The sequence below is a fragment of the Amphibalanus amphitrite genome, unplaced genomic scaffold (assembly GCF_019059575.1).
Source record: "Amphibalanus amphitrite isolate SeventyFive unplaced genomic scaffold, NRLGWU_Aamphi_draft 000540F_arrow, whole genome shotgun sequence".
Classification (NCBI taxonomy): domain Eukaryota; kingdom Metazoa; phylum Arthropoda; class Thecostraca; order Balanomorpha; family Balanidae; genus Amphibalanus; species Amphibalanus amphitrite.
The window spans coordinates 378,463-448,807 of record NW_024882034.1 but is presented as its reverse complement, the minus strand read 5'-3'; the positions used below and the strand labels follow the sequence as shown (position 1 = coordinate 448,807).

The following is a 70,345-nucleotide window of genomic DNA, read 5'->3' as shown; positions in this document are numbered from 1 at the left end:
CCCTGCTGTCGAGCACCGAGCAGCACGTGGCCGAACAGGCTGTCTGGGCGCTGGGCAACATCGCCGGCGACGGGCCCGAGCTGCGCGACTACACCATCTCGTGCGGCATCGTGGCGCCGCTGCTGGCGCTCGTGCGGCCCGACACCAACGCCCACTTTCTGCGCAACGTGACGTGGACCATAAGCAACCTGTGTCGCAACAAGAACCCGCCGCCGCCGTTCGACGCGGTGCGCCAGTGTCTGCCGGCGCTGGCGCACCTGATCCACCACACGGACACTGAGGTGGTGACGGACGCGTGCTGGGCGCTCTCTTACCTCACCGACGGATCCAACGACAAGATCGAGCACGTCATCGAGGCCGGCGTGGTGCCGCGCCTCGTCGAGCTGCTCGGGTCGGAGGTACGGACGGGATTGCTGCCTTTTGAGTAGGTGGGATGGGTGTGGGGGGAGGGATCGCTTGACATAAACTTTTGGGTTGCTAAGCGTTGCCGACGGTGGGCTCGTGGTCACTCATGGTCGAAGGTAATACTGTTTATTTATATTTCTGATCAGCTCCAACTGTCGTGTTATGTACTTGTGTCACGCACGCAGTTACTGGACTTAGCAACCGGAGTTCAAAGGCTCGTGATAACCGTACGGATGCTGCTTGGCATGGCCGATCTGCTTTTTAATGTTCTCTACCCTGAAAAATAGTTCTACAGGGCTGCGGAGTCGATGGATTTTCGGCGACTCCGACTCCGACTCCGGCTTTCAAAAACCAGCTCCGACTCCGACTCCGACTCCGGGCAGAATTGTCGACTCCGACCGACTCCAACTCCCGACTCCGACTCCGCAGACCTAGCAGGGCTGCGGAGTCGACAGATTTTCGGTGACTCCGACTCCGACTCCGGCTTGGGTTTCTAAAATCGACTCCGACTCCGACTCCGACTCCGGTCACAACTGTCGACTCCGACCGACTCCGACTCCGACTCCGCAGCCCTGGTTCTAACTATGAATATGGTAGAAAACCATCGTGTGATGTGTTTCACGGATTCTGTGATTCTGAAAAATCTGCTATTATTGTGACGACTAATCTCCCATTGTGAAGCTTATCCCGTCTCTGTCCCCAGGAGGCCGCTATCATCTCTCCGGCGCTGCGTACGCTCGGTAACATCGTGACCGGCAGTGACGCGCAGACGGACACCGTGGTCAAGGCGGGCGCCATGCGCTACTTTCCGCGCCTGCTGGCTCACAGCAAGGCCAACGTGGTCAAGGAGGCCGCCTGGACCATCAGCAACGTGACGGCCGGCAACCTGCAGCAGATCCAGGCGGTGATCGACGCCGGCCTCCTCGGGCCCGTCCTGGAGGTGCTTCAGAAGGTACGGTAGGCGGCGCGGGGTCGTGGAACCGTTAATTAGCCGGTGGTGTGGGGTTGGGGAGTGGGTGTTTTGAAGGCTGCCGATGTTTGTGTGCGTGAGTCGCGTGATGACCTAGTTTGGGGAGTCCGGCGTGTGGCGCGGCACGGTACGCCAGTTTGGCGTCTCTGTGACCTTCGAATGTCTTTGGTAGCCAATCAACTGACGAAAGGTTAATATTGTTCATCGCTCTGCAGGTCTTGTGAAGATGCCAAGATAAAAAGCCGTTCTGAGCGGTGCTGTCGCCGTGTAAAGTTAGACCCGCTCACTCCGTTTCTGGTCTGTTTGTCCATTTGTGAGTCTACGGCGACTATCGCTCACCATTGAATCAGTACTGTGTCTGACCCATCTCTCCTCCTCGTGTTACAGGGTGACTACCGGTCGCAGCGGGAGGCCGTCTGGGTGATCCTGAACCTGACGTCGGGCGGCTCTCAGGAGCAGGTGGCCGAGCTCTGCCGACTGGGCGTCATTAAGCCGCTCTGTGACCTGCTGGCCGCCGAGGACGCCAAACTCATCACCGTCATCCTGGACGCGCTGTCAAACGTGCTGCGGGTGAGTGGACGCGAGGGATATTGGCCCGACGGGCTCCTGGCGGGGCTCACTCTCAGTTGGAAGTTGGGCGTTGTGGGCTGGTGACAGCGGCCCAAGGAATTGTTCGTGAGAGGGCTTTGTGCTACCGTGGGGCTAGTTCTTATTATTGCGACAGCGTATTTTTGCTCGATAATGTTGTTTTGTTTCTACAGCAAGATCCACTAGCTATATTGTCTGTAGTCTGCCGTCTTTCCGCTGGTTATCCGACGTGCCGTGCTGCTTGTAACCGTCTGTGTCTGTCTGCCCCCCAGTACGCCGAGCAGGTGGGCCAGGAGGGCGCCGTGGCTCTCCAGGTGGAGGAGTGCGGCGGCCTGGACCGCATCGAGTCACTGCAGACGCACGAGAACGAGACCATCTACAACAAGGCCGTCTTCATAATCGGCAAGTACTTCGGCGACGACGACGAGGAGGACGCCCAGGTGGCGGCGCCGACCGCCGACGCGGCCGGCTTCCAGCTCAGCGTCGACACGGACGCGGCCACGGCCGGCGGCTTCCAGTTCTAGGAGAGCGGCGGCAGCGGCCGCGCGCGTTACACACGGGGCGCTCGTCGCCCGACACGAGACTGGTCTCCGAGACACTGTGATGCTGACTGGGGTGCCGACTGAGGACTGATAGGGACCGTTTTAGGGCGCGCGCCGTGCCGCGTGCCACCGACGACTGACGCGCCTCCAGTGGGCGGGACGCTGGACAATGTACAACGGGAATCAGCCGTCTTCCGGTGTCTGTCTGTTTCCGCGGCGAGCTGCACGCGCCTCGTGCGCTGCCGCTCCCGATCAATAGCCACTTTTGTCATCTCCTGTGCGTGCCGCGAAGCGCCTGGCGGCCATCCAGCCGCCAGGCCTGGTCGGGGTGAGACGCGCCTCGATATTTTATGTTTTTAGTCGTTCAGATATTTTGTATGGAAATAAACCAAGTATTCTATCGATGCTCTATCGAGTTCTTATTCGAAGGACTGGTGGGTCGGGAAGGCTTGGACACCTTTATGGAACTCCTATCTAGTGCGTCATTGAACAATGTCACATTGAGCATGAGGCGAGTGGGGACTATACGGACAGCTACGACTCTGTGGGCTGGTGGCTTCTTATGCGTCGACCAGCGTCCAGCGAATTATATGGTAAATTTATTTCGACATCTCCGAAATGTTCCTTCATTAGCATTCGGAAAGTGGAATACGCACAAACCCTGATGCGAGGGGGGGGGGGCGATCTGCTTCCTGCCAACGACTCTTCATTTCAAATAATTGAAACGTAAACGATTTGCAACTAATTCGTTTCGATTTGGAACTAACACGACACAGACTTAGCATCTGTATACACTACTACTACTGTACTGTACTACTGTATGCATTTCTTAAATTGAACTTTTTTAGCCAAACACGTACACATATGATAAAATGAATGTCACCATCGTGTTCTACGGCCCAAATTACCCATAAAACATGTGTCACAGACTGCGAATATCAGTTTTGATTTTCGGGGATATGTGCCTACCCGGTTGACCTGACCTTGACCCTGACCTATGCTTGACTGACCCCTACATGAAAACGAGTTTGTGACGAGAGGCGCCCATTGCGAAGTCCTGAAGTCCATGCTACTGAAAGCCCGATTTCAGGTGTTTGACCCGACCTTGACCCGACCTGTGACCTCAAATTCAACTTAAAAGTACTACTACTACTACTACTACTACTACTGTACTACTACTGTACACTACTACTGTACTACATAGACGTGGCAGGACGCATCAGCTGTTTTCTTTATCGCGTATATTGCGAAATATTTATCCCCCGTCACATAGTAATCGATGGCTTGTACAAACGCGCTTCATTTGCTACACCTATAGCACCACGTAAAAATAGCAACAGTTTCTCGGCTACGATTGCGGGAGGTAATAAGCTCATCAACCGGTCACAGAACAGCCATTTCCAGTTCAATTGCAGAATGGTTATGGACAACAACATTTTGGTGACTGGCAAACAGTGTTTCAGATAAACGTCTGGGTTTGATGGAAATTGCTCGATAATTTCCAAAAGAAAAAAGCTGCGACATCGGAAAATGCCTAAGATATTATCACTTCTAGCCGTTGTTTTCATATCTATTAAAACATTTATAACCTTGTAACTCGTACACGGCATTGATTGCGACGAATGCAAACAACTGGCTGCCAGAAAAACTACGTTTTCCTATCCACGTAAGGTGGATAGCCGCCCATAGCTACGATGTTGGTACCCTGGTCGAAATATTGAAATATAGACTATTTACTGGGAAATACAACATTACACACTATCGATTGGCATGAATTGGCGACACATGTGTGCTAACAAGTCCCACTAAATCCTTACCCTTATAGATTCCTCAACCTTATATCCAATCCAGTACAAGGTGGGTATAAAAAAACAGCGATGAATGGACAGCGTACCGGGCCTCCCGTCATTGATCTTCATCTCTGCGGTATTCATTTCTGTTTGGTCTCGACTGGGACCGAGTTGCGACTGTCTCTCAGCTGCATGGCCAGACGCGCGCCCGTCAGCTGGAACACAAAGTTGATGAGCCACGGCGTGTAGTGGTTCAAGTACTGGAAGAGCAGAATAGGCTGGATGGCAATCCAGGCCTCGGCCAGCTGGGCGCCGATGGCCACTGCGCAGAGCCGAGCGCAGCGCTCGGCGGTCATGCGCCGGTCGGAGGCGGACATCTCGCCGCCAAACACTTGGCCCGGCTCGGCGACAAACGCGCTGCGCAGAAGGTCCGAAAACGTCGGCCCCGGGCACAGCAGCGTCACGCGCAGACCCGCCGCCGACAGCTCGGAGCGCAGCGCGCCGAAAAAGCCATGCAGCGCGTGCTTGGAGCCGGTGTAGGAGCCGGAGCAGGGCGCCGGGCAGGTGCCAGCCGTGGAGGACATGACCACCACCTGGCCGCCGCGGCGCGACACCAGCTCCGGCAGCGCCACGCGCGTCAGCTCCACCGGCGCGAACACGTTCAGCTCGAACAGCTGCCGGTCGACGGCCGGCCGCGTGTCGGCCCAGGCGCACCGCTGGCTCCGGCCGGCGTTGTTTACCAGCACATCGAGCCGGCCAAAGTGCGCCAGCAGCCGGTCCAGCGCCGGCCGGTGCTGCTCAAACTCGGTCACGTCCAGTGGCAGCACCAGCACCTGGTCGGCCGCAGCGCCCGCCTCCAGACACCTGCGGCGCACGCGCTCTAGCTCGGCCGGCCGCCGGGCGGAGAGTGCCAGCCGCGCGCCACAGGCGGCCAGCTCCACGGCCAGCGCCTCGCCGATCCCGCTGGAGGCTCCCGTTAGCCAGATGACGCGATCGCGCAGAGCCGGCCTACCACGGCCCAGTGCCGACAGCACAGCCAGCACTGGGTCACAGTCGCACAGCAGGAACAGTAGCAGCAGCAGCAGTAAACATACAGCAACAGGCCACAGCATCATCTGAAACAGCAGAATAGCAGATATATTCAACAACTGGACAGCAGTTTCAAATGAAGAGATTCCTGTCAAAGACAAAGATATTTTTTCTAACCAATGAAATTGAGGGATTTTACTTCTTAAATTCTAGCATTAAGGCAGCCTCTCAGCAGCAAAAGAATGTATTTGACAGCACAAATGTTCAAAGCATCAGAATTATAAAAACTGGGAATGGAATTGCACGTCACCCAGATGGTGAGAATACATAGAGAACCACACTGTAAGCTAATACTGCATTCAATATAGCCTCATTAAGCATTTCCCTCAATTTTCAAAACCGTTGTTATAGCACCGGTGAATGTTGAGCAATAAACCAACAAATATTTTTGCTTTTTAGATGTAAGCTTGAGCTGGCAAAAGCCAAATGATGTGCTTTACTTTACCTCGTGTAGTCTGCCCTTCTATCTTCTTATGGTATTCAATTTAACAGCAGAATTGTGAAATCAATTCCGATAGTAGGTACATACCTACCAAACTAGTACACAGTAATAAAAAATATTACTGAAAAGACTGAAAGCTCTTCACAGAAAGTCTATGTTTGGTCTATGTATATCACACTGACACTGTGTTATTTTGTGTACCTATGTTATAAGGGACGTAGGACGTAGTTTTCCGAAATGTCTTATACGCGTCACTAACATCTTCTGAAATTCCTACCAAATTACTGCCATATTTGAAGTCTTAGAAAATTTACCTCCCTACTCCAAAGTTGTTCTTTCAGCAATTTCGCTTTGTTATAAAGTTGAATTAATTTTTGAATTCTGAATAAATCTATCAAATGGATTTATCACCATGCCTTTAAATTCAAAATTCAACCAGGGTGGTGATACCATTATAGTGTAAACATTGCATTGATCATGATGAGTTATGACTGAGATATAGCAATTAGCAATACAAAGTAGTCAACAACTCAAGACTTATTTGACTCTGGTGCCAGGGGCGGAGAATTGTCATAATCCCAGGGGGTGCTTTTCTAGCATCTGGCGAATGGAAGCTTCGAATTCTTGCGTAGATAAGCACGTAAAGGTACGTTTTCCAAGCAGCATCACTCACCTCGCGGCTTACGCAAAGCAGTTTGTGTCTCAGACGTAAGTTAAGCACCGCTGGAGCACTATTGCACGGTGACTCTTTTGAATTTCAGGGGGTGCTTGAGCACCCCCAAAACCCCTAATTCTCCACCCCTGTCTGGTGCAGGGGCGTCGTTTTGTATAGGCCTGGTAGGGCCCGAGCCCTACCAATGTTTATTTGGGCCCTACCAATGTTCGCTGAGCCCTACCAATCTTTTGTCACTTATCAGTTGGCAAAAAAATCAAAATAAACAGATAAGCAAACAAGCATATTTGTACAGTCGTCACAGACGTGTGTAGCCTGCTGGGCCGTAGGAGCTGCTGTCGCGAACCCTTCGCAAGCCGGCAGGGGGTTCTTAGGGAACGGCAAGGGGTCCTCACTCCTCAGACCGGCAAAGGGTCTTCAGAGGCCGGCAGCACCTTCAGAAGTTCAGTGGGGTCCTTAGAGAACGGCACGGTACTCTCAGACTCTGGTGGGATCCTCAGAATAGCCGGTGTGGGCCACGCAAAAGTCACCGGTGGGTGTTAGTCAGATGCACATGTGTGGGGCTTTCAGAGGCGCCGGTGTGGGACCTGCACAGTCGCCGGTGAGGGCTCTCTTAAGCGCCGTTTCGGGGTCCTCAGATACACTGGTTTATGGCCATCACAGATATGCGTGGGACCCTTAGAGCTGCTGAGCTCTGACGAGCCCTGTGGGGTCCCTTTGAGACGAAATATGGCCAGCGTGGACCCTCAGCGGCCGATTGGCGCCGCAGGGACCCGAAGGGCCCCCTGGACCCGATGGGAGGGGCACGTGCCCCCTGTGCCCGCCCCCCCTCACTTGGCTACGCCACTGGAATCTATCATGTTATGTTTAAGATCTCTGCAAGATGTATCCCCCGTTTGTGGACTCTGCAGAGAAAAGGCAAGCTCGAAAGGAGGCTTAGCGCGGTGTTTTTGGCCCCTTTATCGAATATCTAGAATTAAAGTACTCGGCTTTTCCGGACAGTTTCGTGACTATTATTGTCACTTCGTCAGCGGTATACAAGTAATATAAACATTTTCGAATATCTAGAAGATGTCATTGACTTGTCACCGTAAAGGAATTGTGGGTGTCACGTGGGTGTCACTAAGGGACACCGTGCCGAGTTGCGCAAGTGGAAGCACACCGAGTAACGGCCACCAAATGAGTGTTTCGAGTTGAAGTTAGTCGGCAAGGTGATAGTGGTTGCATTTTGGAATGCCGACGGGGCTCTGCTTGTCAACTTTCTAAAACAGGGGCGCACAATTGATGATGTGCGTCCATTCGATAGACATCGAGGAGAGGCTATAGGGAAGCTGATTAAGTGTGCACCTGATCCACGTCCACGCACTTGCGTACATGCGCGGGGTGACGATCAGTGAAGCGATGAAATGTGGCTTCGAGTTGTTGTCGCATCCACTTTTTTCCGAACCCTGCACCCTCTGGTTGCCACCTCTTCCCCAACATAAGGAAATTAGCAGTGGCAACTTCGCTGACTGCAGGGAGACTAAAGCAGCCGTCTTGGACGTGGGATGGGTCCGAAACCCACTTGATTATGGAGACTTTGAGGGCTCTCCCGAAGCGCTGCGCGAAATGTGTTTGTCTTAGCGGTGGTTATTTGAATAAATGAACTTGTTGGTCTAATAAGTCGATGATGTATCTCTCTACTTCTTCATGATCGGGCATGTAACTTTCTGAATGCCGGCTCGTACTGTCATCCTTTTATTTTGGCAAGCAGGCCTTTCTAACTATCGTGGTGTTTCGAGACCTTGTTAGTTGTCGAACCCTGCAAATTGCAATTGGCGCGGTCCATCAAAACCGTTCCTGGCCCCTTGCAGCACAGCCGTGCCGTGGGCCTCTTTCAGAATGGCGTGCATTCCTCCGACACTATTATAACTGCCTATTTAACTGCACGTTTTGTGCATGGAGCTCGGTGAGGACCTAGACTTCCAAAATGTTTTTTTTTTTAGATTTTGGTTTGTCTTGTCAATGACCAGGGCGAAAAAATAAGTGGCCGAAATCCGATGAGAAAGGCAGATTTGGGGGTACCCTACCTTTTAAGCCCCGTCACATATGGCCGGCCGCCGCCTTTGGGCCCTACCAATCATTTTCGGAAAACGACACCCCTGCTCTGGTGGAATCAAGAACTCGAATTATTGAATAAATAAATTAGGAGAATGTGGCTAGTCAGTTTGCATCAATGAGCACAAAGTGATAAATTCTCTAACAATTGCCTAATAGGTAGGTACTAGACTAGGTAAGGTAATGTCTCAGAACTGGTCTGATCTAACGTAGGTGACGCTCGTCGCTCACTGATAAGAATTTTGAAGTAGATGTCGCCACTATATATCCAGTTTTCTTTGGCGGCAGCGGCAGGCAGACACTGCGTTTTCGGCTGTGTTCACTTCTTCTCGGCTGCCAATGCCCTGGTTAGCATTATCGGTACGGTAGTCACTCTAATCGCACTTCTTACCTAAAGGTTATACTCGGTTATTGATCGACCTTCGTTCCCCATGTCTTCCATCTCGGGAGAGTCGGAGACGGGACATACAATTCCTTCTCCTCCACGCCTCTTTCTCCTGCTCCGGGCTGGACGGGCAACTTCATCCCATGCGGGATTGCCCGTAATAGCACGCCCGTAGCCTGGTGCGGTGAGTGCTTGGGGGGGGGGGGGCTGGTCGGCCTGTTCTCCCTCTGGACGGGTTCAGCCCCGGCGACTCACCAGGGTGCTCGACCAGATCAATGTACTACCTACATATACCTAATTCCTATCATCCTTCCGGCCCCATGAAATGGTCTGGTCAGACCGAAAGGGCCCAACCCAACAAAACAAACAACAATAAAATTGCTCGAATCAAGACCCGTGAATCACGATGCAAAGACTCATACTGCGTTACTTACTGAAAGCATGCGACTGGGATACCTATTACCTATCACAGATAATCTTCGAAAAAATGAATTGTTCCGAATACTGACACCCGGTGATATGCTACATTCGTAAGGTCACTTTTAGGTAAATAGGCACCTAACTATGCCGTATCGCAATCTGCTCAGATGAAGTGTTCGTGTTTGGTAGCCCTTTTCTTTCACGTCGGAATATTGGGCAGTGGGCACCTATTTGATCCGTTTGATCTCCAAAATTTCACGCTGGTGACCAACGTCAAAATTTCAGCAGTCTATCGAAAACATCATTGATTAGGTAGTAGGTACCAAGATTACTTTACTACTCGTAGGTACCTATCATGTTTTTTCTACCAAAAGCCCCTAAATTACCTACCTAAACACTTTACTGAGGCTTTGAAACGTTGCCGAGTTGTAAAATTGATTCCGTAATAAATAGGTCAACGCTAAATGTCGGGGGTACAGACTAGTTTTGCATCCTACTTTTGACACACGCTGCGAGCCCCTGGCTTGTTTTGTGTTCGTCAGATGACAGTTACCAGGTGTCGGTTAGTTTTTACCACGTCCCAAAAATAGCTGGAGCGTTTCTGCCTTGTTTTGGAAGCAGGTCCTCGTTAATGCTGTGTATGATAACAAAGTACCTAGTAACAATAATAACGAAAAACAATGTCAAAACGAGGGCGGCTTGTTTAGTGACGATGCTCAAAAGAAGCATCGTCTTGTTCCTACTTAACGAATGAAGCTCAAACTAGGTCAAAACTAACGTATTGCTCAACCCATAGTCAGATGACCAGCAGATCCTACGCCGCCCAATCCAGTCATCGAATTTGCCAGCGAATTCGTTTGAAGACCATCATATTATTAAATATCGGTGGTCTTCAAACGAAATCCCTTACCAGTTTGATGACGAATTCATCCGGCCCATTCCAAAAACGCTCAAGATAAAATGAAAGTGTATTTCTGAAATAATATGCTTTCTTGCAATGCACCTTTCGTATATCAAGCGAATCTTTCACTTCCAGCGCCCGTTTACAGTTATCAATCGAATCAGAAGCATGCACATACCTATCGATAGATCTGAACCTAAGAACACAGACGACATTTTGTAGAGTACCTGTCTGAGCCTATGCAGTGGAGCCCGTGAGCCGCCCAACCGCAGCTGCCTCATGAACTTGATGATAGGTCTGAACCTCAGATTGGCCAGAGCTTGGCCGTCAATAACCAGCTTATTTATATCCACAGTTGTAGTGACTTAGGGTTTGGAATTTGCCAAACCTAAGTTTTGATTACCAAGAGAAGTTTTGTACTTCTTGCACTTGCCCTTTCTTCATAACTTTGGCGGAAATCGTCGTAGTGAAACTTCAGTGCTCCGTTAGCTGTCGGTTCTTGAGAGAGTTGGCCAGGCCGGACACCGGGGGCGGCTCCACAACTTTCGAAAAATTAAACCTAAGTCCTATTGCACTGCATGGAGAGCAATTCATTTAAAATCGCTCTTGTTTCGCCCCCCCCCCCTCGACAACTTTGCAAACGTCTCTGCGCGATTTCGTTGAGAATAATGGCTTATGGCAAGTTATTGAATCAGAACGTCGATCACTGCAGGTCATATATCGGCAAGCAATTCTTCATAACTAGACACTGCACAAATGGAAACGATACAGGTTTGCCCAGTGATAAACACTCGCACTGCACAGACTCGCGCACCCCCGACCGAACGCGGCACGGCACTGGCACGGCACAGCGCAACAGCTGGCGCCGGGAAGCCGGGAACGCATTAAGTGAAGGATTCACAGGTGCGCAACTTTATTGCGAACAATAAAAACCTACCGCAAACGATTAAAAAAAAAGTTTTAGGGCAATCGGAAATACAAATGTATTGACTTATAGAAATAAAATTGTCATTCACCTTCCAAATAACCCAACAATTTATTTGCCGTAAAAAGTGTCTGGAAATGGAAAGTTGCTAACATGATTCAGCAAGTAGGGAAACGCCAATATACCTGGGGAAACGCAGCCGCTACCTGGCGAATAATCTCAGGCTGGTTTAGTGACGAGTGCATTGCTACGGCTTGTTCCTCAACCTTCACAGATTACTATGACAAAACTACCCCTAGTATTTTGATCATCCTGAGGCTGGCTTTCACCTAATAATTTGATGAGGGTCTTCCTCGTTTCGGATTGAGGCGAAAACAAACGTCAAACAACCTTGATAGTTAATTCAGCACTTCAAAACAAAGGTACACCTAGGGTATCATAACAATACCGGATCATAACGATCTGGATAGTTCTCAGCCTGTAAGCTAACTAAGCGGTAACTAGTCAAGTGGTAGGTACCGGAAGCATTGACAACCTGGTGACTGTTTCGAGACCCTTGTTTTGACACATAGCTCGTCAATATTTTTTACAGTGTAGGTACAGCCCACCGCTAAAGTAATGTGTGGTTTTACCAATCTCAACGGATGGCTTTGACCGACGATTTTTAAATGCGGACTGATTGAAAAGAAGACGTCAATAGATAAAGTTGTAGCTGAAAGGGTGAAGATACATGTAAGCTACATTTAAAGTCTCGTTGCAGTCTGGCTAATCGTTCCTAGGCTTCAGAAGCAGAACATACCCATGACTGAAACCACACATTACTTCTGCTGTGGACTGTACCTATATGTAGGTATCTGTTGCTTTTAAAGTCGTTTTCTAAGCATTAATGGTGTTATCTAGTAATTGTTTCAGGTGAAGAAATGCTGCATAGGTGCAAGGAATATCAGAAAAAACCCGAAGGATCAATCGTCATGAAAGATTTCTGTCAACAAATTCATCTCGGCGAGTACAAAGTCAAAAACACAGCAAGGTTCCCGCACCATTTAGTCACGTTAACTGGTTTATGGCCCAGTGTGTGTTTTTAATGCCGCATTATTACCTATTGATTTCCAGAACGACCGAAAGCTCCCTTCTTTATATGTTATGTTTGGTCGATATGTTTAGGCGATTTTCAAACGGCATGCTTATAGCGATATTTTGAACACCCCGGCGATGCCCTCTCATTTGCACGTCGGTATATGATAAATTTGCCCTCTGTTTCCTAACATTTTCTTCTTTTGTGTGTTCTCTATAAATATTTTTCAAGGAACTATAGGTATCAGAATTTCTGAAGTGACAATGATTAGCTCAAATTAACCCTCGCATGTGTGCGGCGTTTGCCAGCTTCTAATGTGTAGGGGGGGGGGGTCGGTTGGACCCCCCTTGCCGTTTGGCCCCTGATCGAGCTAGAGCTTCGCGGAAAAAACGAGCGTGTTGCCCGTGACGAGAGGAAGCCGATGATACCCAATTTTAAGGTCCTAGGTCATTGGTTGACCTTCCAGGTCAGGTCAATGACCCAAAGTCGGGAAAATCGGGACCTATTAGAAAGTCGTAAAGTGTGGCTGCTAAGGGGTTTTTCGGGGTGCTCATCACGAATATCGTGTTAGTTTTCATCACAGATGATGTCTTTAAGCATTTAGACCAGGTCGGGTCAGGTCAGGTCAGGTCAACCAGTAGGGGTTGTGACGGGTATTCGTAGTACGTGTCAACCGCCTCTGACAGCTTCGTAACATGTTACGAAGGCACCAAAACTACTTCGTAAATGTTCAAATGGTTGCTAAATTCGAATTCAGCTCCAAAAACTAGCCTAGAAACATGTAAAACTCGAAAAAGTGAACCGAGGTCACCCGAGGTCACCAAAGGTCAATGACCTGACCTGACCTTCAGGTGACCTTGACACCCATTCTAATGCATGGGAGCAACATCAAATCACATGTTTGAACGTTTGAAACCACGAAAAGCTTGCAAACGCGCGGCTAATGCGAGCCGACATACGCGGAATCGCGATTCAGGCCAAACATGGTCTCGGAAAAGAGGTCACAGGTCAAAGGTCATTTGGGTCAGGGTCATGAAATTTTCAGGGTAGATGTAAAATTGATCAATGAGAGGGTACTGAAAGTTTCGTCGCGATCGGCCGCTTTTTACGCGAGTTATTCGCGAAAAACCATGGGGGGTTCATCCGACCCCCCCCCCCTACACATGCGAGGGTTAAGCCTAAGCACAGCTTTTTATACGAACGAACTGATATAAAATATCACAACTATCCCGAAAAGTTAAAAAAAAATGGTGGCTGAGCTGTGACCCACCACTTCAGTGCTGTCCTTCAGATGTGACCCGGAACTCCTTCTCAAGGACGTCAGTGTCTTTTTGATAAATTAGGGTCTGGTGCAGTGTCTGCATGTGACGGCTGTTGGCAGCTCCTCACACTGCCACCTGGGCGCGGCCCGGCGCGCACTTGTCGCCGAACAATTATCGGGCCGGCCCCCTATCGTCCAATCGTGTCGGCAATCCTGTGCTCGAGGACAGTCAGTGGGGCGCAGACGGCGTTTGTAAACTGCCGCGACGCCAACCGGCGTGGTCAGACAGAGAGCAGATAGTGACCGCAGTGACACCGGCCGGCGAGGGCAGATAGAGAGCCCCGGCAGTGATCGCAGTGACACCGTCCGGCGAGGGCAGATGGAGAGCCGGCAGTGACCGCACCGGCCAGCGTGGCCTGACACGGGAGCAGACAGCGGCAGCAGTGGAAGCCGCGGACAGCGTTAGCAGCAAACACAAGAATGGTGTTCCTCTGTGTTCAATCACCGTCGAAGAAAAGGTGCACGTCTCTTGACGGTCAACGGTTGTTTGCGTCTGCTTGCAGCTCATTTGTCCAAATGTGAAGCGGTGAGCGCAGCGTTTCATTGAAGAGTGCGGTCGTTCAGTGGAAGCTGAGTGCGAACTTTTGGTCAATACTTTTTGAACTTTTATCGGTGCTTACTGGACGTTGGATGTGAACTGCTTGCACCAGACATTGGACCAGGATCAGGCGCCAAAATCCGTTCTCTGGAGACCGATACATGGTTCGCTGAAGAGACACGAGAAGCTCGCCACAGTTTCAGCCACAGCAGCTCAGATGCTTCCAGAACAGGAGCTTGAAGTTCATAATTATCAAGATCAGAAGCGTGGACATCAGGCGCATGACATAGATCACGCGTGAAGATCGTGCTTGGAAATCAATCGCTTACAGAGACAGACAAAGAGTTTCATATCTCGGAGCGGACCTCAAATAACAAGTATATAACAGAACAAGAGCGCGCAGGCCAGAAGCGTATTACCTGGGGCTTACAGACCAGACGCTTACAAACTAAAGACCATGCGCATCGGAGGGGTATAAACGGGCCGAGATAGGTGCAGGCGTCGAAGTAGGGGCAGAGCTTTTGGACCGTCCGAGACGATACTGCTATCGCCTCCTATATCGCAGGCTGATGCATTCTATGCCTGATCGGCCCGGCACGTTTTTATTGACTCCTAGCTTCAATACCGAAAGAGGTGCTGCACGCTTATTGAAATACGTGATCAGAAGGTGAAGGCTTGTGAAATTGTCCGGTATTATGTTGGTTCTACTAAATCTTGCCAGCGCAATCTGCTGCGCTATTATGATATTGAGTTTAATACATGATCTCGTCAATGGTGGCCGCTGTATTGCTGAAATTGTCAGGCCCGTGGCGTGATGGGACAGCTAGGTGTAGACATGTAGATGTGGCCGTGGGCTCAATTATCAAATGAGCCTCGGGTGGAGCCTGAGTGGAACTGATCTGGCATGGTCCGACTGAATCAACAAGCAACGACTGGGCTTGTCAAACATAACTATGTGGGAGATAAGTTAACTGTAAAGCGGTGAAGCCTGGCATGCGCTTGTCTGACGCAGATAGGTGCAACAATATGAGTTGAGTCCATAAATCATAATAGATAAGTCTATATTAATTCATTTCCCCTTGAAGCAATGCATACCCCGTAATGCGTTGCGTGTGCGTATCCATTATCCAGCTTATCAAGTCTCCACAGCTGGCCCTCGCATAATAAATTCGGGCTCCTCAGTTTGGTCTGATAAATTAGACATCATTATCCGATTTCCTCGGTCGCTCGCCGGCACAATTGATGCCATGCCGTCTTCTCGCAAAGTCATAAACGAGGTATGAAACTTCTAAAACGATCCTTATTCAGATGAGACGACCCGTTGGCTTACAATGAGTACCGTTATTTGACGACTTCGAAATAATGGCGCTGACGAGGCCTGCTCCGGATAACTTGCTCGCATATTTCGCCCAAATGTCGAGCTGTCAGGGCAACGCCCTGGCTTTAGTGCGATGCCGACTTAATCGCAACTTCGGCTAATCCTAATTAAAAGGATAATGCTAACAGTTCTATATTCTTGCTCCCGGTTCTCAATCGGATATCAGTTATTGGCTAAGTTCTATTGGTATTGTTCGACAAGTTCGCATCCCTGTTACAACCACTCAGCAATACGGGAAGCTGGTCAGATGCCAGTCTTCATAACTGGGAGTGGATACCATACGAGGTATACGAGCATTAGCCCCAATTTTTAAACCAACTTCAGTCAGCAATCAATCAAATATCACAGCATGCCAGGTTACATAATACATTGTCATTGGCGGATCCAGAATTGCGGTTTCGGAGGCTGCGGGGGGCTTATACGCCCGAAAAAGTTTATCTAGCTTCAAAAGCTCCTCACATTTCGTTTCCTCACGCACTGCTGTGCAGTTTAAAACAAGCTTTTCCGAATGAAAGTTGTTCTGCTCACGTTTTGTTTTGGGAAAAAACAGTAATACATTTTCATCGATTTCGGGCGCTGTGGGGGAGGGGGTTTTGCTTTTGCTGCCAAAATCGGATATCCCTTGGATCCACCAGTGTGCATTGTCATAGTCATAGTCATAGTCAGTTTTATTGAGAACTCCATAAAACATGGCTTTTCTGTTCTCACGTCATAAACACGATTAAAAGCCAGGGTACTTAAAACTACTAAAGTATAAAACACAGCATGATAAAATGTTCCCATCTATCCTATCGAGACACACACACCTAGACAGTTATGAATGAGTCTTGCGCGCGTTCCATGCACTCACGGCTCTAAATGGAAACGCCCGTTTGGTACGTTCAGTTTTCACTCTCGGGAGCTCTAGTTGGCCCCCAGCCCACACGTCCCGCGGGTGGACCTGTCCAATACATCGGACCGGCTCTGAACGAGATCGGCCAGCGCCGGCGGTGCATCGGGTGACATTAGCTTACACAGCATGGCCAGGTTACGCCCCTCCAACATGCCTTCAAACCTCTCCCACCCCAACATCTCCAGGGCAGGTGTAACATGCTCACGCCGGGACAGACCAGTGACGATACGGGCTCCAAAATTTAGGGCTTTTTGCACTCGGTGACGAAGCGTGGCAGAACAACCACCCCAAACAGTTAAAGGGACCCTCCCACCTTCAAAGAAGTTTATGAATTGGCATGAAAGTGATGTCGCTCGGTTCAGAAAGATCGAAAACGAATATCTACCAAATTTCACCGAAAAATATTCACCGGTTTTCAAGATATTAGACTTTTACTTTTGTTTACTTTTTTGGGATCTCCGCTGTTTCTAGCGACTTTATTTTAGAAGTGCGGCGTTTGCGGCAGATGCTGCGCGCAAATAGCATATACCACCGCGTGCTACAAAACGTTTTAGTCAAACATTTAAAAATCGTTAGATATTTGCGCTGACGTCACACATTCAGAGGGGTATTCCTAAGCATTAGCCCCTCTGAATCAAAATGCTGCAATTTTGAAATTCAATATTTCCGATTTAAGGCATTTCTCGATGTTGTGAGTGCCGAAACCGGTAATTGTGAGCCAGGGACCCCATTTTGGCTATCTCAACTCAAATGTAATGTTAAGGTGGGAGGGTCCCTTTAAACATGCACATGAGGGAACACAAGTGCCTGAATCAGTAGTTTCTTGGTTTCGAAAGATATTCTGTGTCTCAGTTTAGATAAACCGACCAGGACATGGAAACAGTGATGGGTAACCTGAGAGACTTGCTTTTCCCATGATGACAACGCCGAATCAACGTAAACACCAAGGATTTTTGCATGGGAAGATGGACTGATATTTGCGTCACCGAATTTCACTGTTACGGAGTCACATTTTTTTTTTTTTTGCTTAGGTTTGACAAACAAAACAACAGCTCAGTTTTGCTCGGGTTAATTTTTAGTCGGTTCTGTGTGTGTTGTTGCGAATTCGAAGCTGGTGATGGGAGGGATGAAAAAGGTGATTCTAACTTTGACGTAACATCAATGTTTATTAAATGCAATGTAAATCAGCAAAAGTATTGTTGCCTCTCGCCATGTTGCTCCTTCATGCAAACTACTTCTCGTCAGCAGCCATGATTTCGAGCGCTACGAACATTTAATGCCCAAACTTGTGGCTACTGGCCAAGGAATTGAGTGCATCCGACTACAGCGAATCGAGCCATCACCGGGTCCCGTCTGCCGGACGGCGGCATGACCGAATGGATTCCGCGATTCACCAAATGACCGGCGCTAGACGCTGATTGACGCCCCCAATTACCGCGTCAGGGGTGTCATAATCACGCCCGTCCTTGTCATAGCACGTCGTTTGCCTCTATAAATGCTTATTAGCGAACGTGTCCACAGCTCGTATGCATTCGTCATTTTGACGCCCCAGTCCAGGAAATGTAATCAGAAGGATTGACTTGTATAAATTAAGTCATAACCAGCCAACAGAAGCCTCTATGATCATGATCGAGGCAAATGCTGACTCGGTTATGTGACTTCCTAATAAATTGCTACTCAAACCCATGCATGGACGTACCACCCACTACCCATATATTTTATTTGAATTCACTGCATATTGATTAGCCTAAACATGAATTGCTCGCAGGTAGGCGAAATAGTGAAATACAGCATTTTATTAACCCGCGCCCCGTAGGGGGGGGGCCGAAACGGCCCCCCTGTCCTTTTCGGTCGATATCTCCTAAACGGCCGGAGATATCGCCACCAAACTTTCAGGACCCCTCCGGGCATCGATTTTACACATTGTGACCAAAAATTTTTCTAGAGGCTATGATAGGTTGGCCACAAATGACGTCAGAGTGACGTCATGTTCTGTCATTTTCGACCGAAAAAAGACCTTCGCGAGAAGACCTGTCAGGACTACAGCTTTGAAGATACAGAAAAAAGATCAATACGTAAAAGGTGTAGAATTGACAGGGCTACAAAACTGCTATCTCGAATTTTTTAATTTTTTGAGTTTTGACCCCCAAAAATCAAAAAAACATTTTTTTGGATATATTCGCCAAAAAATCCAAAAAGTTTTTTGAGTTTCGAAAAAAACCGGAATATATGTGATAGTGCCTACCGTCTTCTATCCACATACCAAATTTCAGATCGATACCTCGTTTTTTGGCCAAGTTATAGCGAAAAAACTGTTCAAAAATGATGACGTCAAATTTTCAAACTCAATTTTTGGCAATTCTAGAACTCGTAGAGCAAAACGAAGACCACCATTAGACTCCCCGTGACGAGCTGCATCGAATCGATACCCATTTTATGCAAAAATATCAACTTTGAAATTTGACCTAATTTGACCTGACCTTGACCTGACCTTCACCAAAACGTGACCTAGGCTGGCCCCAAAAGCTGCCTAACCCACATAATCGCATTTGTCATATAAAATGGACCATAAAACATGTATCACACGACACATTCATATTGTGACCCCCGGTGACCTGACCTCGCTGTGACCTGACCTGGTATCAGTGACCTCAGATAGCAAAGTATGTGTTTGACGAACAATGTACCATCGATGGTTTTCAATAAATTACCAATTTACTCGCTTTCACAGGACATTTCTTGAATTGCCTGTGAACGGTGAAAATCTGACCTTTGACCTGACCTGTGACGTCATCGGTTTGAGCTAGGTCAATGAAATTTGGTCACAAGGTAGTTCCCGGGTGGGGCTATCGAACGCCGTTTGAATTTTGAAAATCGGCCGGTAACTTTCCGAGATCTTAGGGGGCGGTCGAAACGGCCCCCCCCCCCCCTACGGGTGGTAGGGTCCGCCGGTAGCCCTACGGGGCGCGGGTTAAAACTATATGCTGTCTTTTTTGTATTTACTATCAACATTAGAAGTAAAGAACACGAATTGGTAATCAAATAATTAGTTTCGTGAGAGTAGGGGAGAGTGGGGTAATTTGGCCGGTGGTGTAAATTGGCCGCCCCCACCTGTACGAAAGCTGATAAAAGTGAATGAAATAACTTTGGCCTCTATTCATTTGTCATCGGCAGAACTAACTCGAGGACAAATGTCAAAGCTTTCCTCCTCTTAGTTTTATTCAAAATTAATAAAACGTAAATTTCGTTAGAAAATGGCAACTTTTACTTCCGTTTAAAAATTTGTATAACATGTAGCATTTGGGCTGTAAACGAATTCCAACATTATAGCGCCATTCTTGAGGGTGTTCAGCGGTTCCAAGAGCAATTTCATCTAGTTCTGTACAGCTATGACGACTTTATAGACAAAAATTTTCAGAATGGCAATGTGGGGTTATTTGGCCGGGACTAGCGGGGCAACTTGGCCGGTGCGCTCAGAGTCACTATGCTGGGACGGCCGAGTTGTCATGGTCAATTATACCATAAAGGACATAATTCATGACCAACTTTGACTACCTTGATGCCATATTTCCTTTTGGACAGCTGTAAGGGCATGTGACGTCATCAATGGATATTTGATGCTTTTTTGCTAATAAATACTTACAGAAAAAAAAAGATACAACCGCGCAAATGGTCTCATTGTGTTCAGCTCGTCAAGGCGCATCGAATGATATACATGATGACCTTGAACTCACGTAACCTTGAGGTCAAGCGACCTGAGGTAGCGCGACCTGAAGCCAACCTTTGACCTTGACCTCTCGAGGTCAAAACATACATGTTTCGATGCGGAATGACGAAAGAATTACGATGGTACTTTTAGTTTTGGCCTAGCTTGATTACTTCAAAAGCTATTCGTAAAAAACTGTCATCGCATCTAGAGCCGCTATTTTGACTATTTTCGACCCCTGTGACGGCTGAGTCAACCTCCAAAATGCTTCAAATGCGTCGTAGGACACGCGTCATTGCTGAATGTGAAGCTGACTCGCCGATAACAAAAATCATGGCCTCAAACTAACACCGGCCAAATTGCCCCACACCCCCCGGCCAAATAACCCTGAGCTAGTGGGGTAATTTGGCCGCTTTGCAGACCTTTGTAATACGTCACAATTTCAATATAAGTAGTTACCCTATCATTTCAAGTTTACTGTCCAGGAAAGTAAAATGTATGCCACACCTGACAGCGTTGAGAAAATGCAGAAATGTGTTGTCGATTTTTAGCTACATCGTTTTCTAAAAAAAAAGCGGCCAAATTACCCCACTCTCCCCTATCACATGCTGAAGAACGAAGTCAGAAGCTCGATCACCATAATAGTCTTGTTCACAGCCTGTTTGCCTGTGAGGACAACATATCATCCCGCAAGCACTGGTGGTGCTAAGCCTCGGCAATAAACACAAACACATGATAACTGCTCTAAACGAGCTATCGCAATCATACCACTTAACCCGTCACTACTCCATGGGCTCGTAACTACTGCAGTTGCAACTCCAAATGGAAGGCAATCACTTACGACGCATCCTTCATATCATGGGTCAAAATGTGCTCACACAGAACGGTTCCATAATCTAAAATACAAGCAGAAACATATGAGCGGGCCCTATCCTGAACGGAATCGGACCATCACCGCAATAGCTCGCCACATAACTCGGCTCTCCGTTGGCTGAGTGGACAGGCGCGGCCGGCCGTGAGGCTGCCGGTCGAAATCCGTAATTTCGCGCGAGGGCTCCGAAATGGCAGTAAAGCCCTCTAATTACGAAGGAGCGCGGCGGTCGGGGGATTCAATCACGATCGGCGGCGGCCGGTGTCGCCACGCCGCGTCCCCGGCGAGTCGTTGGTGCCGCCGGCCGGGGGAATTGATCACTGGCGGGGCCGCCGCCGTGCCGGAGCGGGGTTAGAACGATGGTCGACTGTTCTACTTGGCCCCACAGCACCACGGTGCCACCGCTGTGGGTTCAGAGCGCCAGGACATCGTTCTACTGGGTCAGACAGCGCCACAATCAGCGAATCTAGCATCGGTAGCACCACAGATTGATCGTCCCAGTTGCAGAGAAAATAGCTCATACTTGAGACAGCAGGGCTCCATTCGCTATTTCTTATTGCCACTGGTCTACTCGGGACGATAGAGGCCATTATCCATCATTTTCAGTCCACATCGTCATCGTATATTTTCCCGAGCTATTTGTTGTTCAAATGGCCAGTTTGGTTCCTTTCCGCCGTCAGTAAAGTTTATTTCTCCATATTGTTAGTTTCTGATCGGTAAGATATTGCTTCATCATGGATAGATCTAGCACCAGGGGCGGATCCAGAAAATCTCCAAGGGAGGGGCCATTAGAAACCAGGAGGCCCCCCCATAATCCCACCTGTTGGAGGCCCCATCTTCCCACTTGTTGGCCCCCCCCCAAAAAAAAAACTGCGTCTATTGAGCTTATCTAGCTGTTCAGGCAACATCTCAACATCTGTGCAGGCTTGGAGGCCCTCTGTGCAGGTTAGGAGGCCCTGTAAAAGTGGTCATCTCTGTGAGTATAAGAGACCTCCAAGTTATGAAAAGCTTTACCAATCTTCTAACAAAGAAGTCTTCTCAGCTAGTCTTCTAAGAAATAACTAAGTGGGTAGGTTAAAAAAAACTCATCGGATTTCGGCCACTTTATTTTCAGGAGGCCCCCTTTTCAGCTTTTTAACTTTTTAACTTTTTATTTTATTTTTGAAAAAAATCGGCCAAGGGGGGGATGGCCCCCATGGCCCCCCCCCTTGTATCCGCGCCTGTCTAGCACACATTAAATCGACGGTGGATGTTGTTGTTACGTTGATATCAATTCAACCACTGACATCAGGGCCTTCCTTTTTATCTAGGTAGTAGAACTCCTTTCCGAATTTATCTGACACTGGAAAGTGTCATTTCTGTATATCTAGGCCTAGACCTGTGTATGCTGTACACAGAAGCCCATGGTACATACATACCTATCTATAAACACCAATCTGGCATTACGTAGTGATAATTTATTCCACATGGATTTTGCCGACATTGGGTAGCACAATGTTTCCTTTTCTGATATTGGGTAGGAATCCTCTTTTCTTTTCAATGGTATTGGATAGTAAGCCTCATTTCCTTGTTACATTTCTGACATTGAGCAGTAACGCAGCGTCGTCGTCTGCAGATGGCAGCCGTCGTAGGTACTGGGCGGACGGTGGAGGGGAGGGGGGACGAGTCGGTGGAGGATGACGTCACACCGCCAGCCCCGTCCGACGTCGGCGGCCGTTACTGATGGCTCCTCCCGGCCCCCAGTCAAAGAAGCCCAGTCAGACGCCAGAATCACGGCCCGCCAGAGGATTGTCCGGACCTATCGAGACGGCTAAATCACCTCCGATGGCAGCCATAAGATGCAACGGAAACCGCCGAGGACATTAAACATAGAACAGATGAAATTATGCAGCACACTACAAAGGCAAACTTTGACGTCATCATGCGAAACTGAGGGATTAATAATGCATGGCTAATTTTGTTTTTTTAAAGTGTCGATGATGGTTTGTCCCTGATCCCATTGTATTTACAATTCTAGCGGTCATGTCGGTATTTTTAATTAAAAAGAAACTTCAACTTGAAATGAAAGAACGGAAATTCGGCTGATGCCAAAGCCAGCGGCCGGAATGAGTCTATGGCACAGTTATCACGTGACTGCCACACCTGAGGTGCCGGCAGCACTGGAGCTGCCCCTGCACGGGTCACGTGACCAGCTGCGGCGGCGGCACCGGTCGGCCGGCCGTTCGGCAAATGGCCGTTGACCGGAGGCCATTTGACGGCATTGAGACAGCTAACGGGCGGCGCGCCCGGCCAAATAGGCAGATTGGCGGCCCGACGGACGGCCGGATATCAAAAGTGCAGCCGGCCGGGCGGCATAATGGTCTGCCCAGCCGGCCGGCAGCCGCCGCTCCGCCCCGCTCCCCGCGACCGCAGTGCAGGCCTGAGGCCTGCCAGCCAAGACACGACCAGTTCCCGGCCCAGCAGCGTTACTGCCACCCAGCAGTGCAGCGAGACCGGGGCGAACACGCCCAGCCACCCAGCAGTGCAGTGAGACCGGGCTTAACACCCCCAGCCACCCAGCAGTGCAGCGAGACAGGGTCTCACCCAGCCGCCTAGCCAGCAAGACCAACATGCTGCAGGATGCAGCAGCCTTAGTAGCTGGGAGATATACCCTGGCTGAGAGAGCAGGAGGGACAGCCGCCGCCCAGCCAGGGAGACCAACGCTCATCAGCCTTGCAGGCCACAGTGGCCTATATAGCTGGCGGAGCAGGCGAAGCGACGAGTGGCAAAATGATGTAAATGAACTTTCGCAATTCATTCAATATCATTTACAATTCGTAAACAAGACACCTTTCTCCAACTCGAACTATTTATCATTCCAGTCCTGCTACGATCACAAGACGCATTCATGAGGATATTTAACGCTAATATCATTCGAAAGAAGGATCAAAGCAAGTCTGTGACTAATAAGCTCCGCTATGCCAAATTCAGCATTCACTGCCGATTGCGGTAGCGGTGAACCTAGTGTGCTGTCTGACTTTGGCAAGAGCAAAAGCGAGTTGATCACTTCAAAGCTTGTATCTCAATTTTAAACGTGTTGGAAATTGTGTCGATACAAACAAGGTTTGACATTATGAGAGAGAGAGGGGAGAGAGAGAGAGAGAGAGAGAGAGAGAGAGAGAGAGAGAGAGAGAGAGAGAGAGAGAGAGAGAGAGAGAGAGAGAGAGAATAAGAAAGAAAGAGAGAAGCGATTAACGATTTCCATATTCTTTCTTAGATCAAACAAAATTATCGGGAAAGCACATGCTTATGTTGGAGGAGACGGAGTTACGGACAGGGGCGCGGGAACTACTTTCCGACTGGGGGGGGGGGGGCACACCATAATAGAGATTAACCTAGGGTACCCCCAAATCTAGTTTTCTCACCGGTTTTAGGCCGCTTATTTTTCACCCCTCGGCTTTTTCAACAAAAAAAGAAAACATCTGCAAAAAAAGTGTGGTATTCCGTCTCAAAGCTGTGGGGGCACCGCCCCCACGGCCCCAGAGTTGGGGGGGCAAGCTGTCCCCACTGCCCCCCCCCCCCCCCCCCGGCTCCCGCGCCGATGGTTACGGACGCCATCAGGAGGTGAGGCGGTCTCTCGGAGATAAAAAACCTTCCTCACAGCCTGGCAGTTACCGGCCCCGGTGCAGATCGCTAACGATATAATAACCAGGGCCCAGTCGGCGACCACTCCGCCAGCGGTCAATGCTAATCGTCCCTCACTGTCGTCTGCCTGAGCGGCATCTGGCAAACGACCAAAAACCTTCAAGGTCGGCTCTATAACCGGGCTATTGATTCTCCGCCCACAAGCACAGGTCGAAGGGGATTTTAGCTACCTACTTAAACGCTCACTAAATTCGCGGTCAAAGCGGCCTTGTTAATAGCGTAGACCCAGAGAGCAGTCGAGCAAAAAATGAGCATCTTCAAGGTCAACTGTCTCAGAAGTTTGCATTGGTGAGGATTTTTCAGTGCTCGCGTTAGCACTCGCGTATAATGAAAAAGCCTATCGTTTTATGCACACGTCTTGGGCAAGAGGGAGGCCCCTTACCATTGTAGTTATAAATGGACAAGTATTGTATCGAGAGTACATGAACCTCCAGGCTCCACGAATTAAACTATTAAAACAGTTACATTTAAGGCGTACCCGGTACCGGTTTCGTCTATTGACTTCTTCAGCGCCGTATGAAACAAGGAACCTTGTTTTCCTTGTTTCATACGGCGCTGAAGAAGTCAATAGACGAAACCGGTACGCCTTAAATGTAACTGTTTTAATAGTTTAATTCGTGGAGCCTGGAGGTTCATGTACTCTCGATACGCCCCTTACCATGTTGTCCCTAATTGCGCTAGGTCATGACGGGAAAAGAAGAAGCATGTGTGCCCTCACAAGACGCAGTGAGTGGTGCCCATTTTTAGGATTTCAAGACAATCGGTGACCTTCCAGGTCGTCAGATAAAAGAACCCAAGATTGCGATTTTTTTTTGCATTTTTATGACCGACTTATCGTCATTGTAAATTGGACTGATTTGACCTTGTTTGGCCTCCCTGTGACGTCACAGGTCAAATATCAAAGTCATCGATATCTTATCTTGTGCTGTGCATCTCGATGAGCTCTTTCGAATGCCGTTTGAATTTTTCCGATCCGGCTATTGGTTCCGGAGATACGACGGGGGGCCCATTGCCCCCCCCCCCCCCAACAGGATGTGGAACCTGCCAGACCTCAACGGGGCGCGGCCGCGGGATAAGAGATCTGTATCATATAAGAAAGAGCGGTGCACCGTCTAAGCCCCATGTGCCGTGCATGCGTCCCGTGCCGTGTATGCGTCCCGTGCCGTGCATACGTCCCGTGCCGTGTACGCGTCCCGTGCCGTGTATGCGTTCCGTGCCGTGTATGCGTCCCGTGTGGCGCGCCTCGTCGGCGGGTCGGTCGGTGCGCCGCGCGCTGTGCCCGACCGTCTGTCTCAGCTCAGACGCCGGCTGGCGGCGGGTGGCGGAGGGTGGGGCGACCCATGCCGGTCAGCTCAGGGTAGTCTGTGGCTTCTGGAGTCTGGAGTCTGGAGCTGTGGCTTTTCCTGGTGGTGCCGCGGTGGAGCGTGTGTTGAATGGTTGGTGGATGAACGGTGGTGATAGTGGAACCACGGGACACACTGGATGTCGTCTGCCTGCATTTGAGGAGTGAGCGTACTATGAAGAACGTTCAACTGAGGCGGCGGTCCGGGCCATGGTAACTTTGAAATTGGTTGTGGTCGTGCAGCCCAACTGTCGGTGCTGCAGTCTGGAGCGTTGATCGAAGGTGAGCACGCGATGGGATGACGATTGCATATGGATCTCGTGAAATTTAGGGTTGTTCTCGCCGCAGACAGCTTTTTGTTACGCATATGAAGATAGGTATTTCTATACGTACTGCTCATTTTTGCTTTGTTTGGAAATGGAAGTAACAACAACTGGAAAAGTGATGTCTCAGGCTTTTTAAAAAGTGTTCAGGTACTGTGTGCAAATTAATTGTAAAATAGATAATGGGTGATGCTAAGAAGCTACGCCACGTTCAAGCCTTCTGCTCGGACGATGCCTAAGCTTTGCTCTTAGAAATGTCCGCCATTGTTGTTGAAGAAAGGCACGCTGAACACTTGCGGTCAAGTGAGTGATTACGTTAAATATTTAGATCTTGACAGCCACTGTAACGCTGAAGTGACTTCGCGCGAATTAGATGCGTCCTGGTCCAAGGAAATATGCACATAGGTACGCACATTACCAGAGTGCTGGAGCGACGGTATTGAAGTGTTTCGCTCCCCCACCTCTCACCGTTATAACTCAGATGTGATAGGGACAATATATAGCATACTAAGTGCAATGTTCCGAGAGGTAAACAATAAAAATACCCGTTTTTACGAAGGCCATCTGGTTCACATTTGGTGCGGATTAGGTGCAGATTTGGTCAAATTAGGTTAATTGTGTTTCTTAAAAGTTACCATTTTGGGTTGCGCAGATGCTTATACACCTCATTTTTCAAACTATCAGACATTTTCGATTAAATACACGATAGAAAGATATTTATTGTATTGTAAAAGATATTTGGGTGCAGATTTGGTCAGATTAGGTGCATTCACCAGATAGCCCGTCGTGACAACGGCTAATATGGATTGTAATGTAGAGGAAGTGCTATTTCTTTGATGAGATACACTTTCATAAGGATAAGCCGTCTTGGAGTCCACAAAGCTTTTCGTTTTAGCAAACGATAGAAATGTTATGCCCTATACATTAGGGTGTTTCACATTTTCAAAGTGCCATATTGCGAGTCATATCGATGTTCCCCTCAAATGTCATCTGCTCACAAGTTTCTGTGTAAAATTTCACTTCATTCTGATGATGTTTAGAGGTCGCACATTTCTGCGACTTTTCATCTCTGATTTTGTTTCTGGCCGTAACATGAGTAGTCTTCCTGCGAACTGATTTGGTTGAGAAAGCCAGGCAGTGGCGGCGGAATAGGGGGTGCAGGAGGTGCAGCTGCACCCCCATCGAAAAACATGGGGGTGCAAACATATCTTTTTTGCACCCCCAAAATCCATACAAGGGGCCCGTCGCACCATCCAATACATTTTCTCCTGAAAACCAGTGATCGGGAAACGAACACTGATGTGGAATCATCCGGGGTGTCTATTTATGGTCAGGAGCGCCCCATGCTAGTCGGGGCCTCCACACCGGCTAGAAGTGTCCCGAGCCGCGTTTGGTGCTCCACACGGCATCTGAGGGCCCCCACGACGGCCTCAGAGGGCCCTTTTATGACGATCTCTGAGGGCTCCCACCTGAGGGCTTTGTCCCCTGTGGCCCTACAACGGCCATTAAGGGCCCTCGTGACGACCGCTGAGGGTCCCACAGAGACTCCAGGGGCCACGCTGGCCTCTGAGGGCCCATATGACGGCCTCTGAGGGCCCTTACGATGATCTCTGTGGGCTCTCACGACGAACTCTGTCCCCTTGGGCCCTATAACGACCACTAAGGGCCCTCATGACGACCGCTGAGGGTCCCACAGGACTCCAGGGGCCCCACTGGCCCCTGAGGGTCTCTACGACGGTCTCTGAGGGCCCTCGTGACGGCCCTAGACCCAACTCAAGTCTGAGGGTCCATTTGGCTTCAGGCGGCCCAGCGACGGCCTCTGAGGGCCCCAACACAACCAGGCTGCGGGGGCTATGCTGGCATCTGAGGGCTCTGCAACGGTCTATTGAGGGCGGCAGGGCCCTAACAACGATGGCCTGCGAGTCGTGGAACTCAACCGGAAGGCGCTGCCCAAGCGCACCAAGGAAGGTTGTGCCCCCTTCTCTGTGTAACGAGTTTTGGTGACAAAAGTGTGCGACCCCTAAATATACTAAAATTTGGGTTTCAAGCGTATCAATCGATTCAGTTTTACGGGTAGAGTTGGGGCAAAGTCGATATGGCTGAGTTTTGAACCAACATTATTTTACCATAGTGTAATGAAACACCCTACTATACATATAAAATGACTTGTTATATCCTTTATAGAAAAAAAAAACAATAGATGCCTACCGGGTATTTACTCTTTCATCGAATTCGTGACGAAGCAGCATAAGATAAAATGACACTTTACATCAGGGTTGTGCTTGACTCATGAGTCGAGTCAGAAATTTGACTCAACTCTGACTCAAATGAGTCAGGGTTGAGTCGAGTCGGATAAAATGTTGAGCTGTTGAGTTGAGTCAGAGTTGAGTCGGACAAAAATATTAAGGTGTTGAGTTGAGTCAGAGTTGAGTCAGTAAAATAACTTTTGACATTGAGTTGAGTCAAAAACATTTAGGAACATGAGTCAGCTGACTCACCTTTCTAGAAACATAAATATATAAGCTTTTCATTCTCCCCTCGCTTAACAGCTTAGGCCTGGCCTTGCTGCCGAATTTTTTCACCCCCCCCCCCCGCTCAACAGCTTTTTTATATGAGTCAATTTTGAGTCAACACACTTGAAGTTGAATGCTGAGTCGAGTCGGCAAATTTTTTTGAGTCGAGCACAACCCTGCTTTACATTACAGAAGTATTACATTTTTCATGGTTCCAATGTTAATGTCAGCATTGAACATCTTCGCTCCAGCTGTAAATAAAACCGGGGTGGCATTCACTTACTTACATTGTAAAAATATAAGTGACCGCGGGAACGTCTACGGTCTAAAGCTGGTCGCGAGATCAGTTTTTACTTTGTGGCCCGACCACAATAACCTTAGTGGATCCAGTTGTAATTGGAGATCTCGCCCTGCTTCTATAGCTCTGGTCTAAGAGGACTGTCGCTCTAGCCGAGTTTGGTCGTGGGAGTTGACTGCGGCTTCCGACAGAAAAGACAGAAGTTGTGTCACAGAGTAGATTGCTTCATATCCCCTAGGTCTTCAAAGTGTAAAACGGGACATTTCCACGACATCAGTTGATTTACGTTATGAGCTTTGTCCCTTTTTCTTGAGGGTATATGTCCTCCATACCTACGTACTCTATCAGATTAACTCGGAGTTCACTTTGGCTCAGCCACCCTCGAGTAGGCATTGTTATTCATGAGTAGATTTATGATTTATTGCTGACAGTTGATATGTATCTTTCATTTGCGTATTCTTGGTTGCTGACTTTACATTTGCAGTGTAAATAGCATAACGACAGTTATGGATGGCCTGTTGTTACGCCTTTCCTTGCATCAATTATCCTTTTACCTGTGGCATTTAGTTTCTTGATTTTAAAACATGCAAAGATGCTAAAGAGCAGCCTCTGAAGCATACCAATTACCAATCTAAACTCAGTTATCTATATTCTAATCCATCTCCGGGTCTTGTTCTGTTGTTAGCCGCTCTCAGTTTCCCTATTCTCTCTCAGATCTAGGTATAAAGACGGCAAGGGGCGAGCAGCGGCTGAGTACGAGCAATGCGCCGCCGCTGGCTAAGCCCGCTTCTCGGCTATGAATATGCACGGGATGTGTTGGCCTCTCGACACGACCTATAGTACTATGATAACGGGCAGTAGCGGCTCCCTGAGGGCCGCCCTGCATATGCAGCAGATCCCAACGGCCACTTGCCGTCTCCTGTCGATCGCAGCCGGCTTTGAACAATGCCGCGCTCAAGCCACTTCAGCTCTATACTCTAACTCGCTGATACTGACTCTTAGGTATGTGCAGTATGCAAATGCAATAAATAATCATTTAATGCATTGGCAATCCTAATGCGTGCTGCTTTATCTATTGTTGCATTGCTTTAGCTATTATCCTGACATTTGCTGTGGGAGGCGTTATTTCATTCCGTAGTTCCGGAATAGCTTTTGAACATAGTTAATTATTTACCTGTTGAGAAACTAACTTGTACAACTTTCAGTTGTGAGACTGAACCGGTTCGCTGCGGCGCTCGATACGTGAGAATCCAGCCCGCACTGGGATGGTTTAGGTTTGCACAGCCGAGTGCAGATGGCGCGGGCGACGGTCATGGTTAGGCGGAGTCGTAGAGTTGGGTAGGCTGCGCTCTGGCTTTGTGTTGGCCTTCAACTTCTACCAATTACCCGGAATTTTCCGACTGGGCGTAAAGAAGCAGGATCTACTCAGCAAATCTTCTTGGCGCAGTCTTTGACGAGCGACAAGCCAATCCGCGCTTACCAAACTTTGGAACCAAACTTTTAGACATTGGCATAGAAATTAAAATATAAAAATGTCCACCTTTTATCCAATAAATGCGATTTTTGACTTGTTTAAAATTTTAATATCTCAAGATCATATTTGTTGTCACATGTCTGTACATTAACATTTTGTATGTTATTAATTTAACCAGATGAGCCAAACTATGCGCTTGGCTAGGTGCATTGAGACAGAGTTACTATTTCTTTAAACAATTTTAGCTCGAATGTGTGAATGGACGGATTGACAGAGGCAGAGCCCATCGCTAAGCGGAGCTTGTTGCGTAGACCCCAACCCCTATCATCCGATCGTGCAATTCCGAATAACGGGAGAATTTAGATGTCAAAGTTTAACGTTCACTTCAAAGCCGGATACTACCTGCGCCACTTAGCTCTGACTTCAACTAACTAGCTGCGGCTGCTCCCACCAACCGCAGACCATCCCCTTCAGGAGTCTGAAATAACGAGCGCTGCAACGACTCGAACTCGGGCTCTCACTACTGCGAGTCCAACGCTCTAGCAACTGAGCTACGGGACAGGCATAATGAAAAATGGAATACAGGGAAAAAATCGAAAGATTGTAAAAAGAAAAAAATTGTTGAATATCAGAAGCAGAACGTTTTGCTCAAGTCACTATAAACCAACATTAAAATGTTTTTATTCTACGAGCGCCCAAAGTGATATGTCGATAACTATGGCCCTGGCACTGCATAATAACGGCGCCAAGACCTTCATCATTCTACTGGAGAGCATTGGGTTGATCTGAGCCGATGACGTCAGCAGGGGTCGCTTGTTTACAGCCCAGTTCAAATTGGATGAACATATTCTGATAAATTCCGAAGCGTTAGCGTCCATCCAATAAACTCCCTTCAGTAGTCTCCTTTTCGCAGAAAGGCGAGGTGATAATCAGTATAGGGCTGTTAAGTGTGACGTCACGGTTCCAACAGCTGACTGCGCTAATGCTGTAGAGATAGGGGATTATCTAGAAAGGTGTATTGTGGCGATTCAAAAATTGTCCGACCCTGATTTGGAATTTCTTTGGAAACTTAGATGGATGAATAACATTTCTGAAATTGATTTGCTTCAAGTTTCATCGAAATTTGGCTGAAAAAGCCCAAAGAAATGTGAGGCTACTAAATTCACAATGGTGTTAGCATTTGTGGCGCATATGTGACATTTGGTGAAAACCACGTGAAAACAATAGTACGTTACGGACATTTGCACGTTTCTGGGCTGCAGGCTGTGTTTGACGTGTTTGGGCATGGTGTGAGCTATCATGGCCTTCGTTAGTGTTGCAGCCATAGGTGATTTTTTTCAAACTATGTCCAGTGTGATTGAGAAGGGTGAAAGAGCATTGGATGGTGGCAAAATCCGATCCATTGCCCTGCAGGATGGCAAATACATTGTGGCTTCTGTTGAGGCCAGCATGAAGAAAAGGACCTATGATGTTCAAGTGAGTATTTCTTCATGCTTGTGATAGGCATTTCAAGTACTTTATGAAATCTGCCTTCATGAAATCGTGGCATGAATGTGGGAACAAAATTGCAATTGCAATTGAGAATGAGGTGAATGTGGCAAAAGTATTGAGTGAACATGACCAAATAAAAGAAACATTTCATTATATATTTTCATTCGAGTCTACATAGGTACTCCATAGTTCTTTATATTATCCCCATGTGACAGGCATCTTGCATTATTTTACCTTAGCAAAAGCTGAATAGGAAAAATGAGATGCCACGGTAGCAGACGTAGCACGAGCTGCCATATGCCCCAGAATGCATTTTGCTAACCAAATCAAAACACCTAACCAAAGATACGTAACCTGACCTACAATCTACTTCCTACAACCTACAACCTTGAACCTACCACCTTCAACCTATGATATCTCACATGGCAGCTCGTGCTATGTCTGCCCTACCAGTACCGAGGCCACTTGGTATTGTTTGTGGAGGACCTGACCTCCTCCAGCCCGGAGTGTAGTTGATGTTAGCTTGGTTTTAAATTTAAGTGTATAGTAAAATGATAGATCAATTGATCTACGTAGCAAGTGTGCGGCAGACTTGTGTGGCATCCTGTGCAACCATGGACATTTAGTGGAATTAAATGGATAGGAGGGTTTATAAGTTGAAATGGAAATGGCAATTTGGTTTAGGCGATGTATCTAATCTTCAGTCTCACTTCATTCAAGATCACTCAAAGAAATTTGCTTTCAAATTTCAGTTATTTTTGTTTACTTTTATTAAAGCATCCCCAGATATACAGCATATACTTTTAAAAAGCAATCCCTTTTTGCTAAAATCTAACATCAAGTCATTGTCCAAAACATTTATGTTTTGTAATATCAACTATGATTATAATGCATATTTGGAAGGTTCTATGAATATAAACAGCTGCAATCAATTGTGCTCATTTTGTGAACTTATTTTCATGATAAACATTTCACTTGAGTGAAACGTCCACTTTGATATTAATTGAATATGGTTTGAACTAATGTGTTAGAAAAATATCATGCAGGTATTTAATAAAAATCTGAATAAGGCTTGCTGATTACCTGCTGCAAAGGTGTAAATTGTTGTTATTCTGTGTTTCAGGTCACTGTCGAGAACAAGAAGCCAGTGGATGGAAGCTGCACATGCCCAAATGGTCAGCATCGGTGCTCCCACATGGCTGCCATCCTTCTGTATGCACAGAAGAACTGGTCGCAGACTGATCGGCAGTGTCAATGGAACCGAGGATCCAGCAACGCGACAATGTTGAAAGCAAAGGAGATGTTCCCCCAGGAAGACAGTTCTTTGCTGGTGAGCTCTGTCAAAGAGGACCAACTGGCATGGCTGTATGACCAGGTGAGGGAGCAGCCATGTGGGCTGGCATGGCTGTTGGCTCCAGAGTCTCAGCCTTCCCCAGAAGAGAAGGTACCAAACATCGACAGCATCCTAACTAGTGCTGAGTTTCATGCATCAGCTGACAAGTCCCACTTCCTTTTAGCAATGCTGTCTCTTTCAAAGGAAGAGATTGCAGAGGTGCAGAGGGTGACCAGTGGTCAGGTCAAAAACCCCAAGTGGTTTGTTGCTAGAAAGGGAAGGCTGACATCGAGCAACTTCGGCCTCGTCTTGAAGGCAATTGCCAGAGGAAGATACCCAAAGTCACTATTCAAAAGGCTCCTTGGTGGCTATGACCCATCCGGCAGTGCAGCTGTAAAATGGGGACGAACCCACGAAGCAGCTGCAAAGCGAGCGTATGAAAATCGCACTGGAAAAAAGGTGGAAGAGAATGGGATTTTTCTCTCTGAAGATGGTATGCTTGGGGCCTCTCCAGATGGTGTAGTGGGGGATACACTCCTAGAGGTGAAGTGTCCGTGGACACACAGGTGTCGAACGATCCAGGAAGCCGTGCAAGCAGATGGAAAGTTTTTCTTGGACGAAAACCTGAATCTTAAAGAAGATCACGATTACTTCCACCAGGTACAGGGCCAGATGTGGTTAAGTGGCTTCACCAAGTGTGACTTTGTTGTCTGGACGACTCGTGACTTACACATCGTTACCATCGCCAGAAGCGATTCATGGACTGTAAACCTAGAACTCCTAAAACAGTTCTATAGGGTCCACATGGTGCCGAGCATCATCGGGTCCGCTTAACCCGCAGGGCTCATGCCTGCTGGGCGATATGAGATTTGCCACTGTGATGTAATGTGTACAGGTGCGCGCCAGGCTGGTTGTCGTGTTTCACTTTCAAACGTCAAACTGTGTGTAATGTACAGGTGCGTAAGTAAATGTGTGTCACTGTACAGGTGCGCGCCAGGCTGGTTGTCGTGTTTCACTTTCAAACGTCAAACTGTGTGTAAATAATGCAAATAATAAACATACATGTTTGTGGACAGTTTTATTGACAAGTAAATGTCGCGTACCACAGCGCACAGCTGAAACAATTTCCAGATTATCATACTTCCATGACAGCTATAACTCAAGAAGTGTTTCATCAGACAGTGAAGACATATCAAACAGTTCGCAAACCAGTTTAGGACAAAATGCACAGTTTCCCGCGATAGTACTCCGGGCGTTGGTGAGAAAAACACAGACAATGCTATTGACTTACTTCAATTGATAACTACGCAAACGTTGCATCTAACAGGGTGATACCACTAATAACGCGCAGTTTGCTACCCGGCTCAAGAGGACATGTTGCTAAGTTTCTCGTGGCTTATGATAGGGCTCTGGGCGGTGGTGAGGAAGGCACAGACACGAACTATATTGTCTATCATATTCCTATACTGGTGGGGTATGCCATCTAAAATGGTGTAATACTTCAGCCGCTGAATCGCGCGCTCAACGTGCACGCGGGCTTCGGCAACTTCCCTGTTGTGCATCACCTCTTGCTTGGTGAACTGAGGCTGAAATAGATACGCAGGTGTGTTGACGGTGACGCCATCAGGTACAATGTCCTTGATAGGAAAACCTTTGTCAGCCAGGATGAGGTCGCCTGTGGTTAGCTGCTCCAACAGGCCGCTAGTCTCCACGATGAGCTTGTCAGAGGCATTGCCGCCGTAAACGTCACTGACAAAGTTCACAGTGCCATTGGGTGCCACCCCAACCATGACCTTGAAGGTGTTGGCAGCTTTGTAAGCACTGTAGGTGCTTGAGCGGCCCTCACAGCTATCAGGTCGCTGAATCCTAATTTCTGTGCAATCAAGTGTCGTCCTGCAGTGCCTGAACTTCCTGAACGATGCTGGCATAGATTGAGAATTCTTTTCTCTACTAGGCATACCCTTCCCAAAAATAGGCTTGAACAGAGCCTCAGCGAAGATGGACACAAATGTCCTGAAGACATTTGTAACGGTGGCTACACTCTTGTTAAATCTCACGCTTAGATCTGTGTGCCCAAAGTTGTGTCGCAGTTTCATCAACACCAGGAGAATTTGGTCCTCTAATGTCATCGTTGTGACCTTGAAGGTGTGGTATGTAAAATCACACATGCTCACATATGTGACTAGAGTTTCAAACATTGCTCTGCTCAAACTAGTATAGTAAGTTACTAGCTGTTCGCTATGGCTAATCTGGTTGTAGCAGAACCTCTGCTGCTGATAAGCTGCTGCAGTTTCAAGTCGTTTGATATGCTGTTTGAGAAGCTCGTTCTCGGCAGACAACATGGCCTCACTATGCACAGGTGGTCCAAGGACAGCATCTTCCATTTCCACAGCTGCATCTTGTCTTCTGTTTCCAGGAGAAGAGTGATGGGGTCTGGTATCATCAGGCAAGTTGATCCGCTTCCCTTCATTCCATGGAAACCTCACTGGACCTGCTTTTTTGCCATTAGGGAAGTGCCACGAACAGATCCTTGTGTGTTCGGTAGGGGTGAAGTTCTCCCTCCTGCAACAGAAAAAAGGGATTACATGATGATTTAGATTAGGCATGCATGATTAGGATGACGCAAGTTACAAGCCCTTCAAGTAGAAAATATCCACAAAAACAGGTTCATGCGATTGTTTCTGAAATGAAGCTTGCCAGTTTATTAATAATTTTCAATTTGAATGTTACAAAATGTAAATGTTTCAATGTTCATATCCAAAACATACAACAGACTTGGTAAATATATTTGTGCTATGACTACTGTTACTGCTATTTATGGAGTACCTACGCACCATGCACAAGTGATTGACGATCAAGGCTCTGAGTTAACCTTGTGAATCATTCCGTAATGATGCCAAAAATAAATATTTATCATTATCTGATATTATATACTCTATAGCTTTTATAGAAATAGTTAACAATAATTTGATGTTTTTATTAAAAGGTAAGATGCCATATTTCCCTTGCACGATTTATGGAAAAGATTTATGATGGGATTTATGAAAGCTTGACATGTAAAATATGCTGATTCTCAAAATTCTTACTAACCTTATCGCACGAATGTAGCGTTGACGGATCAGTTTGTTGCTGGGAAACCTGTAGAACGCATATTTGTTTTTGTCCCCTGACCGGTTCGTACAGCCTGGGACACAGCAATTCACCATCTCGATGTTCAAAGCTTAAAACAAGCGTGCGTCTTGTGATAGCTGACCTGAGGTCTGAGAAACACAGTAGGTATATCTAATTAATAACCCACTCTGGCACATGGATATGCAGTGCCTAGTGGGTGCCTACCTACATGCCAAGTTTCAGCGCAATCGGCCAAGTAGTTACCGAGATATTGCAACAATTACAAAACTGACACCTCTTCGTTTTGCACGTGGCACGTGCATAAGGGGTCACCCACATGCATCGGGAATAGTCCAATACTTGGTAGAAGGAATGAAGCTACCCTACAAAATTTACCGCATGTAAATCGGTCAAGTGGTTGCTGAGATATAAGCCTCGCAAAAGCGTCCGCACGGCCGGCCGGCCGCTCATACTCAGAAATTTCCGTTAATCTAAGGAAAGACTACGCTCGCTTCGCTCGCTCCGTAACGAGGTTTTATCTAATGACTTCTATGATGGCGTAGTCATATAAAACATGCTTTAAAAAATGCATCTAGACCACACATCTTTAATTTGAAGCCAGTGCTAGATTATATTGGTATCAGCTCTCCTACAGACGCAGTGACTGGCGTTTCTACAGAAGCTTGAATGTGGAATCATGCAATGTTTATCGCAGCCATACATAGACCTCTGTGCCGCAGCATATACCTATTTCGGCAGTAAAGTGCAAGGTGACTCCCAAAGAAATGTGGAAGACGAATCGTGTAACTTTCTTGCATTGTTACACGATTCGCTACTCCCGCGTTAGCTGCAAAGTACGCACTGTGCAGAGATATGCCTAGTCCTGTATAATGCATTAGGGGGGTCCGAAATGTATTAAAGTTGTCCGAAACCACGGGAACCGGGTTTTTCCCATAGGTCCTTTCAATACGTTTCCAAAATGGTGCGGCAATCGAAATTTTAAAGAACTTTCACCTTGCCTCAAATCGATTGAAAGTTTCTCAAATTTAGCCAATTTAGTACTTCATGAACTTTCGCTTTTAACATACGTCCCACAGTTTAATGCGCAATTGATTGGGCCGGTGATCTTGTTTTCAAGGAAAAATAGCTGCACAAATCACAAAATATATTATCATGCATGCCAAGAGCCAAATGATGAAATCACATCATGACTAAATACCATGTGGATTGCAATAAATCACTTAAAATATCGCGTATCAAGATCCCCAGAATAGGAATCGTTTTGGTCTTTATTTGTCCAAATGCGCCATATGCATCGAGAACTTCCACCTCGCCTGAACTGAGTTGAAAATATCTAGGTAAGCCTATGATTTGAGCCGCGGTCTGTTGCGAGTGCAGACGCCCCCCCCCCCCCCCATTGCGGGTAAATACATGCATGTCATGACCCCTCAAGGTTGGCGAGTGGCGCTTCTCACATTTCTTAATCCTCACAACAGCAGCTGCTGTGCACTTATGCCTGGAGGGAGGGGGGATGAGACATGGCCCTCATGCATTGCCCGCAAAACACTGTGTCAACCATTGTGTCAATTTCACAGCACTGTGTCATCTCGCCTTCAGGTGATGGCGCCATGTCTACCGCAAGACAAACAAGAGCTGGGGCATCCAAGCCTCTAGTTGGCCAGCCGAGTGAGGCCGTTGCTGACCAGTGGGCCGTTGCCTTCCTGGCTGATGATGATACCAGCGGGCTGCTGGCCTTCACCGGAAGGCCGCGACTGCCGACCAGGGGGCAGGTCCTCAGCCTCTACCTCTACATCAGGCAGGTCAAGGGACAATGGTTTCCAGTCAGCGAGATCGCTGACATCGTCCTGACCGAAGTATGCAAATACTGGACAATGGGGAACATCCCGATCGGGGCCAAGAACAAAACGAAGGAGAAGACGTTGGCCCTGATCGACGAGTACCGTAACCTGGGCACTGGTACCGTAACCTGGGCACTGCACTGGTACTGGTAACCTGGGCACTGCCCAGGTTACGGTACTCGTCGATCAGGGCCAACGTCTTCTCCTTCGTTTTGTTCTTGGCCCCGATCGGGATGTTCCCCATTGTCCAGTATTTGCATACTTCGGTCAGGACGATGTCAGCGATCTCGCTGACTGGAAACCATTGTCCCTTGACCTGCCTCATGTGGAGGTAGAGGCTGAGGACCTGCCCCCTGGTCGGCAGTCGCGGCCACAGTGTATATAAATAGTCGCGGCCTTCCGGTGAAGGCCAGCAGCCCGCTGGTATCATCATCAGCCAGGAAGGCAACGGCCCACTGGTCAGCAACGGCCTCACTCGGCTGGCCAACTAGAGGCTTGGATGCCCCAGCTCTTGTTTGTCTTGCGGTAGACATGGCGCCATCACCTGAAGGCGAGATGACACAGTGCTGTGAAATTGACACAATGGTTGACACAGTGTTTTGCGGGCAATGCATGAGGGCCATGTCTCATCCCCCCTCCCTCCAGGCATAAGTGCACAGCAGCTGCTGTTGTGAGGATTAAGAAATGTGAGAAGCGCCACTCGCCAACCTTGAGGGGTCATGACATGCATGTAATTACCCGCAATGGGGGGGGGGGGCGCCTGCACTCGCAACAGATCGCGGCTCAAATCATAGCCTTGCCTAGATATTTTCAACTCAGGTCAGGCGAGGTAGATGTTCTCGATGCATATGGCGCATTTGGACAAATAAAGACCAAAACGATTCCTGTTCTGGGGATCTTGATACGCGATATTTTAAGTGATTTATTGTAATCCACATGGTATTTAGTCATGATGTGATTTCATCATTTGACTCTTGGCATGCATGATAATATATTTTGTGATTTGTGCAGCTATTTTTCCTTGAAAACAAGATCACCGGCCCAATCAATTGCGCATTAAACTGTGGGACGTATGTTAAAAGCGAAAGTTCATGAAGTACTAAATTGGCTAAATTTGAGAAACTTTCAATCGATTTGAGGCAAGGTGAAAGTTCTTTAAAATTTCGATTGCCGCACCATTTTGGAAACGTATTGAAAGGACCTATGGGAAAACCCCGGTTCCCGTGGTTTCGGACAACTTAAATACATTTCGGACCCCCCTAATAATGCATATCTTGTCTCTGAGGCCTCCATTGCAGTACGCAGACATTTTGGAGACATTCAAAATCTACCTTTGATCTTTCAGCGATCCCTCTGTCTATGTGTCTACTGTCTCGTTTGCGTCTTTCGGCGAGGACCGACTATAGGACGACTCCCGCCGGGCCCCCACCTCCCCGGTGTAATTTCACGGAGCTCTTTATTCCGCCCCTTCATTTGGGCGTCGCGGCCACGCCACAGGTATATGGTCGCCCAATTTAAGCAACACAGCTAACTAAGACACTTCATCTCCCGTTACAGCGCCCGTCGAGCGCCCACCGGACCGCTCGGCTCACAAGATCGAGCCGCCACGTCAGAGAGGGGATTACCAATTGCGTCGATACTGCCTCGGGGACGAACCTGGCGCACCGCTGACGTGCCGCGGCGAATCCGACTGACGCCTGGGTGACGAGCGCGGCGCAGTGCAGTGACGTTTGTGGCGCCACTGGCGCGCCTCTATCGCCGGCTGGTGTTCTCCCGGGAGCGGACCTGGTGACGGTGTGTGGCGCCGAGAAGGCGCGGCCTGGTTCCAGATGAAGCCGACGGACGTCTAGGATGCTCGGCGCCCTGGCGTTTGTCCTGCTGCTGAGGTCGTCCGCTGACGGTAAGGAACATATAGGGATCGGCGTGGGTAATCAATCGTTGACAATTACAAACGAGGGGAGTAGCAACCAAGAATAAACTGAGCGTCCGTCGGATCAATGTCTTGCAAATTTGGTAGCAGTATATGACCACAAAGTTCCGTGACTTTTAAATCCAGCTAGCTATGGTATGGATAATTTTAGGATGCATTTTAGCTTTATGCATATTGCGAGAATGTTGTGGATTTGGTTAGAACATCACATAATAGTGACTGTGTAAACAAAGTCATTAGCAGAGCTCAGGCTAACCAGAGCTTGTTGCGCAGCTGTCCCGAGCCTGACCTTTTATCGGAAGGTTCCCGGTTGGTCACAGAATGGAAATACTTACGTTAAGCGCTGGTAACCAAAAACGCCTGTCCCATACCATAATGTATACGCACTCTCAAAGATCCCCAGACGCTGTGATATTGGGAACCGGTCATGCCCAACATGCTTCTGACTTGCCTTATCCGAAGAATAAAATAATTTAGATAAAGCAAATGGAACGGCTCCCTTAGAGGTCATCCAATAGAGAGCATGACCAATAAATTGAGCAGCATGTGACCGGCTTTGATAAATGTCCCTCAACAGATTTGGTGTCGGAGGGTATGATTGATCGCAGCTGTCCCTTTGAGAGAGGTGAAGTGTACTAAAGCGCCTGGTTGCTTTCCGATTGCACCATATGTACTGAGTGTGTTTACTGGCATCAATGTTTATCGTTTGTTAATGTTTACCGAATGTTTACCGAATGTCAATGATCATTGAAGAGGCATGTCAGGCTGATCAATTACAATCAAAACAGCTTTTAGCAAGTTAAACATTACCCTTTTTACTGGACGATACAAAATCACTTTAGTTTTTGCCATAAATTTAGATATACGTATAGTTAGTGGCGTGATCAACGTAAAAGTGAATTTCTGTAAATATCATTTTAATGCTTCATAGATTTTACGTTTTCTATTGCGTGTTTTTTTCCTTGCGAGGAAATGATGGACTGTTTATGAAGTTTTCGAGCTAAACATTTTTCAAACGGTGTCCGCATGCTCACAATTTCCAAAATTTATGAATATCCGAAATACATGTGGAGTAACTTACTACATATCTTTACAATCTTTATGACGTAAATCTTTATGGCGCACCCTGTATATCAGTTTTGCAAACTTTGAACCAGGCACCTCAAATTGTGACCCCAAACCGAATATTTTCCTCACAAAAATGCGGTCAAAGGATAGCATCAGACTCTTCTCTTGTCAACTTGATAACTTTGAGTCTAAGTAGTGGATTACGTTTTCTGAATATGTTTTTAGAGAAGTAATTCAGTTTAATTCCTGTCGCTGCTTATGGTTGCTGATCGGCTCATCCCAATGCACTCGCCCGGCTATATGAACATTCAAACACAACACTTGCGTCCTTAACCAATTTCACTGAGGAAGTGCTGAAACACTTTTACTTTAAATCAATCCTGACTTTAAATTTTCATCGTTTTGCAACTTTGCAGTACTTACAACATTACGGGGTTTCAAGACTGATTTTACATTGCTAGTCCTCACACTCGTGCATAGAGTTACATATGTAGACCTTCATTTGTTCAGATAGCAGGGAGGGGGCCCTTTTATCCACATCCATGCATAGGCGTTACAACACAACCCTTTTCAGCGACAACGCAAGTTTTTCCTTTACCATACTAGGTGGTTTTAGAACACTAAAATACTATTTAAGGCGTCCAAAGATAATCTTTCTGTTTTCAGGAAAATCTAGAATAGGCAATAAGCGTCACTGATTTGTGACCGCGACCGTTCCAGCTGATCGCTTAAATTGTTCGCCACGCACGGTCGGTCCATTCATTCACCTACCAAATGACATCACGCCCTAATCCAATCTTGGAATCGACTCTGGGGGCACGAACCTCCGCAGTCGAGCATACGGCCCATTGATCACGACCCGGCTTCTGCTCCGACCTCGCCCTCGGCCTCAGGCTCGCCGTGTCCACTTTCCAGGCAGGGGCCAAAGTTTCAATAGAGCGACACTAATGTCTGGCGGGAAGCGATCATCGGCGCTGGTAGATGTAGTGACTATTTCCGTATCGGAAGGAGATAATCTGTCGAATTTATGAAGCTTGTACCCGACTCCGGCTGTCTTTATCTGAAAGTGCTTGCCTCCGCTCACCCATGCCTGTTCTTGTCTTCCGTCTCCATCCGTACCGGTCCTTATTTGGAATGCGTCCCCCCGTATACCTACATCCACCCAAATAATATTTCCGTCCGCTCGTTCCCGATCCCTGTCTCCATCCGTACTGACCTTATCTCTCCGTCTGTATACCCCAATACCGTCTCCGTCTACATACACTTGCACTGCTTTTGTCCCCCACTGTCCATTCCCAACCCTTATCTCGGTCCGCTCATTCCTCACACATGTCTCCGTCCGTGCCTGAACACACCGCACTGTCTCCGACGGCCCGTGCCCGACCAGTGCGCTCCGCTGCCGTCCGTCTCGTCTTTGTGGTAGTCGGCCTGCCGCCAGGGGCGATTTCGGCCGTCCGTCGTCACGGACATATTTCACGATGACGGATCGGTGCGGACCTCAGGACGGCCCGACCGCGCTCCACCGGACGCCTAATGAATTCTCGCCACGATCGACGCGACTGCGCCAGCTTCTGCCGCACGCCCCGACGGCCACAAATTCGGCGCGTCGGACCGGCGCCGCGCGTCAACCAGGCCAATGATGGACGGGAGTCGCTCACAAGACCGGGTCACGGAGCGCCGTCTGTCCCCTCCTCCACCCCTCCCCCTCCCCCGACAATGGCACTTGGGGGTCACCGCCCAGGGGTATATCACGTGACCCGTTGCCAATCGGCGGGCAGTGACGGCCCCAGACGGCCGTAACGAGCGCAGAATGAACTGGCCGGGACGGTCAATCGCCGAGTGACGGCCGTCTATAGGAGGTGGACGGTCACGGCAGCTCCAGTAGTGATGGGCTGGACGGTCACTGCGGCTTCCATGGTGGGCTGGACGGCCCTGATGGGTCCAGGGTCGGAGTCATCAGGGGGTCATACCTAGCAGGGAGGGTCGATGAGGTCGGAGACAACGACCCGACCCACCAGCCGAAGTGTCCCCTGTCGGCGCGGCGGGGTGGCCACTGGCCAGGTCGCGAAGACACCGACCCAGCCCGGTGACTGCCCCTTGTCCGCCACTGTCACACTGACAGCGGTAACACAGAAACGCCTATCAGTATACGGCCCTGTGCTGATCCAGAGCTGCTTATGCAGCTGGCAGCCTGCTAGGCAAGAACCGGTGAACAGTGCAGCAATGTCTCTGTTTGGAGAAAACATGAGACATCGTTCCCCTGAATGACACCGCTGAATACATTTGAATACATGAATAACAAAACTGTGCGTTGTGTGATAAAGGGGTAGTTGCTCCATGCGCGATGGGTTATTGTAGGGTGTGCTATAGAGTATAGCGTCTCCACAGGATATGCTTTCAACGTGCCACGCGGATCTTCCTTTAACCCTATTAGTGGCAGGGGGGGGTTGTTTTCATCCACCCCTCAGGGTTTTCGGGAATATCTCCGAAACCGCTGAAGCTTCGATGCTGAAATTTTCTGACTTTTCCTGAAACTAAATGGGGCACATTTCCTGAAAATTTCAAGTTCATAACTTTACCAGAGGCGGCTCCAGAGCACTGGGAATTGGGGAGTCCTATTCGTGAAGCGAGTCATTTGGGCGAAGATCACGATGCTGATGTATTATAACTGTATGCACCAGTTTTACGAACAGTGAATGAAAGGTATCATGTGATAACATATACAAAGTTATTTTGCATCCTCTTTTGACACGTTTTTGCTATAATAGGCGGATCCAGGCGTCCAAAAAGTGGGGGTTAGGTGTTTTACCTCCCAACATAGGTGCCCTGACACCGCCTATGCATGACCAATGCAATTGTAGTCGTTCTCTCATAAGTAAATAGTAACATAACAAGACCATTACCACCCTTTTTAGAAACAGTACCAACAAAAACCTTATTTACTATACTTTTTGTGTACCCCCAATCTCAATGATCTGTATCCACCTATGATTTTTGAGAATGCATATTTTTAGGATCCATGTGAATTCCTGGTTCATTCTCTATCGATCGGCAAAAGTTGCGTTAAGATTGGTTCAGAAACCTGGCCGTGATAAACAGTCTAAAATGTATCTGCAATTTGCCCGCTTTTACCCCACTCTACCCCCCTATTGACATTTTTTAATTTTTATTTTTTGGAAATGTAGATCACGTTGAGCGAAATCGAATGCCGTTTGAATTTTGAAAATCGGCCCGTTAGATCTCGAGATATCAGGGGGGTCGTAAACAGCCCCCCCCCCCCTGCCACTAATAGGGGTAGCCAGGAGCCTGCCACTAATAGGGTTAAAGCCCGTAAAATCATAATTATTTTGCAAATCTTCCTATATCGTCTCCCATGTCCCTCCCCATGCCGCACGATACATACTGTGATAATACAGAATGGTGGGGTGGCGCTCGACGCGTCACATCCCTCCGGTGGAATATATAGCACCCTGTGCTGCCACTGCATGAGGTGATATTTAATTGGCTAATGACTTTGTGCATATATTTGATCAAACTAAATGAAGAAAAACCTGTCCCGCATTTCTCTCACTGAATTTTCATCACCGTTGCAGAATGCTTCTTTGCTCGAGAGCTGTCCGTCCGAATAACGTTTGATATTTATTATGCAATATGCATCTCTCTCCCTCTCCCAAATTATCCCTCTCCATCCCTCCCTCTCTACCTTTTAACTCTCCCTCTCCTCTCCCTCCCTTTCCCTCCCCCTCCCTCTCCCTCTCTCTCCCTCCCTCTCCTTCCCTCTTCCTTCCTCTCCCTCCCCTCTCCTCTCCCCTCCGCCCACCAATGTGAGCCTCACCTCCGGGCCGTAGCCCGTTCGTTGCTGCCGTTTGGTACCGGTTGCGTCTCACCCCGCGCGGTAATATAGCCATCCAGCAGCTGTCCCATGGGCGTCCCATCAGCGCCCTGCCTGATGGACACCATTTGTTCGACCTATCTGTTGCCGGAATCATCCCAGATGAGGCCCGGCCACCTCGGACGATCTCCGTCAGTGGCTTGGAGAGCGGCGGCCGCTGGAAATTCGCCGCTTCTACGGAAGTCGGCCTGGGAGATCGTGACGCCATTTTCCATCCCGGCACTCACTTAGTCTGGCTGAAAGGTGCTCCAGCTGAGGCAAGGCTGAAATTCTAAGCGAATGTCGAGAATCATGGTGTACTTTTCCGGGACCACGTCTAACACATATACCTACATGCAAATTATAGTAATCCTGTAAAGAAAACACTAACTCATTCCAATTTTATTTTATACAGCGTAGACACCAGACATGTTTCATTTCCACCTGCGGATCACAAGATCAGATAACTCACTATCTCTCTTACCAAGTGCTGCTCCAGAACACCCACCGACCTCAGTTTTTCTGGTGGCTGCCTTCCGCTCAACTGGCCACCAACTTCGGATGTTTGTTGTTCTTTCATCTCCCCTGTCAACGCTCCACAATAAACGACGCTCCCGTCCGCCTCATCTTAGTTGAGGCGTGCCGGTGGTTAAACCAACAGACGCAAACACTCAACGACTAATGGAAGGGCGGAGAAGCATGTGGATAGATAATTGCATCTAGTGCATTTATTATCGTGTCGTCCGGCTGACTGCCCTCTTTTCTGCAGTCTTTATATACCTTCAGGTCATACCTCTAGTTCGTCTGTCCGTCTGACCGTCTGTCCGTCTGTCTGTCTGTCCGTCTGTCCGTTTCTCCGTTTGTCCGTCTGTCCGTCTGTCCGTTTCTCCGTTTGTCCGTCTGTCCGTGTGTCCGTGTGTCCGTCTGTCCGTGTGTCCGTGTGTCCGTCTGTCCGTCTGTCCGTCTGTCAGTCTGTCAGTCTGTCCGTCTGTCCGTGTGTCCGTCTGTCCGTCTGTCCGTCTGTCCGTCTGTCAGTCTGTCAGTCTGTCCGTCTGTCCGTCTCTCCGTCTGTCCTCCCGCCCTGCCCTGTCCCGTTTCTGTGCCGTTGCCGACCGCCGTTGGTAGTCCTCGGTGACACCCGCCTGGCCGGCCCTAAGTCTCAGGATTTACGCACGCCTTAACGCCTCTGTTTGCTGCGCTTGGGAGCAGCTTCCACCGCCATCAGCGGCGAAAATATGAAGACGGACAGAGCGCCGCGCCAACCGGTCGAGTTTGTCTGTTTACCTCACCGGCGGGTGGGCCGCGGGGCACACTACTGGGGGCCAGTTCCGCACCCCGGGGACTCGGGCACGAGCTGACAGCTGGACAGATGTCCGTCAGATGGAGGAGTGCGCTGAGTGGCCGAACTCCCTGGGGAAAGGAGCGAACGCCGACTGTCAGCAGAATGGACCGGTGTTTGGAGATCGGCATCCCCTGAGGCTGTGTGTAAAATTGCGCCTGGAGTTCAGAGAGTTGCGTAACCGAAAACAGTCAATACACTAAATCAATAACCGAGATAAAATACAAATGTCAGGACATTTTTTGAACCATCATTTTTTAGATTTCCAGGGTGTCTCAAAAGTTCGCTTACACATTTCCCATGCCAATAAAGCATATAAGAACCGGCCAAAAGTATAAGGTTTTGGTGTCTGTGTGTACACTACACAAATATGCATGTTTTGACAACTGATTAAGAAGGTTGGAAACCAACCCCTTTGCTGTATCTCCAAAAATATTTGCCCATACCGATTTTTGTTGCTCCGTCAGCTGCCGGAGGCTGATAAAAGGTTACCAGCTTGCAAGCTCTTGCAAGGGAATCCCCTGCAGTTTCTGCGTCGGATTTAGTTTTCACTAGCTCCCCGGCAACATCTGATTTTCCCTGAAAGCCGACAGCTTGCATCGACACCATTCATGAGTATTTTGTAGGCATTCTCTGGCGCTAACTCCTTCATGAATGACTGGCGCCGACATCCCAAGCGCCTTTTCAAAACGACCCCAGTCCTGAACAAACGGGAAGTGCCAGGAGTAAATTTTTCGCATCATATGGTAGCAGAATGTGTCGGACGTCTGTTTCTCAGACACATTGTGCAAATTTTGCAAATTCCAAGCGCTCGTCATTCCCCATGCCAAGACCTTCGCTCGGTTGCGGAGTGTTTTCCTCGGGAGATGTTCTGCTTTGTAAACGGCCCAAACCTGTCCATCGTGTGGTTTTATCGAGATTTTGTGTTTAAAAGATAATTATTCGCTGCAGATCTGCCTCTTGAAACTTCGTTAGATAAAATTTTTACAATAACTAACACTTTTGGAGGGTGAGGTGTCCTTGGCATTGACGATTTTTGTGTTATTGTCCCCAAAAATTAGCGTTATAGATATTATAAACAATTTTAAATTATAATTTGTCTTTATTTTACGATGACCTGCACTTTTTGAAAATGGGTAACCTCTGTGTGTGAGCTTCTTGCCAGTTTTCAATAGTTATGACCGCATTTTCAGCTGCTTTCCGGAACACGAGTCTGCTGTCGTGCGAGGGTCGTTCAAAACACCGTTAGTCTCGCATGATTTCGTCCTTCAAAAATTTTAGCCACCGTTTTTATGAGATGATCATCATGTTGCACTCATCCTCGCCGACACTTAGCCATGTGTCATTTCCGACTTAACCATTCCCATTACTCCTGAAACAGAGAGTTTCACAACATACCCGACTTTGCAACCTACATTTTCGTGCCTGATCCATGGTCAGAGGTGAACCCTTTTTGTGAGCTCATGAAGGGTCGAATGCACTTGAAAACAATGAGATTGCTTGAGGAAGGTTGTCACCAATGCCCATGCAAAATTTCGACTGTTAATTTCTTGTTGATTCAGAAGTATTGACAAAAAAGCATGGCTGGTACCTGTCAACGAACTTTTGAGACACCCTGTAAGTTCCAGTAGCCTTTGCTAAGTACATACGCCCCAAACTTTAATGACTTGAAACGTCCACAGATATTCACAGATTCGTTTTGAAGGTCACTTGGAGTGCGTTTTAGTCAGCAGCAGCAGCAGCAGCAGCAGCAGCAGCAGCAGCAGCAGCAGTAGAAGAAGCAGCACAAGATCATTATTATCAAAGACGGCGACTACACATAGTCTTGAGCCGCCCATCATTCAATGTGTTCGACGTTGGAAACAGCCCTGGACTCGTCAAACAGGCTAGCGGGTCATACACACATCTCATTTCCTAGCCGCATTTGGAGCACCCATACTTATCCGAAACATTGTTGACGACGTTTTTGTGCTAACTTGTCCTGAGTGGCTCACGTTTGTCGCCTGAGGTTAGGTTTGGCGGTCGTCTCGTGAACAGCGGCAAGCTCATGTTTAAAACATTGACACATCTCACCACTCAACAGCCGGCCTCGTCAACAAAGTTGTTGAAATGCAAATGACAGAATTCGGAAGAGTTAAATACCAGCTGTCCCTATCAGAATATGTGGCGCGTGACGATGATTGCAGCTTTGATAGACCGCGTGAACAAATTATGGCCAGCCTTTGACACTTTTATGGAGTGTTAATGGTGTGTCGACACGTTCACTGAATCACTGCGACCCTGATCGACTTCCAGGAACCTACGGCGAAACGCTGAACATATGCAAAATCGTGTACACAGCTTTTAGCAAACGTAATGCTAGATTAAACGTGATTGGATCCCACCTTACTATGCTAAATGCAAACCTCTATGACGAGGATTAGAGCAGGTAAATCGAGATTTAAAAGCTGCAGCGACGACGCATCAAAGTTCTTCATGGTGCTACTAATTTCCCGCATTGTCCTCAAAGTTTATCTCAAAGTTGCGATGACCAGCGGGCACTCGTCTACTCAGCGGCGGGGCCGACCTCTCGGACCCCGACATTGTGGCGCTGATTGATCGCTGTCACATGTGACGGATGTCGGGGGCGTGACGGCCGTGACAGTCTGACAGGTCCGTCCACCCCCCTCCCGGCAGGCCTCGACTTCCAGCGCGTGCTTCGGCCGGTGGTCAGCACTCCCGGACCGGGACCCTACTACGACGAGTACTTCTCGGGCAACGTGACCGTGCTTCTCGGCACAGAGGCCACGCTCAACTGTCGCGTCAAACAGGCCAGCGGCATCACGGTGAGTACAGTGAGCTGCCGCGACTGTCGCAGTGAGTACCTATTGGTGGCAGTCTTGGTGAGCAATGCATGTAGCATCCGCCGAACCATCACGGTGACCACAAGCAACAGTAGCGACAGGTAAAGTGAGCAGTCGCTTCCGGCACGTAGAACAGTCGCTGTCATCACGGTTACGGCTAGCAATAGTCACTGCCCAGTGTAACGGCAAGCATGGACCACTGCGCCGTCACGATGAACAAGGTCCACCGCCGGCTCCGGCGTGACGTGACGACGCTCCATGTGACGTGCTCCGGAATGCAACAAAGCGCCGTGCCGAGCATTTCTGAGACTGGTGCCGCCGAGGCGCCGTTCGACGCTGCATGCCCTGTCACCTCACATCATGCCAGTTCGTGTCACAGGGCCTCTGATCACGGCCTAGTGTCGCCTGTTTGACATCGGGAATTCGGCAAGTCCGGAGGATTTACAATCCATTAAGCTGGGGAAGTTGTGTCGTTACGCCGGCTCTTACATATGCATTTGATGTTCTGATGAAGGTCGTTAATGAATTTATTTAATCATTTCACGATGAATAGGGTAGGATTTCCGTTCAAATTTGATATTTACATTTTGCGATTGCTAACAAGCAACCAGCGAATCATTCAGCACTCAGCAGGGACACGTTCAGAACTTTCAAACTGAACGGAATAGATTAGGAGAGTACAAAAGTCCAGTTAGAACCTCTGGGACCGCGGTTAATTTCGAGTTTCATTTTGGAAAACATGCCAGACTCCTCCACCTGCGGCTCTATCTCAACTGTGTGAGCACGGGCTGATCGATTATATAACCGAATTCACTTAGCAAAAATACCTTGGTGATTGTGCCGCGAAACTCGAAAGCTTCTCAACTAGCGCGATGTGCTGACTGCCTTCAGCGCGCGGAGGCATGGTAGACTGCACCGCCGTACACGCAAGCTATGCGGGTCAGTCTACCCTTCCAGGCCGCTCAGGCGCTTACGTCGCGGCCGGCCACTCGGCAAATTCAAAGTGCATAGTGAACAGCGCGATGCTAGCAGCGCCGCCGACTGGGCCGCGACCTCCCCGGCTCCATAGTCATCACATCAGTGTACAGGCCGTTGAGTGACGTTTCGTCACGCGAGAGCTCGCTTTGGCAGGCCTATGGCCGTCTTGTATAGAGGAAACTCACGACGTTCGGCGCGATACTGCCGTCGGGACGCCCACTTGCCGGCTCAGCCCGTAAAATGTCTGGCCGCTGCCTCAACACACAGCCTGGGGCTCGCGCTGTCGGACACTATCAGGCTGCTGATGGTGATAGCATGGGCGTTTTGGGTGATAGTCCTTCACTATTGCAGATTATATGCGCTGAATTGAAGTTGATTGACGCTGAAATAATTCATTCCGATCATATTTACATTATTTTATTCCGTCCATAAGATAGTTCGTCATTTTTAATTGCTTATAACATAGAAATTCTTGCTATCTAGCAATCATAGTCCGTGTCAAGGTGAGTTAGATAGCTGAAGCTGCATGGCAGCGAATTCCATGTTTGAAAAGCCTGAATCTTCTATTATACACCCGTCGTCGTTTGCTCACGGGACTGATGTGTGACTTTCATTTGGCTGAATGTTCTCTCGTGGATGGCGTATTTCACGTGGCAAAAGCAGCTCGTGTCGGAATGAATGGAAAGCGTAGCTTCGTTTTCAGAGAACGCCATCAGCAGACCGGCATCGTCTAATCTGATAGTCTGCTAGTGAAAGCGTGGAATTGAAGGTTATTCTGCATCACTTGGTAAATAGTTTGACACCTACAATCATCTAAACTGCTGATTTAAGGCCTCATATGTCAGCTACTGAATAGTAGTTATCACATGGTCAATCGATTCATTACCAAAGTGAGTTTCTCTCTTCTGACTTTTGAGAAACGATTGCAAGCGTGCTTGAACATAAAGAGCACAAGGGGTGTTGGGAGTAGATTTTAGCTTGACGAGAAATAAGACGACTTAGGTCATGCTAACAATGAGCCAAGCCTCATCGAATAAAAGGGACCGGTCGCTGCATCTGTTTTAAGAATTGTTACATATTACTGAAATCCCGGGCCCATTTTAGATATCCTGAGCGACTGAGATATCTTATAATAGAAATAGAAATAGGCCATGCATCAGCTGAGTTATTGATGTTTCACCTTGCGACTGCAGCGGTTCCAAAATCGCTGCCTCTGTCGCTGAGATACAATCTGGTTATGAAGCGTTAAGTCTCACTTTAAAACACAGACGATACGATCTTGGTTGGCGATGAGCTCGCTAAAATGATTTCAGAGGCATTTAAAACACGTAGGTACAAATATGCGGATCCGCACGATAAAATGATATGCGACCACTAATCAGCAAGACTATCTCTAAAGCAAAACTTCGATCGAGGGTTATTTGAAATCTCCTCTCAATTTCACGGCATTAACTCCTTAACGATTTGACCTACGTCGTATCACCCATAAGATCACAAACCCACAAGCCACACGTCACCCATAAGATCACGACACTTCAACAAGTCGGTGTCAGCCATCCGTTCAACCATGTTTTATGACGAATCATATATTCACCGATTAACAGATTACAATACTGGCAACATTCATATCCTAACTCACCGTATTTATTAAAATATTTTATTTCATTCACAATAAATATTTCATCTTTCTGTGTATCCGTATGCAAGTCTATTTGAGTAAGTACTGTGTATCTGTGTGCTTGTGTGCGTGCACGTGTGTGTGACTCTGAGTAGCTACCATTGCCGTCCGAATATCGGCCCCTCTGTCCGCCCACCCACAGTTGTGTGACTGCCGAGGACCACCGTGTTACCATTACCGCCGCAGTCAATGTGCGCGCTGGCGACAGCCGCCACTGTGAGTGTGACAGGTGCTGTCCAGCCCATTTACTGGGCGGGTCGTTTTTCCGTCACCGTATATACCCTGTGCGGCTCAGTGTCCACCGTGTGCTCGGCCGGACGGCCGGCCGGTCATTGATTGGGCGGCGTGAGCGTCGCCGGCGGCGCGACGGCCGCCGACGGCGCTCAGTGGCTTCGTTAGGCGTCGAGTCGCCCCGGGGGAGCGCGGGGCTGTCGGTAGGTCGGACAACTCGACTGGGTGGGGACGGCGGCACTGAGGAGAGCCGATGTCGTCTGGTGATCATCGCCCTCCCGAGGATCGGAGGTCGAGCGGCCGACCAAAGTTCACATCCCGCGGCCCCCGACCAATGGACAGAGTGCTGTCTGACCTTCCCGGCACGGGACGCGGTCAGGCGTAGATCACAGGGGAACTGACTCGGGTGACAGCTGTGTGACGTGTTGCCCCAACGGGGCGCGTTGCTCGGCAGAGCCCAACGGGGCGCGGGTTAACAGTAGCCTCTGTGACCGGCCCATGAATAGTGTCCTCTGAGACCGCCTAGTGCACAATAACCGGCCTGTATGAACACCACACCTCTGTGTCCGACAGGTGTCCTGGCTGCGCGTGGCTGACGTTCCCAAGCTGCTCTCTGTCGGCGCCTATCTGTACACTATGGACAATCGGGTACAGGTGGAGCACAAGAGTCAGTCCTCAGACTGGACGCTGACGCTGCGGAACACCACCCACAGCGACACGGGCGTGTACGACTGTCAAGTGGGCACCACGCCGCCGTTGGACCGCTACATCCACCTCACCGTCGTAGGTAAGTGCTGGTAAATCAGGCGGTAATTATAGCTACCGCTCGACTGCTACATTCACCTCACGGTCGTAGGTAAGTACCCCTGGCGCTAATTATATGTAGTTACCAGAGGCAGTAGTCGCCGGTTGATCACTAGCTTCCATTTGAAGACCACCTCATGGATGAGATAGCATGGATGAGATTATTATCTCATCCATGACCACCTTATTCGGTTTCCTCAAGACGTCAGTCGCCGGCTACCTCTAGATCGCTACCACCACGGGTCGATCCGCGGTGCCCTCAAGTAAATCGCTAGGCGCAGCACGTCGCTACACATCGTACGCAAAGCTCAGTTCACACGATATATTGACGGCTTCACGAATGGGCTAGAAGGGGCTTAAAGATCTGAACCACAGCACCACGGTGCTCAAAGCTGTGAAAGATTTAAGCCGTTGGGTATGTCAAGCTCAAATAAATATTTATATAAAAAACTTGAGACATGACGAGCAGCAGCTTCAGCTATGACTTAGTTGAATATTCAAACCATTGGGTAGGTATATTGATATAAAATAAACTTTAAGAAGATCTTTGTGAGACATGAGGGCATCATCTTCTGGTCCTTCCTGCTGTAGATGCAATGGCGTCAGTTACATGCGCTGCGCTTTGTCAAGATGATCTTCCTCCCCTGCTGTCCCCAAACAAATTCTAAACGGATAGGTATGTACTGAAATGGAGCGTTATATAACATTTAAAATGCACGATATTCCATTAAAATGTATGCATTTTCCAAGTGTCCGAGCTAGTGCACGAAGTGCGTCGTTACTCCCTAATCACTCTCACATTCTGTTTTTATGGAACCATCACTCACACATGTGTGCCAGTGTCTGATCGTCAGTGCATGTGGCCGACATTAGTGGCTCCGTGCAGGCGCCTGCCATTCGCCGACGAAAGACGCAGCCGCGCCGTCGGCAGGCGCCGCATTACGTGATTACACTCCGCCCTAAAGAGAATGTAAGGGCATCCAGACGGATGACCGAACATATTAGATGGATGGAAAGTCGGCAAGTGCTTCCTTATCACCATTCAGCCGACAGGCGCATGCATAACTTTAATATAAAATGTGCGTAAAATATGTCAAATTTTATATAATATCATATTCCTCACGTTTACAGGTGCTTAGATACTAATAACAATATACGTATATGTAATAGCGATGATGCTCAAAGGTTATTAGTGTAATAACTGTGAAATAAAAAGAGCCTTATTATGTATATCTACCTGATTTTGTCTCCGATCATACCACAGCACCAGTTCAAAATTAGGTACACGAGGAGCAAGTCATTGTAACGAACTCATAACCATCATACACACTCAAATCGATGTGCCCAAGTGAGAAGCTGGCTAACAAACAAGTGCTTGGTCCTTCGCGACCCTTTTGTGCCACTTCTGAAAAGTAACCAAGTGACACTAAAAGGCTGAGTTGTTTTAGTCTTAGCAATTATTTATATGCCATTCCTCAAAAGTTTGGACGAAACAGGACGATTTCGCTCAAACTTTCATGCAAAACACACGATTGGATGGCTTCGGCGAACGGACGTGTGGCGTGGTGAGGATGTGTTTGCTCAGTAATTCGACTCATGCATTGCTAGTCTTGGTGTTATTGTCTTAGGTGATGGCAGGACTTCTGCCTTGTGTTCCGTGGTGGATGCTTATTTTTCGTGAAGATGTGTATCGTATATTTTTTTATAATCGTATATTGTTCACAGAAGTGGCACCTCTAACAGTTACAGAACCTGAAGGGTTCGTTGACCTGGATTATGATAAGAAGGGCTACTCAGCGTGCAACAATAAAAGTCAAAAGTTTGTAGTCTGACCAAACACAAAACTCTACCTTTCGCTGCAAGTTACACTAGTCAGGGAATGAATTTTTTTGCTTAAAGGTAGTGTGCCACCTTTGAAAGATTTCCCATTTTATTTTTCCGAGGATAAGAAGCTTCTGTTTTTACCTATTATAATATCGCAAAAAAAAATCAAAAATGGGCCTGGAATAGTGCCTTTTTCGCCTAAAAGTTTATCGGTTTTTAGATATGTATAACAACTGTAGTGGGCTCACCTGCAAACAGGCGTCGGGCAACAATCGCGAATGCGGCGCACTTGTGACAATAAGCAAAGGTCATTATAGTGTTACGACCATACGACGTACGGGAATGAGTTATCAGCTGTCTAATCGTAGACAACACAATGTCGAGCCTTAAACTGTAAGCCCGTATTGGTATTGTTTCTTTTATTTGGCTGTCGAACATTATTTATGGTTTGAAATATGATTTTATGTAAAATAATTGATATGAAAAAGCCGTCTTATAATTTATGACCCCATTTCACCACACCCAAGTGGCAGAAATGACAATGATCAGCTGACGCATTTTTCTTGGCCGAAGTCAGAGCGCGCAGCCCGACGCACCACCACCGCACCACAAAGTATGAGCAGAAGCCGCGCCCAAAGCCAGGGCCCCGGTAACGTGAGGTAGCCGAGTCGGGGCAGCGTGCGCTGACCCAAGCCGGGGCCGCAGCTTTGGGCGCGGTCTACCGCATCCCCGCGGGCAGCCCCGGGCTATCAAATGACACCGGGAGGACGCGCGGCTCCGGCTTGGGTCAGCGCACGCTGCCCTGACTCGGCTACCTCACGTTACCGGGGCCCTGGCTTTGGGCGTGGTCTACCGCACCACCTAACAGGCGTGTTCGAAACCGCAGGAGCTGATGATGAACGGGTTTATCGAAACTTGATTGGATGAGCATATCGGTAATAGCGATTTCAGTGTGTGCATTTATTGTTCATAGTGGTGTGAAATGTGGTTGGGGTGCGACCGACAACCCGTCGGGGCGAATTTCGCACTGGGGTACTCAAAATTTGAAGAATTTAAGACGTTTCCATGAGTTTTGAAGGTATGGATAAGTTCTAAAAATCCGGTTCTCCTTATCTGGGCCATTAACTCCATACGGTCCAAGAAAGCTGGCACACTACCTTTAATCTTTTGGCGTGGAGCATCGCGTGGTTCTATCTCGGTGTTTTGATTTCTTAGGAGTGGCTGTATCGCCATCGTCGTATCTTGGGTTTGTCAAAATCTGCCCGCATTTCTCCTGTTAGCTGGCTCCCCTTCTGAGCGAGGCGCTGCCACGACCTGCTTCTGCCTGGTAGGGTAGGGTGGTCCACCCATAATAGGGTTGGCTATATATAGCTCATGGAGCACCAGTTTTAGAGCGCAAGTTTCAGCAAAAGGACCATTTCATTGCGTCAAAAATGCATTGACCACGTCAGATATTTGCGCTTTCTCCAAAGGGTTTTAAACAAGGTTGCATGCTAGACCAACCAATTCGGCACTCACTGCGGAATATAAAATCAAATAATGTGTTTAAACAGTAAAACCAGCAACACTGGACATCAGGGAACTGTCACGCGAAGGAAAACAAACAATTTATTTCAGTCAAGCAGCAATAACACGCTTGTTTGCTTGACTCGCAATTTTCAGGTTTGAGATCGCAAAAGAATTTGAGCTTATCTCTTGTTGAATGCTCGAAAACAAGAACATTTGTCTTCGGTAATATCAAGCAGCTCCAACAATTACGATTACACTACCACAACAACCGCGTTCTTGGTCGTCAAGAAGGCTGAGCAGCTATAGCGCTCTTCTGTCGCAGTATACATTCTTCACTTGTCTCTTGTAGACTTATCATTTAGAGCAAAATAAAATAGACACAGTGCTGGTGCTATAAAGCTGACGCATCATGTTTATTAGATACATGCTCTATTTTTTCACGACCCATGTCACGGAGGTGTTCAGTGTTCACACCTATCTGGTATGAGCTGACTGTGACAGACCTTATCCGTCTCATCTGCCCGCTGGTCGAGTCCTACCTTACTCAGCGGCGCCTGACCTGCCTGACCTGACCGCACTGAGTCTTGCCTTACGGCGGCGTCTTACCTTGCTGACCTGACCGAAAGAAATCTGAGCTGACCTGGCTATGTGTGACCTGTCTGACCTGACCGGTCGATCTCTCCCGACTCCAGAGCCGGACACGGAGATTCTGGGCGGTCCGGAGATATTTATTGACCAGCGGAGCACCATCAACCTCACCTGTGTAATCGAGCACAGTCCGCAGCCGCCAGACTTCATATTCTGGGAGCACAACTCCAAGGTGAGGTTTGAGGCTAGAACGGCCCGCCACCGCGGCCCGAGAGACTCACTGCCTGCGCATGTCAGCTATCAGGTCACGTCACGTGACCTGTAGCCGCCGGCCGTCTGCACTGATCATGGGCCAATCAGCGGCTGCTTAGGGCACGCGGGTCACGTGGTCGCCGGTCAAGGACAGCGGTCGCTGCCACCAGCTGTCAATAGCTGATCACTCTACCAAAGCAAAATCAGTGTCTTTTTTTCAATTTATCGATAGATTTGTTTTATATGGTGTATATTGTAGCTGACTTTGATTCACTTCTAATTTCGAATGGATAGTTTCTTTGTAACCGGACGTGATAAGAATTCATCACGAGTAGTTAGCCAGTTATTACGAGCGAGCGAGCGCAGCGAGCGAAGTGAGTCTTTTCAATATAACGGAAAAATCTCAGTATGAGCGGCCCGGCCCGGCCCGGCCCGGCCTGTAACGCTTTTGAGAGGCTTATATCTCAGCAACCGCTGGACCGATTGGCCTGCGGTCTTTTTTGTTGGGTAGCCCCATCCCTTCTACCCCGTAATTGACTACTTTTGATACATCTCAGTGACCGTCGTGGCACGTGCCACGTGAAAAGTCAAGGGTGTTCAAGCTGTTTTGCAAAAGTAGTGTTTTTGAGAGGCTCATATCTCAGCAGCCGCTTGGGCGATTGGCTTGCGGTAATTTTTGTAGGGTAGCAGCATCCCTTCTACCCAAAATAGGATACTCTCGATGCATGTGGGTCACCCCCAGTGCACGTGAAAAATACAACAATAAGAGGTGTCAAATTTGTTCCCATTTTAATAACTCGGTAATTACAGGGGCGATTTCGCTGAAACTTGGCATACAGGTAGGCACCCACCAGACATTGCATTCCCATGTGTTGCGGTTAAGGTGCTACTGCACGTGCGCACGTGCAGGGGGCGCTTCCAGATCTCGAGAACGGCTGGGCCGATTGCGCTCAAATTTGGTACACGGTTGGGGACCAGTTAGTAGGGTGCCGTGCAAAAGTCAGTTTGGACCCCGTTTGCACGTGCGCACGTGCAGAATGCCGCTTCCAGGTCTCAGGAACGGCTGGGCCGATTGCGTTCAAATTTGGTACACCGCTAGCGACCGGTTAGAAGGGTGCTTTGCGCAAGCCCGTTGGAAGTACCCTCTCGCCTTTCCGCACGTGCAGGGCTCACTATCTCGGTCGCTCGTTCTTCGCCCAAAAGGCGTTTTACTGGTAGGTAATCATTCACTGCACCCGATAGGCACTGTGTGGCGTCCCCTCTGCAACATCTCCTCTCTGTAGATCCCGTGAGCTCCGCGCTATATCCTCGGGATTTCGGTCAGCTGTATTATGCATAGGGCTACAGCACAGGGCTACTTTTTATGGAAACGTGCTTTGAATGCACACCTGTTTATTTTCTGGTACGTTTACTAGAAACTTACTTTTACTTTTACTTTTACTTTTCGTAACGTCTGCACTCTGCATTGATAAAGCTATTAAGATAATTTTTTGCTAGACTTGCCATGGAAGTCACACCTTCTCGCTGGTAACTTTAGTCTCATTATTAACAATGTGCATTCATTACATGACGGAAATCATCCATGTTTCGCAGCACAATGTCTCCCCCTTTCTACCTCTTCCTCACTCACTCCCTACCTCCATTCCCACATCTCTGACCCCCGCCCCCTCTCCCCAGGTCATCAACTACGACTCAGACCGGGGCGGCATCAGTGTGGTGACCACAAAGGGCCGCACCACGGTCTCGCAGCTGCTGATCCGACACGCCCGACCACCCGACAGTGGCCGCTACACCTGTCGACCGGCCAGCTCACGGCCGGCGGCCGTCAGTGTGCACGTCCTCAAAGGTGGGTGTCCTCCTTAAAGGCTCTTCCCTACACATACTCGTATACCTATATACTGCCCCACACTGGGCTGGTCCGCCTCCACGCATCCCACATAGCTGAGCTGAGCGCGGAGAAACGCCGGCGAGAAAATAATGATCCTATTGAAAAATAATGGGAGCCTTCAGTTCGAGCGAGGATTTTTCGTGTTTATGATGTTCCCAAATTGGATCATGAGTTGTAGTAACAATGGGAGTGGATATCCCCGCTGAAGATTTTTCACTACCATGACAAGTCCAATTTGGACTGGAAACACAGAAAGGAGCGTACCCGTTAATCAGTAAATTGAGCTTGCCAGAAAATATTGCTTATGGGTTTCAACGACGAAGTTTCTTGATACAGCATCAAATCTGTTGCTATTGATTTGAAATGCGTCTTGAATAAAAGGGAAATAATTTTTTGGAATAAGTGGTATGTGACGCAAAAGTCATTAATCTGTCTCCTCGTTTAAAAACGTCGATGAACACCGATACCTATAAATTACGCTCAATATAACGGATATATTATAGCTAACGTTTCGTCGGAAGCACGGACCAGTTTTTCTCGCCCCTCATTCAGGACTCGACACAATAGCGCCCTTGAATCGAAGCTGGCGTGAGAGTTGGCGCGGCTGACGACTGAGCCGGGTGGGTCGAGTGGCGGCTCTCCTCCGCACCGATCCGTGTCAGTCGACTTCTGTCTCCGTGCGGTGGAGCGTGCTTTGACCCGCCGCGGTGCTCGGCCACCGCCCGGAGAGGTTCTGTCCAGACCACTATCCCAGGCCGGCAGTAAGCCGCGCAGAGCCGGCCCACGGAACAAAACCGCCGCCACGGGAGCCGACCTCGCTCCGGCCGGCCGCTCGCCGCCCAGATTGGCCACGCTCAATATTGTTCTTCCCCGACGCGAGGTAATCATTTGGGAGAGTGGAAGACGGGCGCCGGGCGCGGCGCGGCGCGGCGCGCCTGGCGCCCGACTCTCGGCGATTGGTTTGTCATGCCGGACTGGCGGAACGCGGCCCCATCCCGCAGATGGCCGGCGCATTGATGGAGGAGCACCGGCTCCGGCACGAATGGCAACAGCTCCACTGTGCCCTCTCTCCCCTTGCCCTCCCTCATCTCGCCCTCTCTCTCTCTCTCTCTCTCTCTCTCTCTCTCTCTCTCTCTCTCTCTCTCTCTCTCTCTCTCTCTCTCTCTCTCTCTCTCTCTCTCTCTCTCTCTCTCTCTCTCCTCGCCTTCTCTCTCTCTCCCTCTCTCTCGCTCTCTCTCTCTCTCGCTCTCTCTATCTCTTTATTTCTCTCTCTCACTCTCTCTCTATTTCTCTCTCTCCCCTCTCTCTCTCTCTCTCTCTCTCTCTCTCTCTCTCTCTCTATGACCTTTCTTTCTCTCTCTCTCTCTCTCTCTCTCTCTCTCTCTCTCTCTCTCTCTCTCTCTCTCTCTCTCTCTCTCTCTCTCTCTCTCTCTCTCTCTCTCTCTCTCTCTCTCTCTCTCTCTTCTCTTCTCTTCTATCTCTTTCTCTCTTCTCCCTTTCTCTCCCTCTCCCTCTCTCTCTCCCTCTTTATCTGATGATCTGATCAACACAACCTGCCCTCGTATTCGCCGACGCTTACCGGACGCCTTTATCTGTGCCGTCCCCCTTCCTATCTGTCAGATTATGCTGCCTATCAGTTGTTTCCTTTCACTGTTCATCAGATGTTGATCAATCACCGCGTGTCCACAGGAGGTCAGAGGCCAGAGGCGATGCACACAGGAGGCAGCAGCCACCTTCGGTCTACGTCACCGCTGCTGATGGTGTTGGTAGCGCTTCTGCTGCTGGTGCCTACCCTGCACGTGGCGCTGGAGCCGCCTCTGGCCGACCGGCGCTGGGTCAAGGTCAGGTAGTGACAGCAAGATGGCCGCCCGGCACCGCCAGATGGCGCATGAAGCTCGTCGGAACAGTGCGGGGAGTGTTCGGCACTTCAGCTCGCCAGAGCTGGGCTGTGGCCTAAGGGACTCTGGTCCATGGCCTGGAGACTGTGATGCTCTGTTTGTAATACTGTCACTGGAGAGTCAGAGCATCTTCCCATTCATCAGACTGTTCCTTTTCGGGAGAGTCGGAGATGCGAGACGGTCTCAGTGTCAGTCGGTGGACAGCCGGGGCTTGGGCAAATGCTTTCTGATCGTTGAATGCTTCAGGGCATGTTTGTTCGGACCAAATGAATGACAAACGATCTCAGCTCTTGCACGGGCCGTGAACGCTGTTCATCTCTGTAGCGCATTATTCGGGGTTGAGAACGCGCAATCAGCTCTGTGACGGCGAAGCGGCCCACAGGACTGGCAGCAGCTCTGGCCGCTGGGTCAAGACAGCCGTCTCCAGGATTGGTGACGCAGCGCTGCCGCTGGAGCGGTTCGCTTGCCGCAGTTCAGCTGAAGAAGATGTCTGATGTGAATGATTGGGTTTGTGGTGCTACATGTGAAGTAAATGTATGCTTTATGAAATGGACAGTAATGTGACGATGTGCTATATGCAAGAACGTGTGCGATGTGAGATATCGTTTGGCTTACTGTTGAAAGTGATGTGTCCAAATTATTTATGAAAGGACGGCTCGTATCGTATGGGATGACGGAGGGCTGCTGTCATGTGTTCGAGGCGGTGACTGTTGTGACGGGCAGTGCAAGAAAAGGACAGAGGATGGGGTGGTTGGGTGGATGAGGGAAAAGGGCGTCGGTACTTGGGCCCTCTGGATGGTCCCAAGGCGTTACCAGACGACTGCGTTTTGGATCTGTGCTTAATCTCTACGAGTTCTGTCGAGATGTTACGAAAAATTATCGGCCCGTTGTTGCTACTGAAAGTTAAGTGTGTGCATGTGGTCTGCGGGGAAAGGAAAATGTAAATGATTACCTAAAATGGTGGGGATCTACAACAATTGATACCGACGACAATGCTGATTGTAATGTGATGTAACTGCTGTTGGTGATGAAAATGTTCTTCAGAAATGCTCTCCAAGGTCTCAAACCTGCATTTTGCTAGTTTCGTTGTACGTCAGCCAGTATTTGGTGACTGAATAAAGTAGTTATGACCTACGGCAGTACCTCCCTGTTTTTCCGTATTGTGATCGCAGTGTCTGTGCTCTGGCCTTTCATGGCTCTGCCGTACCACAGAAGGCATCACCTCTGGGTACTGACGAGACCGGGGGGAGCTGGGAGCAAACCCGTTAAAGGTCACGGTAACTGCCAAAGCGAAGGCTAACGACCGCATCCAGTCAGCCCATAATGCTCCGGTCAAGCTGTTGATTGCTGCGGTTGTCTCAGAGGAAAAAGCCAGCCGTCGCTGAATTTCTCATGGGGCGCCTGTTAACCGGAGGGAACAACTTGCCACAAAGAACAGCCATGGTGAATTATCTACATTACCTGCAACAGCCGAAGGAAGATAAAAGGTCATGCCGACAGCGGATCCGGGCCGTTTATAGCACATACTAACCTCATGTGACATGTCAATATTATATGGCACTAGTCATAGTCCACTATATACCTATATAGATATGGTGGCAATATTATATGGTTACTTGTTCATCACTTGTTCACAGTCGGGTTTTAAAAATGCAAGTCTGCAACTCTTTTGTTCACGGCTGGCTAGTGGCTACCAGCTACCTATAGTTCAGCACTGCACTGGCAGCAGCCGCCGCTATTGGTAGACTGTGCCGCTTGACTATAGTAGTGTGATAGCGGCACAGCCTATCCACTTCCAGTATCCACGAACATGATGCGATCGAGCAGAGCAATGAAAAAAAACATCGGTCTTAATTCACTAAGTAGCCATCTTATAAAAGTTGAATGAACGTGTTAAGCTTCTGACTGTTCTGAGGCACTGTCTGGTGTAGTTCGACCAAAACGAGGTTGATTGAATGCTGCTCAGAGAAATCCAGAGAACCAGGCAAATCGATGGTGACGACAGAGTAATGTGGCGGAGGCACGTTTCAAGTGCAGTGTGCACGCATGCACGTGAAAAGGTCTCCACTTTACGAACTAAAATAACTGGGATAGAAAAACATTCACTTATGCTGTTGTTCTAGAAAGATCAGAAATAACAGCGCAAGGTTTAGTTGCCGCTATTCGTCACTGAACCGCCACTTTCAGAGTGTTCATAGTGATGTCCATCGTTATAAAATCGGCTCAGCGTGGGATCCAATGCGGAAGTGACAGTGAAGGCTCCAACGCTGCAGGGTTATTGGCTTAAGCTACGCGAAACTAAAATCACGGACTGAAAGTCCAATGTTCGGCGGCTTTATGCTGACACAGGCAGCCCCGAGGAATATTGGATTTGGCCGGAAACATTAGCAAACGAACGAAATGCTTTCTTGAGTATTAGATGATCTCTTCAAATATGCCAACGCGTCATCCTTTAATCGTTTGATGGTCCATAGACACAGTCTGACCTCTGTGTATGCTGTTTTAGACAAGATTGGCTGTTCTGCTTTTAGGCGAATGAATGCATTAATCTGGATTCTAAGTTCAAGGCGCTCCACGTGTGCATCTTGATGTGTTGTGGACACTTGAATAGTATACAAGGCCAGTGTCACTGGAGTAGACATCATCAGGCATTCAGAATGTTCATCGTGTCCCTCTCTGTCCCGCCCGTTTGACCAGATCAGAGGTCGAACTTTGACATACACGTTTGGGGAGAAGCAGGTGGATTGGCATCTACTGGAACGACGGAGATCGAGTGGCAGTCCGGCTCCCAGTGGCGCTGGCTTGCCCCGGCCCGGCCGACCCACAGAACCCTTGGCCGACCTGAGTCCATTTCTGTATCGACCACGGGTCGTGGCGGACACGGCAGCTGTCGGGCCGACTGTCGACAGGCGTCCTTTGCTAGTGGCGATGGCACCTCAGTCACGCCTCCGGTCCCATCACGAAACCCGCCCCCTCTCCCCTCCCCGTCTGTCTGCCCCCAACGCCACCCCGCCACAGTCGGCTTGGGACAGACGGCACTGGCCCAGCCCGCCGGAGCACCAGGCACTTAACATGGAAAAGGCGTTTCCAATTTTGCTTCAGAATGTGTTCGTGGCAATAAGGAAGGCGCGCAGTTGGCAAAGTAGATAGGCCAAAGTTCTAGTCTTATTCACGGTTTGAAATTGACCATTTCTTCGCGTCATATTTTCAGGTGGTGAGCATTGTGTGCGACTCCTTAGCTTTCGTGCGAAAAGGCTTGAAAGAGGCACAGCCGTGGATGATAGAAGACATTTTTCTTGCATTATCAGCAACATGAAGTTGTCGCTGCTAATTTGATAAATGGCCGGCGCGAGCAGTCTATTCATCGGAGACAACAATGCGGGTGTTGCCGTCTGCCGCCGCGCCAGGCGGAGCGACCCCCACCCCAGTGACGCCAGTGGCCGGCTTCACGCTCCAAAAGTTCCCCTCCCACTGAGTCCCACAGACTGTCAGCACTTTTGATGGCTCAGGATCAAAAGTCCGGCAGCGCTCGCCAAAATCAGCTGGTTTCGCGCGGCTCGGAAGCGCGCCGCGTTTGTCGCAGAGCGTCGTGTCGGTGACGTTAATGGCGCGTTGACGGCAAGAGCGCTGCCAGCGCAGCAGCTGCTTTCCGGCAGCTGGCCGACCGAAACGGTGCCAAGTTGCGCTTAACGGCGGCCTAATGGCGCTGTTTACTGGTACCCTGACTGGGCTGATTTCTGCTGTACTAACCAGAACCAGGCTTCGGGCCGCTGGGGAACCCGAGCTGGAGCCGCCCGCAGACAAGCTTTATTTGATAATCCAAATGGCTAAAGGACAGTCGAAGACATCCAACATTGGCGAGGGAAGTGTGGGTATTTTTACTTGCGATCAGTCTCTACAAAACAACACACGATTGACTGCTGGTCCGATACGTCAATTGGCTCAGTCAACTTCATAGTTATTCGTCAAAGCGAGCGTTTATAACGTTTGTAAGTTCTTCCTTTATCTCAGCCTGGCCACTGCTCGCATCGGGCAATCCCCATCCTCTCCTTGTAACCTTCTTCCAACGCCAGTCCCTCAGCCTAACTGTATACCCAGTCACAGTCCTTCAATTTCCTCTGGCACACGACGTCCCCGTCAGCCCCCTGCAGTCTACCAGCCAAACATTCTAACAAACTCCGTCCGCATCATTCAACATTAAAACTCGCTACTTAATGTGACATCGCTAACATCGACTGACAAAACACAGCCGTCTATTCAAGTTTGTTTTCAAATTTTCACAAACAACTCATCCTATATCAATGCGATGTGGCATCGAAGTTGTTAGAGCCTTCGACTCCTAACTGACGTAAGTGTATGCCTCCTTCACCGTTTCCAGGGGCTTTTCCATTCCCATGCGCTTATGAGACATGCATACATTGAGCAATTAATATTGAACCTGGCATTGAAGATAGAAGAAGATACTGAAGAACAATTGACTGGGCTCCTACCCTTAGCCTGATTGCTAAATCTCTTCTCACGTCATCTCGATCCATTTCTTCATCTCATCATTTCTTCGGACCTCCTGCATGTCACCTCAGATCCGCAATGGAGAGGAGGATGAGAGTCACTGGCACAGTAAAATGTGTTTACACATTTGTGAATATAACGTTTTTGATGTGCTGAAAGGAAGCGAAATGTGATAGCCGTCCTCCATTTGTTGTAAAAGTGCGTGATATTTGCACGGCACTCCCCGCGGACGCAGCATTATTCTTGCAGCCAGCGCCGTGTGTATACGGAAGTGTGGGACGGCTGACACTGGCACCGCCGCCGGCGGCCAGCAGCCAGCCGCGGCCAGAATACCGATGATCTATGAGATTGAGTGTGCCATCAATCAGATAGACAAACATCTACCCAATATGAGAGACCCGCAAAGCTGCCGGCTTTCACAGGAAATGATGCGCGCCCATCAAGGCGGATAGGCTTATTTGCCTGAGGCATGCTGGGAACTTTTTCCTTGCAAATGCGTTGATTGATAGAGGAGCGTTGTATGCGCATATTTCACGCCATAATCCGTGACTGCTGCACTGTGGCAGATGCACTAAAATTTCTCACATCAGTCTTCCCTCGCCCACATACTATTTTCCTCATGTATGGTCGGTCTTACTGAAACGCAACGTTACTTTTATTTTTGACCGATAATGCTGTTCTTTCTGCCACGCATACGATTTGTTTCGCTCAGGTTGGCAGTTCCTCTCGGGTGGGGGAGCGCAATTCGGAGCCACTGAGCAAGACACCGTTATCACCCCTCGCCCAGCTTCTGGACCCCGCCTTCCCCGCCTCATCCCGCCTTTCCCGCCCGCCTTCCCCGCTCCCACCCCGCCTTCCCTCGGCTGCCACTCTCGGAGTGCCAGCGCGGGCTAATGCTCGGAATGGTAATCGCCCTGATCGGGTTAATACAGCGCGGCGGGCTCGCCTTGCTGACTCGGCCGGCCCCGGCGGAGGGAGGCGCGTCCGGGCGCACAGCGGTGGCTCTTTGATGGATGGGGGACGGTTCAAATACCGCCGGCTGGGCGGCACCGAGTCGGCGCATTACCACGACAGTCGGTCCGCCCACTGCACTGAGGCTATTGTGCTCAGTGAGCCACCCTGTGACAGGAGCAGCTCTACCACTGCGCGCCTGACCCGGCCGGATCGCTCAGCCATTGCCTCCCACACAGACCCTCCCCATGGATTGATCCCAGTCGTTCCACTCCAGTCATTCCGGTAAATAGAGTCATTTCGTCCAGGGCCTATTGTATCATCAACGTATCAGCGCATTACGCACTAAACTTTTTCTGAGGCCTTTGTCCAGTAATATGAAGAAAGATATGCTTTCAAATTTCAGCCATAGACCACTAGTTAGGTATGGCTAACTATGGCTGGCTGCTGAAACATACATGGATGTTGGTCTATGTTTCAGTATATCTCCATGAGATGGTCATATGTTATTGTCGTTTTTCTAAACATAATTTGACGCTAAACACGCGAGTCAATGATTCCACATCCTAATAAGCGTTGTGTTGTCCGTTGCGTTGTGCGCTGCGTGTACGTATTTGTGCTTGTTTGTGCCTTTTGGGCTTAGCCAGATCGAATGAGACGCCTCAAAGACGATCGCTCGCTGAAGCGTCCCAGCACGTCTTTGAAGCACGCTCAATTCAGCCGGGCTGGCACCTCCTAGACGCCGACCATCGATCACCATCCCTCAGGGAGGGATCACGCTAAAGCACAGCCCACGGGGAGTCTTCGAGTGATGCGTTCTTTTGGCCCCCATGTGTATCTATTAAACTGATGAGAAAGGAGGTATATCTTAAAATTTGGTAGTAAAAAAAAACACCATTCTGAATATTAGCCTGTACGAGAATGCACTGCCCCCCCCCTCCCCCTCCTAAGTTCTCCTCTTGTTATCTCCAAAAGCAATGCAGGTATCACAACTGAACTTTCGGAACGTAGTTGTTGTTTATCTGTGTCTATCCCACAGAGGACTTAGGTAGATACTGGTAGCATGGCGTCCGAGCTGTAGAGTGTGCCCGGGTTTGGCTTTCGATCGATGAGGCTCACAAGGTCACACTTGTTATCGTTCCGTTCCGACACAATGTTTACGTGTCCCCAAGGTATGAAATGTGCGGGCCTGCATGTGCAGAACGGCGAGCGTTTGACAGTCTTGATAACACTGTCCGACACTTGAGGCAGGGAAAGAGTGACAGTCGGTGCGACTGGCCGAGATATCCTCGAACTATCTGCGGTAAAACGTCAATTTTTTACCCTTTGCTCCTGATGTCAATACGTTTATCAGTATGGTTATGTTACAACGATCACAGAAAGGTTTGCAATGCATAGCACTGAAAGGACTACAAAAGCCAAAAGCCAGTAAGAATAATGGCCACCATATTTCATATTTATAGACTGTGCGTATTTTTACTTTATGACCCGGCCTCTCTTCATGCCACAACGCCACAATCTAAGCGCATTTATATTCCATAATGAGGTAGAGCACATTTTGCAGATACCGTGCTGAGATGCTAACGTTCGTATACAGCTGAGATGTGGTTTATTGGTCGTTCCAGTTTCATTATCAGGGTTGTCAAACTACATGCTAGGTACTCATCGCGATGCCTTTGGGTTATCTATAAATATCACAAATGAACGGAAATCATCATCTGGGATTTCTGCGAAAGCTATCAGCACCCTAAGTGAATCTCCGAAGCTGCGAAATTGAATAGCCTGGCCTGCCTTTGGTGTCCGCTATTTCGGTTTATTCAGGGTACCTTCATTTAATGTTGGTAAAGGTCGCGGTCATGGGTGCAAAGCCGTATATGATAAATCAAATACGGGAAAGCTTGCTACAATGCAATGCATATGTATGTCCAATCTCGTATTTTCCGACACTATCTCGCTAGCAATGTAAAAGCCACAATGGCACTGGGCGCATCTGGCGCGTTTATGAATTGCTTCTGGTTTAGGCGTCGTGTAATTGTGGAGCATTGCCTATTTAAGGCAAAGCACGAGGCAATATTTTCGCCCACAACTGGCCGTTTTGCTTACACGATGCGTAATTAAAGCACAGAACCTGCAGGTTTTCACCCGCCTCGGGATGCCCGCATACGATTAAAATAAAGTTCTCGCGATTGGATCTTCTTTTTAATTAAATAGGTATATTTTACAATGCATATTATACCTACTGATACCTACTTTATTCTTTTATTTTAACCCGCGCGGGGCTGGGGTCTCCAGCCGAACGCGCGGGGCTGGGGGGGGGTGTAAATTTTATCCCCCTGTTATCTCCCGAACTAATGGTCCGATTTGGAAAATTCAAACGCCAATCGAAAGATCTCATCACAAACAACTAAAAACATGTACTTAATTTAAATTTTGAGGTCAAGGTCAAGGTCAGGTCAAGGGTACAAATTGCAAGTTTCTACAGTATCGGCCTTGCACCGTAGTTGCCGAAGAATGGAGTCATGGACTGAGACTGATTGCCCAAAACGTGTTCTTAGGCTGCTAAGACAATATTCGTTGCATACAATGTCATTCAAAGGTCAAGGTCAAGGTCAGGTCAGGTCAGGTCAGGTCACCAAAAACAAAATATAGAAAAGGCCATGTGCGACACATGTTTTATGGGTCATTTTAATCATAGAAATCAATAGGCACACTCAATAAGTGATATGGACCACCTCTGGATGAATTTCAGGTCGAGGTCAGGTCAAGGTCAGGTCAAGTGAGGTCAAATTTTGAAGTTGGTTGTTAAGGCCTAAAAAGGTGTCTATCTGATACAGTTTTTCACGGCAAATCGAATAGTGCTATTTTTGTTTCCGTACGAGGTGTAAAACTTCCAAAAAAATCATTTTTCAATTTTTTTTGTGTGTCGTGACGTCATAAATTTTTGAATAACTCCCACATTGTTTAACTGATTCTTCTAAAAATTGGTATGTAGGTGCACAAAGACCATTTCTCTGACATTTATTCCGGTTTTTTCGATACACTCAAAATTTTGGATTTTATAATTATTTTCCCAAAAAAGTCAGTTTTTTTGGAAAAATTCGGGCAAAAATCCAAAATTTTCCAAAAACCGAGATAGCCATTTGATAGACAAAGTAGAATTACGTATAACCTTTTTGTTACGTCTTGATTCCTTTTAAAATGAAGATGTTAGCGGCGTTTGAAATTTTGCCGTTTTTGAGGCGAAAATGGCAAGCATGACGCCACTAAAACGTCAATTTCTCAAAAATTTCCGACGGATTTCGCTCAAATTTAAGGGAACGTGTTAAATTGATGTAAGAAAAGGTACTGAGAGTTTGGCGGCGCTGCGCGCTGCCGTTTTTTAGATATTGCAAAAATTCGCGAGGGGTAAAATTTACCCCCCCCCCAGCCCCGCGCGGGTTAACTTAACGTTTTTTAAGGCAGAATTGACCTGTGGGTATCAAAAGCCGCTTTACAAAAATAGATTGAAACACTGTTATGAATAGTGTCCAAAAATATGCCCCAGATCGATGTCTGGTTCAAAATTATCGCCGTTGCCTCCTCTCTGGTCAGATTTGACCGCTCAGACTGAGTTATGTCCCATCCCGCGGTGTGCGGTGTGGAATATGATATCCCGCCGGTGTTCCCGGGACTCGTTCCCCAGCTGACCGCCGCCGCGGCCTTTGGTCCCATCTGTGGCGTGGGTGGCGTATTCGGCCAGCTACTGCCG

General features: G+C 48.5%; 5 protein-coding genes across 9 annotated transcripts in view; 3 read left to right on the top strand and 2 right to left on the bottom strand.

Annotated features, from left to right (window-relative positions):
* The window catches only part of LOC122393542 (importin subunit alpha-5-like), a 13,102-nt gene extending 10,192 nt beyond the window's left edge, over positions 1 to 2,910 (top strand). The window contains exons 4-7 of the mRNA XM_043389707.1: positions 1 to 398; positions 1,109 to 1,357; positions 1,763 to 1,945; positions 2,236 to 2,910. The exon at positions 1 to 398 is cut by the window's left edge and continues 37 nt beyond it. Coding sequence (XP_043245642.1) covers positions 1 to 398; positions 1,109 to 1,357; positions 1,763 to 1,945; positions 2,236 to 2,487 — 1,082 coding nt within the window. The 3' untranslated portion in view covers positions 2,488 to 2,910. The remainder of the gene's footprint in view (positions 399 to 1,108; positions 1,358 to 1,762; positions 1,946 to 2,235) is intronic.
* Positions 2,911 to 3,736: 826 nt separating this feature from the next.
* Positions 3,737 to 6,039, bottom strand: LOC122393544 (dehydrogenase/reductase SDR family member 7-like). 2 transcript variants are annotated; one of them, XM_043389709.1, is made up of 2 exons: positions 5,830 to 6,039; positions 3,737 to 5,410 (listed from the first exon to the last, which is right to left on the bottom strand). In XM_043389709.1, the coding sequence occupies exon 2, from the start codon at positions 5,408 to 5,410 to the stop codon at positions 4,436 to 4,438; it is 975 nt and encodes a 324-aa protein (XP_043245644.1). In that variant the 5' UTR covers positions 5,830 to 6,039; the 3' UTR covers positions 3,737 to 4,435. The 2 variants fall into 2 exon arrangements, with proteins under 2 accessions (XP_043245644.1, XP_043245645.1); XM_043389710.1 differs by having other exon boundaries at positions 5,918 to 5,961.
* A 19,729-nt stretch (positions 6,040 to 25,768) lies between these two features.
* Positions 25,769 to 62,279, top strand: LOC122393538 (zwei Ig domain protein zig-8-like). Its single transcript, XM_043389703.1, has 7 exons — positions 25,769 to 26,316; positions 39,994 to 40,336; positions 49,321 to 49,469; positions 52,948 to 53,161; positions 57,204 to 57,331; positions 59,029 to 59,197; positions 60,929 to 62,279. Exons 2-7 carry the CDS (start codon positions 40,288 to 40,290, stop codon positions 61,087 to 61,089), a joined length of 870 nt encoding a protein of 289 aa, XP_043245638.1. The 5' UTR covers positions 25,769 to 26,316; positions 39,994 to 40,287; the 3' UTR covers positions 61,090 to 62,279.
* On the top strand, positions 31,636 to 34,537 carry LOC122393537. Of its 3 annotated transcripts, XR_006258709.1 has the most exons (3): positions 31,636 to 32,118; positions 33,257 to 34,351; positions 34,435 to 34,537. XR_006258709.1 is itself a non-coding variant. In XM_043389701.1 (2 exons), exons 1-2 carry the CDS (start codon positions 31,942 to 31,944, stop codon positions 34,298 to 34,300), a joined length of 1,221 nt encoding a protein of 406 aa, XP_043245636.1. In that variant the 5' UTR covers positions 31,640 to 31,941; the 3' UTR covers positions 34,301 to 34,537. The 3 variants fall into 3 exon arrangements, 2 of the variants coding, with proteins under 2 accessions (XP_043245636.1, XP_043245637.1); XM_043389701.1 differs by having other exon boundaries at positions 31,640 to 32,118; positions 33,257 to 34,537; XM_043389702.1 differs by lacking the exon at positions 31,636 to 32,118 and adding an exon at positions 32,138 to 32,230 and having other exon boundaries at positions 33,257 to 34,537.
* LOC122393536 lies at positions 34,530 to 36,760 on the bottom strand. Of its 2 annotated transcripts, none has more exons than XM_043389699.1 (2): positions 36,557 to 36,760; positions 34,530 to 36,028 (listed from the first exon to the last, which is right to left on the bottom strand). In XM_043389699.1, exons 1-2 carry the CDS (start codon positions 36,670 to 36,672, stop codon positions 34,831 to 34,833), a joined length of 1,314 nt encoding a protein of 437 aa, XP_043245634.1. In that variant the 5' UTR covers positions 36,673 to 36,760; the 3' UTR covers positions 34,530 to 34,830. The 2 variants fall into 2 exon arrangements, with proteins under 2 accessions (XP_043245634.1, XP_043245635.1); XM_043389700.1 differs by having other exon boundaries at positions 36,670 to 36,711.
* Positions 62,280 to 70,345: the final 8,066 nt, after the last annotated feature.

Excerpts from the sequence above, each read along its gene's own strand:
- LOC122393544 (XM_043389709.1), bottom strand. The coding sequence starts at position 5,410 with ATGATGCTGTGGCCTGTTGCTGTATGTTTACTGCTGCTGCTGCTACTG.
- LOC122393537 (XM_043389701.1), top strand. The coding sequence starts at position 31,942 with ATGGCCTTCGTTAGTGTTGCAGCCATAGGTGATTTTTTTCAAACTATG. Across the intron at positions 32,119-33,256 it reads AAAGGACCTATGATGTTCAA|GTCACTGTCGAGAACAAGAA; the intron begins GTGAGTATTTCT and ends TCTGTGTTTCAG.
- LOC122393536 (XM_043389699.1), bottom strand. The coding sequence starts at position 36,672 with ATGGTGAATTGCTGTGTCCCAGGCTGTACGAACCGGTCAGGGGACAAA. Across the intron at positions 36,029-36,556 it reads CGCTACATTCGTGCGATAAG|GAGGGAGAACTTCACCCCTA; the intron begins GTTAGTAAGAAT and ends TTTCTGTTGCAG.
- LOC122393538 (XM_043389703.1), top strand. The coding sequence starts at position 40,288 with ATGCTCGGCGCCCTGGCGTTTGTCCTGCTGCTGAGGTCGTCCGCTGAC. Across the intron at positions 53,162-57,203 it reads CATCCACCTCACCGTCGTAG|AGCCGGACACGGAGATTCTG; the intron begins GTAAGTGCTGGT and ends TCCCGACTCCAG. Across the intron at positions 57,332-59,028 it reads TCTGGGAGCACAACTCCAAG|GTCATCAACTACGACTCAGA; the intron begins GTGAGGTTTGAG and ends CCCTCTCCCCAG.